Raw genomic sequence first — 72089 nt, 5'->3', positions numbered from 1 at the left:
AAGCAGAGTCATGATCATTGATTGCTAACTTCTTTAGTTCATCTTGAACACCTGTATCATCATCTTCACCACAACTCATAGAAATGTCACCATTAGATTCATCAAATATAATGTGTATCGTTTCCTCTATGATCAGTGTTCTACGATTATAAACTCTGAAACTTCTTTTGTTTTCACAATATCCCAAGAAAATTCTCTCATCAGATTTTTTGTCAAACTTTCCAAGATGTTCCTTGATATTCAAAATGAAACATTTACAACCAAATACTTTAAAGTAACCAACAACAGGCTTGTCAAACATAAGCTCATAGGAGGTTTTGTTCAAAATTGGTCTTAGGAGAACTCTGTTCATGGTATAACAGGCTGTGTTTATGGTTTCAGCCCAAAAATATTTTGGTAAACTGCATTCACTGAGCATGGTTCTGGCAGTCTCTTGGAGAGTTCTATTTTTTCTTTCTACAACTCCATTTTGTTGGGGGGCTCTAGCAATAGAGAATTCATGAGTAATGCCATTATGATCACAAAATTCTGGAAAATCACAGAACTTGAATTCTGACCCATTATCACTTCTAATCCTAACAATTTTCAAGCCAAGCAGATTTTGCACTTTAGCAAACAATGAAGTAAAATTCTTAAAGGCATCATCTTTATGAGCAAGAAATAACACCCAAGTATATCTAGAGTAATCATCAACAATCACAAAATAATATCTCTTACCACCAAAGCTTGCAGTTTGTGTAGGACCAAACAGGTCAAGGTGCAAAAGTTCAAGTAGTTCTGAAGTAGACACACATTTCTTGGATTTAAAAGATACCTTGACTTATTTTCCAAATTGGCAAGCATCACATATCCGGTCTTTTTCGAATTTGATTTTCGGGAGACCTCTAATAAGATCCTTTTTAGAGATTTCCTTCAGCAAATCCATGTTGAAGTGACACAGTCTTCTATGCCATAACCATGGGTCCTCATTTGCTACTTTGAGACATTTGAGATAGGAGAAATCAATTTTTTCAATAATAACTACATAGACATCATTAACCCTTTTTTCTTTGAAAATAATGTTGAACTTTGAGTCAAATATGAGACATTCAAGCTTTTTAAACAATACAAACAGATTCCTATCACACAGTTGGCTAACACTTAATAAATTGTAGCTCAGATTATCAACGAGAAGAACATTGTGGATAGAGGTTTTACCATTCTTACCAACATCACCAATACCAACAGTTTTGGCTTTGTTATCATCTCCAAACGTTACCTTTCCACTTGCTTTTCGCTTGAGTTTAACGAATTGTGATGCATCACCAGTCATATGTCTTGAACATCCACTATCAATGAACCATTTTGATTCTTTAGCAATGTTATCCTGATTCACCTACACACATAAACCCACAGGATAATACTTGGTACCCTTTACATGTTGGGTCCTTGAGAGTTAGTCTTATGTCTAACAATCCACATGCATCTCATGCCATTCCTCATGTTTTTCTTAACATAACAGTTGCTATTCATGTGACCAAATTGACAACAAAAATTACATACTGACATCGAATCAATCAAATGAACAGGTTTGATGAATCTGACTTGCCTTCTCCTGTGGATTGCAAACTCATTGGCATTTTGATTCAGTCTTATTTGATGAGTATTAACATAAGGTTCAGTGTCATTCTTTTGAAGATGGTTCTGTTTTATATGATGTAACAAATGACATAAATTATCCATCCTTTTTCTTAAGTTACATTGCTCATTTCTGAGTATGTCACAGAAATTTTTCTTTTTGTAAAGTTCAGCAATCACATCAGTTTCAGTCCTTTTCAGGTTCTCATTTTTATGCTCAAGACACTCGTTTTGTCGAAAAAGATTTGCATTATCTTGTATAAGAAAGCTAATTTTTTGCTTTAGTTCCTTGTTTTTAACATAGGATTCTTTCAGGCTGTTATGCATTTTTTCTAGAAAAGAATTAACATCATCATCAGATTCACTATCACTGTCGATTTGAGAGTTGCATTGTGTTACCTCTTCATCTCCAATGGCCATGAAAGCCACTTGAGCAGATTCCTCTTCTTCTTCAACTTCACCTTCTGAGTTGCAATCATTCCAGGTAATCTGGAAATTGTTGAACTTTGATTTTCGTTCAACCTTATTCTCCTTCTTTTTCTTCATTGGACACTCATTCGCATAGTGTCCTGGTTGGCTACATTCGAAACACTTATCAGTCAACTTCTTGTTGAACTCCAGTTTCCCTCTGTTTCTGAAGTCATTAGACTGATTTGGTAAGGAATAGCTGGATCCGCCTTTTCTGAATCTTCTCTTGTTGAGAAATCTTTTGAAACCTCTTGTGATGAGTGCAATATCACTGTCATCACCTTCCAAATCATTTTCATCCTGTGAGGCTGTTTCATCTTCGTCTTGTGAAGCTTTCAGAGTAATACTCTTTCTTACTTTTGTGTCTTCTTCATCCGGCATCTTAGATTTAAGTTTCAGTTCGTAAGAAGTTAGAGAGTTAATCAGAGATTCAATGGATAAGGTATTTAGATCCTTGGCTTCCTCAATGGCAGTCACTTTGCTTTTCCAGTCATTTGATAGAGCATTCAGAATTTTTCTGTTCTTCTCACCTAGAGAGTACTCCTTCTCAAGCACCTCTAAATCCTTGATTAGATCATTGAATCTACAATACATTTTGTCAATGTTTTCATGAGACTCCATCTTAAAAGATTCATAATTAGTGATCAGAATGAATTTCTTTTGTTCTCTCACATTCTCGCTTCCCTCATGGATCTTTCTAAGTTTATCCCAAATTTCTTTTGCAGATCTGCAGCCTTTGACTCTAATAGGCTCATTTGAGTCCAATGCAGTGTATAAAACGTTCATGGCCTTAGCATTTAGAGTGAGATGAATTCTATCTTTAGCAGTCAGCTCACTTCTGGCCTTTTGTCTCGACCTATGAGTAGTTTCATCAATAATAGTTGCGTCATATGGACCTTCACTAACAATAAACCACAACTCAATATCAATTGATTGTAAGAATATAATCATCCTTTCCTTCCAACTCACATAGTTTGATCCATTGAACATTGGAGGTCTAGTAACAGATTGTCCCTCAAACAACATGGCATTGTTGGTTGTCATATCTACTCCCAAGCCGATTGAACTTAATCTCTAGGAGACCAAACTCTGATACCAATTGTAAGGATCGAAAACAACCTAAGAGGGGGGTGAATTAGGTTTACAAAAAAATAGCTAAGATATAGGTCACTTTTCTTCACGGCCTACTTTTCTTTTCTCAAAGACCACCCAATGGATCAGATTACACGAAAGCACAGGTATTCGTAAGATGAAGAGGAGAACAGTTTATATAGAAAAACTGTAAACGAAAATAGTGAAACAAACCAGGTTTCAAGCTCTACTGGAGTTTGAACAGCACTTTTATATACCAGGTTACTTCAAGTTGAACAATCTTGCAACCAATATTCTGTGTACAAGGGAAGGATCACTTCCTTCTTGCCCCAACCTACACTTGGTCAAGCAAGGAAGTTTTACAAACAAACGAAAAACCCTCTCAATGCTACACTATTGAAGAAGCTGTGTCACACTTGAAAAACTACAAGAGAATTGCACAAGCTAAGAATACAAATGTTCCTTTGGAGTTTTCTAACACTTGAATCACTCACAATCTGATGTAGACTTGATGTGCAAAGTTGGCCTGAGATGGTTGACTTTGTTCTTTTTATAGGAGACCAGAAAATTCTTCAATCAATGCTGTCAACGGGTAGAAGGCAACTGAAGAGTCAACTAGCCGTTGGTGCTGTCGGACGTCCGATGTTCAGTTTTTATGCATCCGAACGAGATCAATGAGTTCTGGAAGTTTTCTTGAATCTCTTAGGACTTCCGATCCCTGATCATCATGCGTCCGAGGGTAAGATGCACATTTGAAATTTTCCTCTTCAATTCCTTCAGACGGCCGATGTGTCCAGAGTGTTGTGTCCGAAGTGCAGCAACGCTTGTCGGACGTCCGATACTCAGGTGTTGAGCGTCCGATCGTGATCAGTAATTGTAGAAGCCCTGGCTTGTCTTCTTCGGACGTCCGAGTCTGAGTTCTTTACACGTCCGAAGATACTCAAAGAATGTCGGACGTCCGATACTCTCCTTTTGTGCGTCCGACAACTTCCTCAGCACTTTCATCCTTTTTGATCTTCTTTTATTTGCTTTAAGTCCACAGACCTGTTTAGTGTTATTTCTGAAAAGGATCTCTACAAAGAATATTAGTAACATCCATTTGTTTTGTAATCATCAAAAGATGTGAATTGAGATAAACACATAGCAAGGTAGACAAAGTCCAATTAACTATTTCAATTTGACCATCAGTTTGTGGATGACTAGATGTAGAAAATAGCAACTTAGTACCTAGCTTAATCCACAAGATTTTTCAAAAGTAGCTAAGAAATTTAACATCTCTATCAAATACAATGGTTCTAGAAATACCATGCAAACGTACTATTTCCTTGAAGAACAAATTAGCCACATGTTTAGCATCATTGGTTTTATGACATGGAATAAAATGCGTCATTTTGAAAACCAATCAACAACAACATAAATAGAATCATTATCTTTCTTAGAGCAAGGCAAGCCATGGGTGAAGTCCATGGATGAATCAATCGACGGTGCACTTGGAAAAGTTAATGGAGTATAAAGACCACAAGGGTTTACCTTGGAATTTGCTTGATGGCAAGTAACACACCTTTCAACCAAACATTCAACATCACATCTCATTCATGGCCAATAGAAGTGTTCTTGCAGAAATAGTAAGTTTTGGCCCAAAGTGCCCCATTAGTCCTCCACTGTGTGACTCTCAAACCAAAAAACTCCTTAAGAAACATACAAGAATACAAAGTTTATCTTTATGGAACAAGAATCCATAGGCAATGAAATAATAATCTTGGGCAGCTTGCTTACAAGAGTTATAAATCTCGGTAAAATTAAAATTGTTAGTGTAATTCCTTAATGCATTCAAATCCTAATAATTTAGTATCAAAAAGAGTTATTAAGGAATACCTACGCAAAAGTGCATCGGTGACCACATTTGTTTTGTCGCTCTTACACTTAATTACAAAAGGAAATGAATCGATGAATGTTACCCACCACGGACGTCTCTTACTTAGTTTGTTTTGAGACTTCAAGTGTTTGAAAGACTCGTGGCCTATGTGTAACACGAACTTCTTTGGGCGCATATAATGTTGCCAAGATTGTAGGATGCGGATTAATGCATACAGCTCCTTGTCATAGGTAGAGTAATTTAAGTCCATTTCATTCAATTTTTTGCTAAAATATGCCACGGGTCTGCCCTCTTGCATCAAAACGGCTCCAATCACTATTCTAGAAGCATCACACTCTATTTCAAAAGTCTTATCGAAACAAGGTAACGACAGTAAAAGTGTATGTGTGAGATTGTATTTAAGTAGTTGGAATGACTTATCTTGGTCGGGACCCCAACTAAACTTCTCATTTTTCTTGATGATGGCGGTCAATGGTGTAGCTATGGTGCTAAAATCTTTGACAAAGCATCGATAATAGCTGGCCAATCCGTGAAAGCTCCTCATGTCGCTAATGCTTGTAAGTTTTGTCCATTCGTTAATTAATTTCATTTTGTCTTGATCAACTTGGATTCCTTGTGCACATACTACATATCCTAGGAAGACAAGTTGTTTAGCGTAGAAAGTACACTTTTTAAGGTTAGGATAGAGCCTTTCTTGACGTAATACATCAAGCACAATTTTAAGATGCATAACATGCTCATCTAAGCTCTTGCTATAAACTAAGATGTCATCAAAGTAAACTACCATAAATTTTTCCAAGAAAGAATGTAAGACATGGTTCATCAACCTCATGAATGTACTTGGTGCATTAGTTCAACCAAAAGGCATAACTAACCATTTCTACAATCCATGTTTAGTTTTATAGGCAATTTTCATTCGTCACCTTCTTTCATTCTTATTTGGTGATTGCCAATTTTTATATCAATCTTAGTAAAAATTACAGCACTATGTAGTTCATCAAGCATATTATCAAGTCTAGGTATGCGATGGCGATACTTTATCATTATAACATTGATAGCTCAACAATCGGTGCACAGCCTCTAACCACCGTTTTTCTTAGCTACAAGTAGAACCGAAACAACATAAGGGTTCAAGCTCTCTTGAATCCATCCTTTATTGAGGAGCTCATCGGCTTGGCATTGTGTCTATCTGGGGGCTTGTTTAGAAGTGAAGCTCCGGGAATGAGATAAATTTGATGCTCAATTCATCTCGTAGGTGGTAAGCCACTTGGTATCTCTTTGGGAAACACGTCTTGATATTCTTGCAAAAGGTCAGTAATAACATTAGGTAAAGAAACATCAAAATTATTAGTAGACAAGAAAGCTTCTTTACACATGAGTATGAAGAGAGGCTGGCTAGAAAATAATGCTCTCCTCACGTCTTTGGCCTTTGCATACATACTTTGCTTTCTCTCCTTTCCTACCGCTATGGCCGACTCATCATTAGCCTTTTTTTTTTCCTCTTTTTTTTCTAGCCCTCAATTCTTTTCTCTCTCTCAGATTTTTCTTCCTTTCACTCTCTTGTTTGAATTCCATTTGATGGCTTGCTTGATCCTTATACACTTGTTGGGGGTGTAAGAATTGCCATAGACAAAAGAGTATTTGTTGGCAAATCCATCAAAATTAACCTTTTTATCGAATTGCCAAGATTGACCCAAAAAAATATGTGCTGCTTGCATTGGAACTATGTGGCACAAAACCTCGTCCTCATAACTTCCAATGTGAAAGGAGACTAGAACGTGCTTCATCACACATACCTCGCCACTATTATTGAGCCATTGCAGCTTGTATGGCCGAGGGTGCTCACTTGTTGGTAAGTTCAATTTATCTACCATTAAAGTTGTGAGGATTCAAAAATTATTTTTATATTTTGTATTTTCAAAAATTATTTTTATATTTTGTGTTTCATTCTACTTGTCTTGAATTTTTGGTTGATTTAATGAGTCATGATTTTGATTCCTATTGCCCCATTCAACTTGAATTCATAGTGCATTATGCTAATGTGACCAACTAGTGAGGTTTGTGCAATAAATATGGTGAATTAAATGGACTTTTGTGTAAAAAGATTTTTGTGAATAGAGGTGTTAAGATATCATTGGAGGAAGAGAGATATTTGGAAAATTAAGATAGACATGTTTCTTGGCCACTTGTCAATCATCCTTTCAATCTTGACCAAGACCAATACAAATTCTTCTTATAACCAAGCTTCATTTCATCACAAAACTTTCTTCTTCCTTGGAGCAGGGGTGGACAAAATTTTAGGGGAGAAAAAGAGGGAGAGAAAGCAAAAGTTTAAGCCTTGATTCTTGTCTATTTAGTGAGAAAGCAAGAAAACAACTCAAATCTACTCCATTAAACCTTGAATCAAGTTTAGAAGGAAGCTCTTGGAGAAGTACTTGGAGGAGGATAGCATTGCAACCATGTTATTTTGCTTGCTATCCTAGGTTTTGGAGGTAAAGAGGTAAACTTTGCAAGGAAACTTAGTTTTCTTCCCTTATCTTTGAGTTTATTTGAGGTACGATGTTATAGAAGCTAAAGAAAGGAGCTTTATCGAAGATTTCATATTTTTATCAAATTATGTTGCAATTTTCAGCTTTGGTGTGTAATCTATTTAGCTTGATTTAGAACTTATATATGTGCAATTTTGATGAAAAGGAAACATTTTAGGGAGGACTTCATGTTAACTCAAGTAATGCTCTAAATTTCTAGATTTGATGCATAAGGTATATAGTTTAGTTTAGAGTTTCTATAAGTGACCTTTTGATGTATTTCTTTGCTAAGAACATGAACTAAATACCTCTTGACATGTTAGCTATTATTTATTGTGTTTTCACCATGCAGATAAGGTTGAAATCTGAAGTTAGAGAAAGGAATTTAAGGACAAGTTGCTGGAAATTCTTGTTTGAGTTGGAAGTTTGGGATGGTTTTGACATATTTTGCTCAAGATACTTGCTAATATTTTGATCTTCACATGTATGTTGATTTGGAGTTTTTCACAAGTATGTTGATTTGTAGCTTTTCACAAAGAGTTTTGGTGAAGTAAATCTAGTTCTTTAGATTGTTTAGATACTGGATTTTTGCCATGAATCTAAGTAAGAAAAGTTAGGATTTTGGAGAAAAAGTTATTAAGTCCTTGCTGAAAATTTTGCTACGGTTAGCTGAGAGGGCGAGAGAGAATTTCATCTTTATTGCTAGAATTTATGTGGTGATTTTGACATATTTTGGCTCAAGGCACTTGACAAGAATTTGGTCTTCACACCTATGTTGGATTTGAGCTAAAACAAAGAAGTTTACGAGGAAAAAAATGATTTGCTCCAAAACATTTTATTTCTCAAAATTTCCAACTTTGAACCTCAAGAACCTTGCCTCGTTTTCTTCAAAATTCGTGACTAAAATTGACCTAGTTTTACTCCATAGTTTGCTTGAGACATTGACCTATCATGTATGTAGTTTTTCACTTGATTTGAACAAGAAAACCTTGTGAATTTTGAAGGAAAATACAAGTTATGTTTGTTGGAAATTTGACAGCTTGAGTAGTGGTTTAAGAACTCAGGTTTAGTTGCTTTTGACCTTGGGTCTTGAAGAAATTTTGACACCTTATTACTTTTCACATGCTCTACTATATATGATCGCAGGGTTCAAGAGTGGCCTAGGGGGCGAACCTGTGATTGAAGTGTAAAAATTGTGATAAGTCGGTGAGTGTTCCAACTGCATGTTAGGATCAAGTGATTTACTTGATTGATTCTTCATGTGACTTGTTGATCGAAATGTGATTTGTTGTCTGAAATTGCTAGATATCTTGACTTGTTATTGCAAAGGCAAGTGTGTACTTTATCGCACTTGACCTGCTAAACTTGCTTGACTTGATATTGAATAGGCAAGTGTGTATCTTATCGCACTCGACCTAACTTGACTGAGCTCTTGTTATCCTATTTACAAGTGAACTAATATACATGTGCATGACTTGAAAGTCAGTTGGAGATGTTATTTCATCGACTATACTTGTTCTTGGAATCCCAAATCCTATCGGCTAGTTAGTTAAATCGAGTCAGTAAGGGCTTGGTCAAGGTGATTGACGAACCACGGGTCTTGTTACTTGTTTAATCCACTGGATGCATCATCTGGGATTGGTATACTCGAGTATTACTACCCACTTTTTTGGCATTTGGGCCCAGTAAAGAGGGTTGATCGAGGGAAAGGAAATTTGTGTAATGCAATGATCTATGGAATTTGTTTATTCCTACATTTCAAACATTGATGGAGTGTCAACGAACTCGAAAAATGTTGCTGCTGAACTGGCTTGCAAAAGCCAACTGTATTCTTTGAGTTGCAAGTGAAATACTGAACGGAATTAAGTGCTATGCCTGGAATCTGGCAGGAGCGACCATATCAGTTGTATCAACGTTTAAATCTTGAATGCTCTGCTTGGAATCTGGCAAGAGCCACCGTATCAGTTGTATCAATATTTGAATCCTGAGTGCTCTACCTAGAATCTGGCGAGAACCACCGTATCAGTATCCGTATCCTTTTCTTCTGTGCTAAATTGTTTATTTGAAATTGTGAACTATTACTGCTTTCGTTTGTAACTATTAACTTTTTTCGCTTTAAGATTTGATATATGTGATTGTCATCTTGCCAATTTGACTGCATGTTTTCTTGGAACCTCACTGGATTTTTAGTTCATCCCATTATTTGTTTTCCTTAACAGGGATTGGAATCATGGATCTGAAAAATAGTGAGTTCGAGAGTTGCAATTTTCGCTTTAAGTAATTGCCATCCTAGTTGTACTTAGCAAATTCATTGAACAATTTGTATGTCAATCCATTTAGTTATACATATAAGTATGGATGTTTTAAAAAGTTGGATGATTTGTAATGTTTGATTAAGAAATTTCGTACTTAATTTGGCGTTAATGTTATCTCTCAAGTTAATGTTAGTGAGTGAGTCCTGGCGAGAGTTGGACAGGCAGTCCGCTAAACCTTAGGGTATGCTCTAAGGGGGAGTGGGGTCATCACAAAAGCACTTGTTACGTTAGTGCAGCCTCCCGAGTCAATCATCATGCTACACACTTTGTCTTTAAGTGACAACGAGTGTCGACATTTTCCCATTGGAGCTCGTCTTTACTAATTTGTGTAGTAAGTGCTCTTCATGCAATCAAACTAACCTTGTCATTTGTAGGGTGGCACTTGGTTCAAGTTTAGGAATTGTAATTGGAATCACGTCCAATAATTCAGTATGGGATTTGATCAAGAGTATCATTACAATGACTAGTGTTTGGAATATATTTATAAGGTTTCAGAATCAACTTATTTTTCATTTTCTTTTCTTTATTTTTTTGTTTTTCCCTTTTTCCTGCTTCTTTCTTCCCAGCCCTTAAGTACTCATGCTTTACCAAATTCTTTTGAAGCACCACCTGACCATCACCAATCAACCTTGCAGTCTGTGTAACATGGGAGAGCGACTGACAAGAGATGAGAGAAAGGCTTACACAAAAAGAAAAAATAGACAGCAGAGAGAACTAAATAGAGAGGAGCAACTACCATAGAGTATTGGAGGAGAGAGGAAGAGAGTGAAGACAGAAGAAAAGAGAAGGTGATAGAGAGATTGACAAGAAAGGAGAGAGAACCAGATAGGGTGGGGCTGCTGCCATGGAGGGTTGGATGAAAGAGTGAAGAGAGATGAAAAAGAGAAAAGAATGATAATGAAATCTTGCTCTGGAAGATGGAATGAGAGGGAAAAAATGAAAAAGGAAATCTGATGGTAAGGTGCTGCCATGGAGGTTGGGCCGATGTGATAGAGTAATGAAAACGATAGGTTTTCTTTTCTTTTTTGAAGTCTTTGAGTCAAATTGAGTCAAATTTGGAAATCCACCAAAACCCCCAAATTTGTTAGGGATTGAGAATCCCCAAATTTTAATGATTCACTCCAAGATATTGAATCCAATACATGCAACCCAAACAGTAAGAATTGCAATTATTTCAATTAATAATTTCGATCCCCTTTTACCAAACTACACCTAGGTAATTCCTCTATCTCACTGGTTTCCTCGATAAGTGGTGGCATCCTCTCATATTCGGCTTCATCGTCCGTGAAAATTTCCCCATTTGATAGAACCATTACCGCTTTTTGATTCAGGCATTGGCTGGCTATATGCCCTCTCCCTTGACATGTAAAACACATAGTGTCATGATTACGGGACTGAGATGGATCATTCGCGGGTATTGAAGCTCCCTTCGATTCACTTCTTGGCATTTCTTGCTTTGGCCTTTGAGTGAGGAACTGGTTGTCCCCATCTCCTCCTTTATTGGCTGATTTCATGTGATTGGAGGTGAATAAGTAGGATGGAATCGTGTTTGACCCCTCCTCTTGAGCCTCCGCTCAATTTTGATTGCCTTCTCGACCATCTCGGCTATCTCTATATAGTGTTGCAATTCTAATTGGTCAGCAATCTCTGGCCTCAAACCATTTAGAAAATGAGCCATGGTTGCCTCTCTATCTTCCACAATGTCGCCTCTTAGTAAGGAGATTTCCATGTCCTTGTAGTAATCTTCGACACTTCGGCTGCCCTGCATCATGGTTTGGAGCTTATGGTACAAGTCTCTTTGGTACTTACTTGGAACAAAATGCCTGCTCATGATACGCTTCAATGCAGCCCACGTATTGATAGCCAGTTCTCCACATCTTCGCCGACTTGTCATCTTTTGGTCCCACCAAACTATGGTGTAGTCAGTGAACTCTACCACAACCAATTTCACTTTTTGTTCCTCAGAGTAGTCATTGCAATCAAAGACCAATTCAATTCTCCTTTCCCACTCAAGGTAAGCATCTGGATCGGATCTCCCTTTTCAAGGAAAAATTTTCATTTTAATGCCTTTTATAGTGTCCCCAACTAGTCTTGTATCCTTCGCAGTCTCTTAAGGTGCTCTTCCTCATCATTAGAGCTATCAGATTCTTCTACTCGACTTTTGCCGTGGAACGATTTGGAATTGCTAGGTGAACTTCATGTTTTGTAAAGTTCTTCATGAATTGGCTCCAAAGCTTGGTCTAGCATCTTCGTAAATTTAGCTTCTAGCATTTCAGTGAAAATCTTAATATCAAATGGTTGAAGATTTTCTTCACCACCATTAGACATTGTTATATGAAACCTACAAAAATTGGTTAGTAATAAAAGAAATAACCTCACACTCTCCCTTATGTGTTTCACTCACACTCGTGTATCACTCAAGTGTATGTAACACTCTCATATTCTCATCAATTAGTTCTCAAGGCACTTGATTGCTTCACTTGAAGAAATTAGAAATTGCTCAAGTGTTCCAACCGACTTGTAGTCAAGAATCACTCAAGGAGTGGTTAATGATAATTCGGTTCACTTGGACTGAGTGTTGAGCTCAAAAAGGACTAGATTTAATTCAAAGGACTCGTGACTGCTTGCTAGAATTTGGACAAAGATGGATGAACCTGAGCGGATTAATTTGGACAAGGAAAGACGAAACCTAGATCACTAGGAAAACTCAAGGAATCTGAAACTGTTTTGAAATTAATGTGGCTGGCTGTTTTGGAATGAAATCTCCTACCCTTTCCTACTCAAATCAGGTTTTTAACTTCCTCTTAGTCAAATCCAAGAGGTACTAGGAAAAGGCTTTCAAATTGGAAAGAAATTTCCTTTGATAAACCACAAGTGACTAACGAAATTGTTTTGGAAATCCAACTAGGGTTTGGTGTTTCATTTCTTGATTCATTTTTTTTGAATTTGAATCAAGAAGAAATCAAGAATCGAATTTCCAAGCCAAAGTTGTCCATATTTTTGTTTATTTCTGCAACCAACACTAGACCTTCAAGAATGTAAGAATTCAAGTTTGGTTGAATAATAACTCAAAATTCCTCAAGGTCTTTCAAGAACCCTTCGAAAAAAATTCAAGAAATTCCCAAAAACTTCAAGAACCTGTGTCGCAGCTTAATAAAATCAAGAAACACTTCAAGAACGGGTCCAAAAATCAATCAAGTGTTCCAAGAAATTCAAACAGCCACGGATTGACACTTGAACTGCCATGAAGTGACACTTGAACTGCCACGAATTCATGAGTAAGCAGGTTTTTTTTGCTGGAATAATATCACAACTAAATGACACAAATTAACACATAAACTGAATGGAAAAACACGATGAATTCAACAACCAGGAAACTCGGGCAATTTCAACAAGAAAAACCCTAATAAAACGCAAACCCTAAACCCGATGGACAAGAAACCCTAAATGACAATCACGATTCTGGTTTTTTTTTTTTTACAACACAAGAGCCAAATGTAGTAAACCCTAGAATTGCAAGACTCACATGGATGACTCAAGAACAAGACACGGCTAACTTGAACAAACAATTAACAAACAACAACAAATGATCAACAAGAGACAAAAGGGATATACATGATACCGTCAACTAACTCTGATACCAAGCTGATAACGAACCCACCAAGATGGCTAGAACTTTTATCCCACAAAGCCCCGAATTTAGACTCATATATCAAAGTTGAAGTGATGGAAAACTTTGACCCTTCTAACCCATGGAGTTATGAACATTGATATGATCGTAACCCATAACTCAATAGAATAGCGAAGCAAAGTGTTGAGTAAAGCAACGCCACAACCAAGGGTGTTTCTTGGTTGATCAATCGATTGAATACTCTCAAGACAGTCTCTCAAATATTCAAGCAAGCTCTCAAGGAAGCCAAGAGAACAAATTCTCACAATTTATTGCTGGAAAATTCTGAATTATGACACAAAGTGCATGAGACAGCTTATTTTAACATTTGTCGAACCCTAGTTCCTACTCCAACAAGGAAACAATGAAAACAAGTGAAATTCCTACCCAAACTAGGACACATTACCTCGGGCAAGACACTTAACAGAGCTGGCCGTTATTCTCTACTAATAAACAACTCGAACTATTAATGAAATGTTGGAAATAATAACTAAACAATGAAGACTAATCCATGGATCAAGCTTGTACTCGAACTACTCCTCTTGAACTCGAATGTTGTGACCAACCTTGAAGTCATTCTCTTCCACTTCCGAAACTTGAAATAGGGTATAAATGGTCTTGTCTTGATGTTCAAGTCCTTCAATCATCATAGGTTGACCTACTTGATCTTTCACCGCATGAACCAAGACTTGTAGAGACTCCCTTAACTTCTTAGCTCGTGATCTTGTTATTAGTCCGACTGGAACCTTCATGTGTGTATCACCCTCACCATGTCCAGTCATGATCACCATCTCATCACTTTCTCACATGTTTTGATTTTTTATATGATCGATATATGCATAAAAGTAATATTTTAAATTCAAATTTTGCATAGTTGTTATTCATCCAAAACTGACAGTGTATACAAGATATATATATATATATATCCCATTCTTGTTTCTTAGATTACTTAATTATTTTTTACCAAAAATCGATTCATGTCCTCTATTTGGATTTTTCATAATGTCATGTATTGGTTGATCTATTTAGTTCCCTAATTTTGACATTGTTCCAAACATGTCATATGATAATCATTCTCTTAACAAATACAATTTGCTAATCATATATACCAAAAATAATGTTTGGATTTGGTATAGGATTATAGATTGGTTAGTTTTATTTCGTTGCTAATTTTACTTAGTTCCAAACATGCTTACAATATGTAACCCTCCAATAATGTAATTAAATAAATGTAACAAAAATAACTATACATATCTAAAAGAAAAAATAATTTTTTTATTAGAGAAACTGTCAAGGTAAAATTGCATTGACTTGAGTCACTCACAAATTAATTTGGGGAAACAAATTATTGCAGTGATTTTCACTATGAGTTTGCTTTGAAATAGTGTTGTTCCTTAGACAAAAACATTCACATTATTTTGATAATTTTGTGTTCATCCACTCTTTGATGTGGGCTGAAGTTGCAGAAGAAATTGTAAATTGGAAAAAAAAAAAGTCTCAATTGACTCCATAGACCCATTTTTCTGCATTGCTTGTGTAGCTAACCAACTCTTCGGGCTTGAACCATAGGCTGATTTCATCCCTTACAGTCTTAGGGCCATCACTTCCATGAATAATATTCCTTCCAACCACAACAGCAAAGTCACCTCTGATGGTTCCAGGTTCTGATTTCTGTGGATTTGTAGCTCCAATAAGTTTCCAGTCGGATTTTATTACTTCTTCACCTTCCCAAACCATGGCAATGACAGGACCAGAGCTTAGGAAGCCACAGAGGCCATTAAAGAATGGTCTTTTCCTTGAGATCATGATAATGCTTTTGTGCAAATTCCTTTGAAGGAACCACAATTTTCATTGCCATGAGCTTAAAACCTTTGCATTCAAGCGGGATATAATTTTTGCAATCAATCCTCTCTGCACCCCATCAGTCTTGATGGTAACAAAAGTGCGTTCCAACTCTGCAGCATGTGCTTCTTGCTCTGTGAGCATGTAAGCTGCTGCAGGAAGGGCAAGGAGCCCTGAAATCGAACTTCTAGAAGCATTTCCTGGATCCACCTTGTCAGGCACGGCAAGAGTAGTTGCCCTTGCTCTCAATGAAACTACTGTTGTTCGCCCTTCGGAAAAGGCACGAGAGCTTTGCCTGCTGGAAGTAGAAAGAAGAGTCCTTGCAGCTCGTGTAGCATATCTGCAAATTTAAAATCTCATTTTCTTTCTTTTCCTTTTCTCAATTTATCTAATCAAAATTTATGAAAAAACCGGTTCGGGGTTTGAGGTGAAAAGGTCAGAAAGAGAGACCAACAATAATCGCAATGGATCTTCTGTCTCGCATCCTGTGCCACTTTCTATCCCACTTTTTATTATATTGCTATTTCTCTTATATAAACATCATGTTTTAGTTCTTTTTTATTTCCTTAATATCCAATAACTATTAACTTAGTAATACACAAAATTTAACAAACTCAAAAAATCAAAATGCATAAAAAATGAGATTTTTCATGAATTTTCTGCTGTATTTTTTAATTTTCTATTATATATTATTTTTTGGAACTTGTTGTATTTATTTTTTATTCAACTAATAGTTATTGAATGTTAAGAAAACAAAAAAGAAGTAAAACATGATGTTTATGTAAGAGAAATAGCAATATAATAAAGAGCAAATTATCCGATTGGCCACTAAACTTTTGCAATCGTCGAGTTTTGGTCACTCAACTATTAAAAGTCTGGTTTTGGCCACTCAAATATATAAAAGCGAGACGCGAGGCCATTCTGTTAGATTTAGCCGTTAACTTCATCGATGCGTCTGTTTGCACGATTTCCAATACAAAAAGCAGGGTCAATTTAGGAAGTTGAAAATAGACCTTCTTCTTCTTGTTGTAAAAAGCTAATAAAGATTACTTTACCAACTATTTATAAAATTAAAAAAAAAATTGTTTACAGAATAGGCCTGAAAAAATAGATGCAGCTACAAATATACCATTACACGAGTAACTCTAGCTCAGAGAAAAAAAAAACAACAGGAAAGAAAAGGAGAATTCAGCTAAAGAATAAGCACACAAACTCAATACTTGCGATGTTGAATGGGTATATTGGAAGCTTTCCAAATGGCAATTTTCTCAAAAGCTTCAATGGGAAGTACAAAATGTGCATTAGGGAAATTACAATGTCCTCCACCATCAGCTTCAAACCCATAATTCGGAGCACAAAAGTTAGTCGCAGTAACAATAATGGAAGTCCCAAGAATACACCATCTCATGTCCTGAACACGCCTAACTTGAAAGCAAGCTCCACAGATCTGACCCTTTTCAAACAGGACTTTACTGAGTGCAGCTGTGGCTTTCCCGTATCCCATTTTCTCCAGGTCCCCATAACCACAAGCCCCACCAACCGGGTCTCCCGGTTCCGCGACGGCGTAGTAGGTGGCTCTGGCGGATCTCCACTCTGTGTAGGAGGAGGGGGTGGAGGAAGAAGGGAAGTAGTGGTAGTGGGAGCGGACTAGCTGGGGTAGTGGGAGCGGACTAGCTGGGAGAGTAGCATTCATGCTACTCTCAGGTCCTAAATTGTCCCTGCCTTTTGTATTGGAAATCGCACGGACAGACACATCGATGAAGTTAACGGCTAAATCTAACAGAATGGCATCGCGTCTCGCTTTTATGCACTTTAGTGGCCAAAACCAGACTTTTAATAGTTGAGTGACCAAAACTCGACGATTGCAAATGTTTAATGGCCAACCGGATAATTTGCTCTATAATAAAAGTGGGATAGAGAAGTTGACTAAATAACAATCTTTGACCAACATAAACTAATTATCCAAGTTCATATTCCCCATAGAAATAATAATCATTACCATACTAAGCGAGAGTTCGGTTGCTACAGTGAAAATGGACCAGTTATCCGGTAATTTTCAACTTTGAGCGCATTTGGTATTGTTAGTTGGACAAGAAACTTTTTGGAGCAGTTGGTGTGCGTTTACTTTCCTTCTTCAGGTGTGTGCTTCCTTTTGCAAGTAAAATTCATAGATATCAGGCTGGCTTGTGGTCAACTGTCCGATTGTGCGAAATATATTACATTCAAATTAGGACCATCAAATTAAAATAACTCCTCTTACCAACAAAAAAAAATCAAATTAACTCCGCTCGGGAAGTTTATTGCATGGAAATTAAGACCGCTTCACAAATTAAGATCAGTGGTGAGTGGGCGATGTGTCAAGCAGTGTGTGGGAGCCGCATGGCCAAATGCTGCTTTGAAGATGACTTTCTCAGCAGATTGGTAGGCGAGAAAGCTTTATGCGAGTTTGAGCTTCTAAGCTATTTGCGAATTTCAGCTTCTAAAGATTTACGTCAGTTAGAGCTGCTGAAGATTTACGTGGCTTCTGTTTACTTACCATGTATGAATTTACATGTACCATTGATTAAATTCAGGTAGTATAACTGATAAGGTTCAGGTAGGGCATGAATTCTTTTTCTCCTTTCTTCAATTGTGAGACCACAGGCGGTTGATTGATTAGCGTCAGACAGAGTTTGAATCTTTTGTTTCTTGCTTCAATTCTGAGGCCAGCGGTTTGTTTTGTATTTATCAATTTGCTGGTCATAATTGAAGGTTGCATTCACGTGGTTTGCTTGTTTTGGTGTTGATGCATTTCTTTTAGAATTAAGGGCTGCATTTTTCTTGTTATATAGTTAAAGAGCTTAGTGGTTTGTGGTTAGTTATGATTGTGATAGATATTGATGAACGCTTAGTTTCGGTGATTTGTGAAGTGATTTTCTTGTTCAGCTCTTCATGTTTTCCTGTTCATAATTAAGATCTATATTTAACATAAGTAATTGAGGGTACTCGTTTCTGTTCAATTATGATTGTAATAAGAATTCATGAAACCTTAGGCCTGGTGCTTTTGTAAGGTGAACTCCTTACTCTACTTCTGCCTTGATCTTATTTTGTCTGCTGCACTGCTGTTTTCTTGCCACTTGTAGATTACCTACTGTTAAATCTGTTCATTTGTAATGAGATTTTGTGTGCGAGGTTCATAATAAACTATTGGTGTTAAATTTGTTGATCTGTCATTAGACAAGCAATTGGATTTTTTTCTGAATCAGAGGGCAAGCTTCTGTTCAGCAGAGGTAGTAGTGGATGCAGATGGGTTATAGTTAAACGCCTAATTGCCCCTTTTGCTTGGAGATTACTTGAGTTGTAACATAAAAGCTACTTTCCATAATCCTGGAGGAAACAGAAACACGTAAAAGTATGTTTGTAGCATCCATCAAGATGAATGTGTAGGTTTTGTTTCCAATAAAACAATTTTCCATCCCAGTGCTTTAAACGAGTAGGCCACTATTTCTGGAGGTCATTGTTCAGTGCTTGTATTCTTCTTATAGTTCCTTTGCTTTTCATTTCCTTAGGACTGAGTTCGTCATATTCTTCATTGTTTGCCGGTTTCTGTCCTTTTCCCTCTAGGAACTGTCTTAGGCTTTTAATTTTCAAGAATACTAATGATTGGGCTTGGGCATGTTCTAATTTGATATTCGTATTTTGAAAAGTTGATTTTAGAAAAGCTCAAAATCAGAATACCAAAAGCAGGCCTTTTTTAGCTTCTGATTTTGGATCTTTTAAGCTTTAAAAAAAATGTAAAAAGTTGATTGAAAAAGCAGTTCAGATTATTGCATTGTATCCTTGTGATATAGTTGGCAGAATCACAGCGCTTAGCATATATAAAGTTTCAGACCTTTTTGCTTCCTTCTCCTTATTGATTAGCTGCACTTTTTCCTTAAATACAAAAGAGCTCATTTCGCCAAACTTGTGGACTTCTAACAACCACCATTTGGTCCCTGTTCTTTCTCATTTTTGTTTCCGAGTGATAAAGAAAAAGTGCATCCAATATATTTGGCTTATATCTTTCCTTTTCTTGCTAAACACTTCAGTCCTATGCTATTTCTACTCCACTTTACCAAGCAGCCCTGGAAGGATCATTTGTGCAGCTTCATGGTTGTGCTATACCCGTAATCCAATAGGCATTGATACAACCCCTGAGCAATAGGAAATCATCGGTGATGTCATTCAGGATACAAACCATATTCCCTATTTTGATGTTACTTATCAATTAAATCTTTCTGGCTGCTTGAGATTTTGTTTGTTTTACTCTAAGCAGTTGTTCCATTTTTATTTTGCTTTGTGCCTGATAAAAAGTATGCTGAAACGATAGGGGTTCTTTAATTTGAATGAATAGAATTTATTACATTTAGATTTAATAAACAAACAGCAATGTAATGGTGGAAAAATAGCACTTCAATTAAGCCTTGTCTAGATTAACCTCCATCTATTTAGAATCAGGCTCAAATTTCGGCTATGATGGCAACGGGGCGGGGCAGACCCCTGTCTCACTGCCTACTAACTCCCCTGCCCCGCCCCGCTTCCCCAGCGGGGCGCCTACGAGGCTAATGAAAATTTCTTAGATAATTTTATTATAGTCAAATTTTAGCAAATAATCAAGTACTAAAATATCAACACAACATCAAGTTATTATCCATTATAATTTCATAATTGAAACTCATAAAAACAAGGGTTAATATCAGAAACCTCCCTTGAGGTTTCTTCTAATTACACCTAGCACCCCTCATGTTTCGAAATCACACTTAGCACCCCTGGAATGATAACTTTGGTATCATTGTCAACCCTTTATTATTTTTGTTCCACTTTTACCCTCCTTGTGAACTCTATTTATGTAACTCACATCCCTCCAACTTTGGTAACACTATAAAATCGTCCTTGAACAGTGTAACATGTTTTGAACATTTTGTAATTTTATGTAAACTTCTTGTACATATTTATAATAGATTGCGTTTCTGTTATTAAGTTTTATAAATAATTCACATAGAGTTACACATTGTTTAAAAAATGTTACATTGATCTGAACGGAGATTAAAAAAAATGTGACTATGGATTCTCATAATGGCAGCAATAGTTTCAATATGTGGTTGTAGTTGTAAATAAACTTGCTCTTCCATTTTTGTGAAAATGAGGTAGTATAAATAGCTTTTTGTGCATCCTAGTCGAATGGAGTTTGTAAGTTATTAATATTGCGATACCCTATTGTCAAGTAGAAATGGCTTGCTAATGCTATATACTCATGAATTCCCATCATCTTTAAACTACTTTTAGATTATGTTATTATTCACTTAGGAATTGCAATTTTGGCAATAACACTATGTCCATTGCCAAAAGTCAACATCACTGGAAACTCCATGGCTATTTAATATTAGGGAGTGAGATAGAAGCAGTTGTTAGATCAACCATCCCTAAATCATGTAACATTTTTTGAACATTTTGTAATTTTATATAAACTTTTTGTACATCGTTACAATAGAAGTGTGATAAGTTGTTAGTGTACAGATGGGTCCAATATGTAATAATTGTATTTGTGTTGATAAGTTTTACAAATAGTTCAATTAGAGTTACACTTTGTACAAAAAATATTACATAATTACAGAATAGTTTTACATAATTTAAGGAAAACCTCAAGGGAGGTTTCCGAAATTAACTCTACATAAATAGAGTTCACAAGGAGGGTAAATGTGGAACAAAAATAATGAGGGGTTGACAATGATACCAAAGTTGTCATTACAGGGGTGCTAAGTGTGATTTCGAAAACATGAGGGGTGCTAGGTGTGATTAGAAGAAACCTCAAGGGAGGTTTCTGATATTAACCCTAAAAACAATCAAACAAAAGTTATTTGAATACAATCCAACATGATGAAACAAATACAACTAAAGTTGTCAACTTTTCCCTTTTGACACAAATACAATTACTAAGTCATTATTGTATTTTTTTAAAGAAAAAATGTTATTGTGTTACGTGTAATTAGGAATTTTGTATAAATGTATTAGTAAATTTAGTATAACTAATTAATAATTTTATTAATAGACATATATAATTATTAGTATAATTGATAATATCAATTTTATTACATATAATAATATCCATTATATAATACATATAACTAATAAAATCATTATTATAAGTTTGTAACTAATTAAATTAAATATTATATATAGATATAATAGAAATGGGGGAAAAATTCCTTCCCCCCCCTCCCCACCTAGCCCCAACCCCACCCCATTAACCCCCCCGTGAGGCCGGTGCCCGCCCCAATTGCCATCCCTAATTTTAGCATGAAATCTATTGAGCTCAGGTTTCAAGTTCCAGTAGACACTATATTCTCTTCTTTCATACTTGACCTGAGCGTTTTATACTTCTTCTGTTTTTGTGAATTTATACTTTTGAGATTCTTTTTTTTTTCTCTTTAATAGTTATTGGCAAGCCACTATGCTTTAGTTCATTATTACTGGGAATCATAATTATTAATTGAATGCATTTTGGCATGTGGCATGTTGTAAGTTATGAGTTATATATGGCCTGCATTTACAAAAATATATTGAACTGTTAAATAAATATGTGTTGGATCCTGACCCATGAGTTTTCTACACCAATATGTGATGTGCTTGATTACAACAAGAAAATTGACCAATTTAATTAATTAGGATTGGATTTGATCAATCTCCTTTGTAAGCTAATGAACGTTAAATTTAGTAAAACCCAAACGGTTCAAGTACAGGTAATTGATTGCTTTCTTTGTGTACGTGCACTAAATGATTGGATGTATATCATGTATTGTAGATTAATCTCAGAATGATGGTTAAAAAGTCATGAAATATGCAGAATGCTTATTAAGTTTCCATGGAAAGTATTAACAAGATGACGTTTCAGATGACCAATTTTTCTTTCGTGGTTAAATTTAACAAGATGACCAATTTTTCAGATGATGTTTTGCTGTAAGGGTTTGCAAGTGGTAGCTTATGGCTTGGAACTTTTAATTAGTTGCTCAGTCATGGAGCAAAAACTTAAGGGGTTTATGCTCTACTCTTCTGCAGATGTCGCAACAAGATATATCGACCTAAAAGCCCTTATATTTTGGAGACTAATTAATTATCTTCTCTGAAAATTGTCCTCCCTTCCATTGTTTGTTGTGATTGCTTTTTCAATATTTATATGGGTAAAATACCAAAAAACTCCCTATGATTTGATATATGTTCAATTTAACTTTCTCTAGTTTATAAACCTACACTATAACTCCCTGTGATTTTGACTAAATTAAAAATTGAATAGAAAACATCCAATCTAATGGTTATATGTGAAATGTCTATATTACTCCTACTATACGTGAAATGCTTTCCATTCAATTTTCAATTTAGTTGAAATCGTAGAGAGGTATAGTGTAGTTTTTCAAACTAGATGAGTTAAATTGAATATTCGTCAAATCATAGCGAGTTCATTTATATAGAAACAATATTGATTTTTCACGTATAACCGTTAGATTGAATTATTTCTATCCAATTTTCAATTTAGTTGAAATCACAGGGAATTACAGTGTAGATTTTCAAACTAAAGGGATTTAAATTAAATATTTAGCAAACCACAAGAAGTTTTTTGGTATTTTACCCATATTTATATATTTTTTGTGATGTCTTTAATTAGCCACAGAGTAGATCATCTCATGAGAGCTGCTAAGGTATATTGTCTAATCTTTATTAAACCATATATATAGAGACATACACACACACCCACATATGTATAATTCTTTCTCTTATTGCCAGCTACCAAAAAAATTTTCTACATTTTCTCCACTTAACAAATATAAAAGAGCAAAATGGTGAATAAAAGAGCAAAAAAAATTTTCCACTTTTTTTTTTAATAAAAGTGGTATTCAAAATCAAGATAGTTGGAATCTTTAAATGGTGAATTCCAAATCGACTTGTGTTCAAGGATAGGTTAGAATAAAATGCTAAGAAATAACTAGTGGAGCTATTCTACAAATGGGGTAACAAACTCGTGTTTAAGGTTAGAAAATATGTATTTATTAAATCATGTTTTCATGCTCAGAAGAAAAAAGTTGGGCCTACTGTAAATGTTCAAAAACTATAATCTTCTTAAATTGCATATTTTTTTATGAAGAAAGTTTATCCTTTTGCCAAAAACAATGTTTACATGGAGATCCCTTTATATCTTTTTATTTTTTGGCAAAACGGAAGTACCCTCTAACCATTCTAACTCAAAAAACAACCAGGCAGCTTATGATACAGATTGCCAAAAAAAAAAAAAAATTCATCAACCAAGTAACAGAAAGAATCATCAAATAAGTAAGAATTATAAATCCAAAGAACCTAGAAAATAGAAAAGAAAAATTTTAAGCTCAAGAAATTGTTAGATATTGTTATATATCTAAGTCATTATCTTAGTGAAAATTCAAAGAGATTCTTCCATACTCCTCATACTCACCACATAAAGTGCTACCTCCTATACAAATTATCATAACCAAAATCATCAAAATCTCCCAAAAAAAAAACAAAGAGATAGACCACCAAAAAAAGGGAAGAAAGAAAGAAAAATAACAAATATGTATATTTACTCTTGCAAGTTGATGTTGGTCAATATTGAGAGCTCGAGGCTTATTTTCAATAGATGATGTCCTGTCCAAAGAAACTATTGTTGCTCCCTCCATACATGAACACTTTTAATCTACTGATCAAACAATCATTTGCATTGCAACAAAAAAGAATAGGTTCCAATATGAAATCTTGATTAGGAGAAATGGTAATATATATAAACCGAAGTCATGATGGGGCTAGAGTTGAATAAAAATTATGTGTCATGCATCCAGACCTATTAATGTAAAATAAAAAGCCATTGAATATACAAAAAAGATTAATTCAACTTTATGTTGGTTTGAAAATATTTTTAAATATGTTTGAATGCTCATTCAAGTCTAGCAAACAAAATAAAATGATAAACCCATTTTATAATTGTCTTTCTTCTATCAACTGTTAAATGCGAAGTACTAGCAAACAGAAATTGTCAAAAAAAAAAGGAAATTGTCAAATTGCTTATCTTAGAGAAGTAACGTGACTATAAGCAAGACTATGCCTTTTAGTTCTACCTTTTAGGCATTACTTACTGATTAATGCTACATTAAGAATGTTAGATAACCATACCTTTCAGTTCTACCTAATTTTAGGCATTACTTACTGATTAATGCTACCTTAAGAATGTTAGATAACCTGATTTCAAGGTCATGTTTATCTGTGCAATTAGGAAAAACACATACTCACACACATGACTACTATATCTAACAAAGAAAAAAACACACACAAACATAACAGCAAAATAACGAGTCTCAGCTACCGACACATGGCATCAAGGTTGAAAAACTAGTATTCTAAAGCATAAAAATTGAATGATTCAGCAAATTAGCAAAATTCACTAACAAATACAAAAAGAAAAGAACAAAAACTTCAACCTTTTTGTATGGAAATCCTAACTAAAATTTACAAATCATACCCGCAATAAAAAATGAAATGTGCTTATCGGATGCTTCAATTATTAGAGTCATCATGCACAAAAAATAAAAAATAGGTCTAAATCTAGGGCCAAACCTAGATCTAAATATATAACCAGACCTTACTCATACTATTAAAATTGTTAAATTTTGTTCAAGCATACAAAAGAAACATAATATTTTTACCCAGACCTATTAATGTAAAATAAAAAGCCATTGAATATACAAAAAAGATTAATTCAACTTTATGTTGGTTTGAAAATATTTTTAAATATGTTTGAATGCTGATTCAAGTCTAGCAAACAAAAGAAAATGATAAACCCATTTTATAATTGTCTTTCTTCTATCAACTGTTAAATGCGAAGTACTAGCAAACAGAAATTGTCAAAAAAAAAATGGAAATTGTTAAATTGCTTATCTTAGAGAAGTAACGTGAATATAAGCAAGGCTATGCCTTTTAGTTCTACCTTTTAGGCATTACTTACTGATTAATGCTACATTAAGAATGTTAGATAACCATACCTTTTAGTTCTACCTAATTTTAGGCATTACTTACTGATTAATGCTACCTTAAGAATGTTAGATAACCTGATTTCAAGGTCATGTTTATCTGTGCAATTAGGAAAAACACATACTCACACCCATGAGTACTATATCTAACAAAGAAAAAAAACACACACAAACATAACAGCAAAATAACGAGTCTCAGCTACCGACACATGGCGTCAAGGCTGAAAAACTAGTAGTCTAAAGCATAAAAATTGAATGATTCAGCAAATTAGCAAAATTCACTAACAAATACAAAAAGAAAAGAACAAAAACTTCAACCTTTTTGTATGGAAATCCTAACTAAAATTTACAAATCATACCCGCAATAAAAAATGAAATGTGCTTATCGGATGCTTCAATTATTAGAGTCATCATGCACAAAAAATAAAAAATAGGTCTAAATCTAGGGCCAAACCTAGATCTAAATATATAACCAGACCTTACTCATACTATTAAAATTGTTAAATTTTGTTCAAGCATACAAAAGAAACATAATATTTTTACCCAGACCTATTAATGTAAAATAAAAAGCCATTGAATATACAAAAAAGATTAATTCAACTTTATGTTGGTTTGAAAATATTTTTAAATATGTTTGAATGCTGATTCAAGTCTAGCAAACAAAAGAAAATGATAAACCCATTTTATAATTGTCTTTCTTCTATCAACTGTTAAATGCGAAGTACTAGCAAACAGAAATTGTCAAAAAAAAATGAAAATTGTCAAATTGCTTATCTTAGAGAAGTAACGTGAATATAAGCAAGGCTATGCCTTTTAGTTCTACCTTTTAGGCATTACTTACTGATTAATGCTACATTAAGAATGTTAGAAAACCATACCTTTTAGTTCTACCTAATTTTAGGCATTACTTACTGATTAATGCTACCTTAAGAATGTTAGATAACCTGATTTCAAGGTCATGTTTATCTGTGCAATTAGGAAAAACTCATACTCACACACATGAGTACTATATCTAACAAAGAAAAAAAACACACACAAACATAACAGCAAAATAACGAGTCTTAGCTACCGACACATGGCGTCAAGGCTGAAAAACTAGTATTCTAAAGCATAAAAATTGAATGATTCAGCAAATTAGCAAAATTCACTAACAAATACAAAAAGAAAAGAACAAAAACTTCAACCTTTTTGTATGGAAATCCTAACTAAAATTTACAAATCATACCCGCAATAAAAAATGAAATGTGCTTATCGGATGCTTCAATTATTAGAGTCATCATGCACAAAAAATAAAAAATAGGTCTAAATCTAGGGCCAAACCTAGATCTAAATATATAACCAGACCTTAATCATACTATTAAAATTATTAAATTTTGTTCAAGCATACAAAAGAAACATGAAATGACTAAAGAAATTGAAAAGGAAATTTTGTAACTACTTAAAGTTTTTAATTTAAACTAAAGACATATTGATATTATGAAAATTAGTTTGGAAAGGATAATTTGAAAATAGGCAAGTGGCAAAATGAGTCATGAACGATGACATGGAAGGGAGAGTAAGGAAAGAGGGGGTATCGTGGCATTTGGAGTAAGGGTGATTTGTATTGGGGGGCTACAGGGATACGTAAAGATAGTTGGGAATGAATAGTAAAAAGTAGGAAGGTGGTGGCAGGAGTGGCAATTTTTGGCAAGACATGATATTACAACTTGAATACGACCCAGACTTAACAAGTATTAACACGACCTGAATTCAAGTGGGCCATTATTGGGTTAACCTATTAATGATACGACTAAAAGTGGGTCGAGTTGGGTCAAACCGCAGGTTGACACCAAATATTTACCATGTACACACACACTTGAAATTATCCATAATAATAAAACAATAAGATTCATCTTATCCACTCATGGTAATTTTTTTGCATTTTTTTATTTTCTTTTTTGTTCTTAACAAGTAGCTTGTAATTTTTCTTTATAGAAATAACAAAACAAAGCATATAGCATATGCAAAGTAACATACTTTATCCAATTTTTTCTATGCTTTGTTTATAATAATACATTTCAATATAAATTAGTATTACATTGACACTCTCTTGAACTTTTTATCTTTTGCTTATCATATAAATTTTTATTATTTTCTTGAAGATATAACCTGCATGGATGAGAATGCTAGTACTTCTATCACTTTATCCTTTTTTACTCCTTCATCAAAGAAGATTGATTTGTCTAGCAAGATTCTCAAGGATAATGTGATTAGTCCTATTTTTAATCGTTCACCCAATTATATCTTTATCACTTTCCTTCTAGGTAGAATAATCATTTGTCAAAGTCTTCTAATGATATATTTGATTATTCCTATTTTTTAATGATTTACCTTATAATCACTAAATCAAATTTCTTGTGGACTTAAACTTTATTATTATTTTTTTGTATTCAATGAGCTTAGGGCACTTTAATAGGTTTGCTTTTTCTAAGTTTCATATTTTTGTATGTTGGACTTCTTACTTTTTCTCGATGATTGCAATTCTACCTTTTTATTTGACAAAAACTAATTAAAAATGAGGCAACAAATCCCTAGGTCGTGAAAGGAGTGGAAAGATAATTCTACCATTTTATGTGCCCAAAAACATTTAAAAAGTGAGGTAACAAATTCTAAATAGTGAAAGGAGTGGAACTATAGGACTATAGGGTTAGGAGGGATTGAGCTTGGGGAAGAGCTACCAAATTGGATGATTCATGTGAGTTTGGACAAGTTATATATATATTTTTTTATATTGGACAAGTTATTATTGGATTAACCTATATATATACCTACTTAGTTAATGGTTCAAAATAGATGAGTCATCAATGAATATAGTTTTAGATGCGTTTGGGTTATCCAATTATCTATTCATGGCCCACTACTAAATTTTATTTTTTTTCTTCCACATTTTGTTTAGAAACAAAATAATATATTATTGTAATAAAGAAATAGCAGCATATCAAGTTAGTAAATCAATTTTTACCCCAAGAAAGAGAAAAAAAATAAAAATTTGCAGAGAGGAACCTCAAATGGTGATCATAGTGAGTTTCAAATTTTGCCACTCTACAAGAATCTCAAAATAATTTAGGTATTACTACAAAAAATCAACTAACACTCATGAAATTTATTAGACTTTTACGAAAGGAAGGAAGGAAGTAGGATAAAATTTAAAAATAAAGAATAAAAATTAAAGAAGAGGAAAAATGATAAAATTTTGTAAATATTAGAATGTAATTATTGGAGTGAATTAGATTTACCACTAATAATTGAGATTGGATTTACGTCTAATTTAATTAGGTCAAAATAAGTTATCCAAATCTGTCAATTTAATACCCACTAAAATTAATGGATTTAATTGGGTCACCCGTTTGAATTCAATTAAATTATATTCTCTTTTTTTGTCAATTAGCAACTCTTACTTCTACTTCTACTCTAACCTATAATAGGTAAAAGTCCAAAAGTAGCTAATGGGGTGGTTAGAGGAACAAGATCCCACCTCTAGATCAAAACAATGCACTACTGCACACCTTTTGAATTTTTCTACAAGTGCAGAGATTTGAGCCCCTAACCTGCAACTAGGCCTGCACTTCCAATTAAATTAGATACGCAATTCATTTATTGATGAACGAGACAAGTAAATAGACCATTTACAACTATAAATAGATGGAAACAATAGTAGGATAAGAGACAAGCGGGCTACAAAGTTGGGTAAGAGATAGGGTAATTGGGGAGTAAGGTAAAGTAACGAGAAGGTAGGATTTGGGGAAATGGGAAAAGGTTGTAGAGAAAATTGGGTTAAGAAGGTGAGGAAAAAGGTAGGAGAGAATAGAGGAAGTATCTAGGAGAAGGGGTTCTGAAGAGGGAGAGGGAGGGAAGTGACGCAAATGTGGAGAATTGTCAGGAACTATTATTTTGAAGAATGTCGTTTCATTCACATGAAAGTGCATTTTGGCCAAATGCACTAATGGTTGCAAAACTTCGTCATTGGACTTAAGCGGACCGTTAGCCATTAAATGTAGTTAGTTAGAAATATTTGCATATATACCCCTGGCTGTGTAACCGAAAGTTGTCGAGTAAAACTACCAATTTGGACAATCTTCTCTCTTTCCTCTCTTATGTTATTTTCTCTCTCTTCTTCTCTCCTTCTTTCTCTCTATTCTTCCAGGTTAGTTTCTCTCTTTTTCTTTGATTTCCGGTGAATATTCCAGCAGAAAATCCCTAGGGCCCAACATTTGGTATCAGAGCAGCCGATCCTTGACTGCTGTGACACTTCCATGGCTGAAAACACTAGGTATAGATCGTTGGAGGATCAACTTAAGAGGCAAGAGAGTAGGTTGCAGGAACTAGCAGAAACCATGGCTGCATTTTAGGCCTCCGGCCATGACGAGTTACAACGGAAACTTCATGATGAATTCAAACATAATAGCTCAAGGTTGGAGGCAGTGGTAGGGACTTTGGACCAGAAATTCAACAAGATGGAGCAAAAGCTCAACGCCGCTGCTGAAGGTAATGATGAAGGAGAAAGGACTTCTGAACGGTGACGGTGGGGCACCAGAACCACTCCTGCCAACTCCTCCAGCACATTTGAAGCTGCTATCCCCAAATGAACTGCCAAACCACTAGCAGGAGTCCAGAGGAAGAATGCATTTGCCTAATTTGCCAAGGCTGGAGTTACCTGTGTTCTCTTCAGGTAACCTTAGGGAGTGGTTGAGAAAGTGCCAGAAGTACTTCCTGAATTGCCATATACTTGCGAAGCAGAAGATAGACTTAGTTGAGATGTTCTTGGAAGGAAAATCTGATAATTGGTTCTAGGGAGTGAAACTTGCTAGACCTGAGTTGTCATGGAAAGAGTTTAGCGAACTATTGTGTGAGAGATTTTCTGGAAAAGGCTCCCTTGACATAATAGAGGAGTTCAACAAATTGCAGCAAAAAGGAACAGTGGAGGAATATGAGGAAAAATTTGAAGAATTAAAAACACTAATGCTGATCAGAAATCCCAGACTACATGAGTCCTATTTCATCTCCAGCTTCATTAGTGGTCTAAGAGATGAGATCAAACCCATGGTTAAGATGTTTAAACCTTAGTCCTTGCCAAAGGCATTTGAAGTGGTTGAATTACAAGAATACGCCCTAAAAATTTAGTCTAGACAGTCCAAGCCTTCTGCCAAAATTGCACTGGAAACAAAATTTGGGATGTATAAGAATCAGGCAAATAATCAGAATCATTCTAATTCTTACAAACTCCCTACAATTGCCCCTAACATCAGGAAGACTGAGTCCATACACAAAGAGGTTGGGAGAATCTTAATTGAAGAACTGCAGTACAAGCGTAAGCATAATTTGTGTTACAAGTGTGGTGAGAGGTTTGGAGTGGGATATCAGTGTAAACCTGGTAACCTAAACTGTCTAGGTATTGAAGAGGAGAAAGCAGTCTTTAAGGATGCAGTGGGAGAGCAAGATGAACACACAGGCAGAGTAGGTGAACTTGCAAAGGTGTCCTTGAATGCATTGTCAGGTCCCATCAGGAGGAAGTCGATTATGTTGTTGGGCAATATAGGGGGCTTACTAGTTAAGATCCTGGTTGACACAAGAGCTCTGATAGCTTCATCCACCATAGGCTAGCTAATCTACTGCACTTGCCTCATCAAGCTATGAATCCTTTCATCGTAACCTTGGCAGATGGGACAGACATCACTAGTGGAGCTATCTGTCCTAAGGTGGCATGGCTCATACAAGATTATCAGTTCCAATTTGACCCGAAGGTAATGGAATTGGGAGGATGAGATATCATCCTTGGTGTAGACTGGATGTGCCAATTCAGTCCTATTATCTTTGATTTTCATACCCTCAGCATTGCCCTTAGCAGCAGGGGAGAGCTACTCCATCTCCAAGGCTTCATTAATCAACCTGCAATGGAGCTAGTGAGAGGGAAGGATCTCAGATCATTCAGAAGAAGAAGCGCAGGGAAGGTGCATCATTGCATATGGAACTCAAAGGGGATCAGATGGGAGACATTCCAGAACCAATAGAGAGGGTCCTGCAACAGTACTCCAAGGTGTTTGCTACCCCAACAGGTCTACCTCCAGAAAGAGAGCTGGATCATCAGATTAACCTCAAGTCAGGGGCTGAACCCTTTAAACTCAAACCATACAGGTACCCTCATTCCCATAAAGTTGAAATTGAGAAACAAGTTGCTGAAATGCTCATCAATGGGATCATTATACATAGTACAAGTCCTTTTGCTTCACCTGTATTGTTAGTTAAGAAGAAAGACAATTCTTGAAGGCTATGCATAGACTACAGAAAGCTGAATGACCTAACTATTAAGGAAACATTTCTCATTCCTAATATTGATGAGTTACTGGATGAATTGCTTGGCACCAAATATATGTCTAAAGTGGACCTCAGAGCTGGCTACCACCAATTGAGAGTTAAGGCAGTAGACACTCACAAGACTGCTTTCCAAACACATCATGGACATTTTGAATTCCTGGTGATGCCATTTGGGCTGACTAATGCACCAACCACGTTTCAGTCCCTGATGAACAGGATATTTCAGCCATTTTTGAGGAAGTTTGTGCTAGTTTTTTTTTATCACATCCTGGTTTATGGCCCCACTCTAGAGTTACATGTACAACATTTGCAAGCTGTTCTTAAGGTCTTGACTAATAATCAACTTTACTGCAAGAAGTCTAAATGTTCATTTGCTCAGACATCCATAGAGTATTTGGGACGTGTGATTTCTGATGCTGGGGTGAGTATGGACTCAACCAAGGTTGACTGCATCAGGACCTGGCCTACCCCTAGCACAGTCAAAGAATTGAGAGATTTCCTAGGATTGACTGGGTATTACAGAAGATTCATCAAGGGGTATGGAGTGATCTGCAAGCCCTTGACACAGCTACTGAAGAAAGAAGGCTTTGTATGGGACCATAAAGCTCAGATAGCTTTTGAAGACCTCAAGAAGGCATTGGAGCTTCCCTACTTTGAGCTTCCCTTTGTAATAGAAACTGATGCCTGTGGTGTAGGCATTGGAGCAGTTCTGATGCAGCAAGGACATCCTATAGCATTCCTCAGCAAGGCTTTATTTCCTCAGAACTTGGGGCTATCTGTGTATGAAAAGGAACTTTATGCCCTGGTGCTAGCAGTCACCAAATGGAAGCATTATTTGGTTGGCCATCATTTTGTCATTAAGACTGATCATCGGGCTCTCAAGCATCTACTGGAGCAGAGGCTTACACATCCCTTACAGCATAAGTGGCTCACCAAGTTACTAGGATTAGATTATGAAATACAGTACAAGAAAGGTTCAGACAATGGGGTAGCTAACGCTCTATCTAGAAGGAAAGTAGGGGAGACCAAAGCCAACCATATCTCAGCATACCACATGTGTGCCATTTCCACAGTACAACCAGCTTGGATGCAAGAACTAGTTGAGAGTTATAATGGTGATCCAGGAGCTCAGCAGAAAATAGCTCAGCTGCTCATAGACTCCAATGCTGATTCAGATTATCACTTGGACCAGGGGTTGCTAAAATTCAAAGAAAAACTATACGTGGGATCTGCCAACAATATCAGGAACAACCTGATCAAAGCATTACATGACTCAGCAGTGGGAGGACACTCTGGTCAGAGAAGGTGCTTACAGAGAATACAAGCTCTATTTCACTGGCCTGGGATTAAAAGAGATGTCATTCAATTTGTACGGTCGTGTGACATTTGCCAGCGCAATAAGCATGAAAATGTTCCATAGCCTGGACTACTGCAACCTATCCCAGTACCTCAGCAGGCCTGGTCACACATCTACATGGATTTCATTGAACAGCTTCCCTTATCTCAAGGCTTTGAAACTATTTTGGTGGTGGTGGATCGTCTAACCAAATTCAGTCACTTTATAAGGCTCACACTGTGACAGCCCCACCTCCCCCTAAGGTGAACCAAAAGATTCGGCGGACCGCCTGCCCAACTCTCGCCGGGACTCAGATCTGGAACGAACGGAAACCCTACCAAACGCTCAGAAGAACTTCGAGGAAATAACATTCAGAACCCAATTGAACCGAACTATAAGATACAATCAATCTTTAGGACAACGTTCCCACAGACATATAACGATAAGGAAACACTGTACAATATACATATTAGTAAGTTTACACACCAAAAGAAATTTTTTTTTTAAAGATACATTTAGGGTTTCCAAATTGTCGAGAAGCTATACCCAAAAGAGCAAAAGAATTTCTAACTAGCCCAACTCAGTATTCAAAAACATCAAAGTTCCAAAAGATGGTTTCCTATAAGGAAAACAAAGATAACGGGACGGGGTGAGCTAAAAGTTCAATGAGGTACCAAAAGTATAAATAGTAGAAATCATGAGAAATCACTTTTAGAGCACATATACACATCAAATACAAGAAATGAATGAACACCACAATTTAAAGGATACAGAGGGCTCTCAAGAGCCCAATCCCCGTTGCAATATTTGATCCAACCTAGTTGACCCTCTGTCAACATTCAAATAAAGGAACCAGTCCAGTAGAACACCATTTTAACGCCAAATCCTGTCCACCAACCATACCCCTTATCGGGCCCGAACGCCAAACAAGAACAGGAACAGAAATGATAATACTCGAGTATACCGGAATCAAGAGTCTCAATACCCAAAGATTCCCCAGGAACAGGCACCCATGAGTTGTCAATTACCTCGACCAAACCCTTGCTGACTCGACTTAATTAACTCCCCATGAGGTTGAGCTCAAATTAACAGGAAGATCGTTGGACACACTTCCAAACGATCTCATAACAGGCGCAAGTAACGAGTTCAAGTACATAACAAATACAAGTAATAGATTCCAACTCATGCAGTACAGGCAAGAGAACGAGTGTGATAAAGTACACCCTCATCTTATTCAGAATAACAGAGTTCATAGTTATGCATGTCACACATTTCAAGTATAGATGAACTGATTAAACAACAATTCAGGGGAGTGGTACACTCACCGGTTCCAGTACAGATACTTCAAAAGGTTTTTACCCAAAGTGGCTTTAATCGCCAAGAAACTCTAAAATAATTAAGATAAAACAATTATAGTTCGTACATCCACAAACCCAGTAAATGAAATGCATAAATGAGCCCCGACTATATGTCGTATGCCTTTTCAAGTTCAGTACTAGTACAGAAGAATCAAACTATGACTTTTGAATAAAAAGATAACAGTTGGTCCTAGGGTTACAAACAACCCTCAAAACCCTTCATTTTTACTAAGATCAACTCAATTGAAGGAATCGCTTAGCCCTAAAATTTTGGGCAGCATGCCCTTTGTATTTTGCTATATTCCAGCCATTTATGGCTTCATTGTTTTTCCTCAAATCAGTCCAATTCAACACATAAGAAATCTCAATACAATAGCCCTTCAACTAGGCTTAAGTTCATTCAAATACAAAACAAGTCTAGGAATGCAACTCGAAATCAAGTTTTAAGGACAAAAGCTAAATAGCAGATTTGACATCTCTTAGCGGAACAGACACAACCGAAGCCACGCTTATCGGATTGGGGTGTAATGTATACCGTTTCGAAGAGAAAATAAAGGCCTACAACTTTGATGAAGACCACTTAGTCTAGTTCATAGTGTATACAGGTCAAAATTCCAAATTACAGAACCAGCATCTCACAATCAGACTAGTTAACCGCACTATGATTAAACGACAATAACTCAGGCTACTGAAGTCCGATTGAGGTGTATCTTATGGCGTTTCGAATCCAAAACATATACCTACATTTCTTATGAAGACCTACAAAGCTAAATCATGCATTTTCAGAGGCAAAAATTGAAATCCCCACGAAGACAGAAAACTGTCCGCGAAAATAGGGCTTATGGGCAGTCAAGGGTATTACGGTCATTTTATATGCTACGGTGCTCCGATCGAGCTGAAATTTTACAGGAAGCTATAAAACATCATTTCTTACAACTTTTATGTTTTAACCTAAACCTGATTCGGCCTCTAACATACTCAAATAAAATCGGACAGAACAGGGAAAATTGAAACCCTAAACTAGAATTTCCGCACCAAACCAGAAATTTTCCGCAACCAATCATATCCAACATATACCAACTTCATTTTACACTATAACAAACCATCAATCCATGACTAAGCAATAATTACTATATAAAAACAGAAAAATCAAAAATAAATAAAAAATCCATCAAAACTCCACTTCCAACCATCAGACCTACTACAAATCAACATATTTAGCCACAAAAGCCACTAATTAGACATTATTAGAATCAAAGGAAAGGTTCCTTAGTTACTTACCTTGCCAACCCAAGAAAAGACCCAACTTAGCACCATTTTCTTCCAAACCACTTCACAACCAACCTCACTACTACTAAACTAAGGGTTTTTATGGAGGAATTCAAGTTTAATCGGTTGGATTGGGAGATTGAGCAAGATTATCAGCAAAAGAGTTGAAGGTTTCTTTTCTTTTCTTCCTAGAGAGAGCCGGCCAAAGACGCTTGAAATAAGAATGATTTTTGGGTCAATTTTGATATATGGTAAAGGTAAAGTTAAATGGTCAAAATCCAAGATTAAATAGGATGGTGACACTTGTCACCTTTTAAGCTTAAACTTATCCTCTTGTCTCTCCAATACTAATCCATCTAGGTAATCTCTAATTACCTCTTAACACCTAATAATTTAATTCTGGTATACAAAACTTAATCTAATTGGCCGAATTTGTCGCACTTAACGCCACTAGCGGATCCCACGTCCAATATACACTCTTTATTTCTCATGATCTAACTTATATTAGAAAAATGATTTAAAAACTATATTTACTTATAAAAATCTCGGACAAATCAATATAATAGGGTATAGTGACGAAAATGCATGCGAGAAAATAAAATAACGTATTATGAAATAAAGAAAATTTCCGGGTCCTCACACTCTCTCCCCCTTAAAGAAATTTCGTTCTCGAAATTCTCCTCATACCACAATCTATCTAGAGAGAAATCGTAATAATGCTATGACTAAAACGCCATGCTAAGAAAATCTGTGAAGACATAAGGAGAATACACTCAAAATATCAGGTACTAGATCTACTACTTTTATCGAGAATACACTCATTACATAGGGGTTGCATACACATCGTTCCATAAATACAATTATTTCAGCTAACACATCACTACATGCCGACTTTAACTATTACAGCAGCTTCACATATTACTCAATCAATCATCAAGTACTAAGATCACATTCCACTTACTAGACAATCAAACTCCACAGTCCGGCATCCTATACTTAAAGTTTAAGATACACTACAAAGATCTAGAGCCTAAACTCTGATACCACCTGTGACAGCCTCACCTCCCCCTAAGGCGAACCAAAGGGTTCGGCGAGCCGCCTGCCCAACTCTCGTCGGGACTCACTACAAAACTCAAGCATGAATATAATCGATGGTTTTTAAAAACTCAAACGGAGTATGTTATATCCACCAGTCCAACATATCAAAGTACAAGTCCAATACTTCATCTAAATTTTCATAATAATAACTTAAGTACAATCCTTATGTTTGCAATTCAAATCATTCTTACAAAAGTATAATCCCCAAAATATCATGAGATTTACATTCACTTCAACCACAAGTACATCATACCATAAAGTTCACAAATCTTTCAAAATAACCATTACATTCCACAATGAAAATCAATCACAACCCAAATAAAGGATAATCCACGGTACTCCAAATCCTTGTGCTTGAGTAACTATCCTTCTCGAGTCCTGCATAGAACTAAAATGTTTTTGGGGGTGAGCTGAAGCTCAATGAGGTTTCAAAAGGGAAAATCAAGTATTTATAAACTAGTGCGTAAGTGCTACTTTGAAAACACATGTAGAAGTAGTGCTTTTGCTGGTAACTTTACTATGAGTACAACTCATAAATCATTTAAAATCACTAACGTACATTTGGAATGAATGACCATATAAATATATTGTCATGAATTTTAGTCTAACAAATAGTGGCTCGTCCGACTAGAAGAACATTACAAGGATTGCTTCGTCTCAGAGATTAATGCTCATGAGGAGTCTTACCCGAGAAATGTCAACTAGGAGAGCAATTACAATATTAATAGTAAAGCAAACACAAACGGATACAGTACTCGGTCCACTTCCCGTCCTTATAACTCCCATCGGTAACTCCTTCGATTGACTGGCCATCACCTTATCCCTCCAGCGGTAATACTCGAGTATACCAAAATACAGTGCCCAGGGTTATCAACCTATCCGACCGAGTCCACTTCTGGCTCGAATAGGTGATAACGAAGGGGGGAAAGGCCTTGTTCAGCCGATGTGATAAAGTACACATGGCCTACAGCATACACAAATAACATATAAACAACGAAATATTGAACAGTTAAGTGATACAGTAACAGTTAGGTCGAGTGCGATAAAGTACACACTTACCTAGGAATAAGTATTTATCATTCAAGTGAACAAGATTCATCAAGTATTTGACCACTTAGCCATGTAAGGAGCACTTATCAAGTCACATCACGTATATATATATGCAATTATACAAACAGTGGTTATAAAAGCTCGAGAAGCAATTTTTTTTGTGCAAAACAGTTCGGAATCCCTCACCGTAATCCGGAGCAAAGCAAGAGCAAAAGCAAGAAATTAAAAGAGCTTCTCGGTGTCCTCTGGATCACCTGAGATTAATCACAATCACGAATTACCTAGATGCTCAATCAAGGCGAATAAAAGAAAATCTTTTAGATACACACACTCAAGAGCCTCAAGCTCAAACAAATCGAAATAGGAAGTTTTCACTTAATCATTGGAATAATAACCAAAAGGAATTTAAAAGTCCCATTTCTGAGTTAAATCGTGGCAAGGACTATCAATTTCAAAAGAAGAGTAAAATGCTTAATTTGGCACGGAAATCGAGAAAGGAGAAAAATGTGTTCGTACTAGAAAATTTTCAATAATAGCCCAAGTGCTTGAATATAAGTGAAAAATCATGTTTTCTAAACTTACGAAGTCAAAGTTTCCAAACAATCACTTTTTCCATAATAAATATGGAAGTTAAAGTTCTAACTTTCAAATAGGAAATTTAGTGAAATTTCTCAAGGATTTCTCTAGTTAAAATGCTCAAGGCCAAATTTTCAAGTATTTCGGTTTATCGAAACCGACATTCAAAATAAAGTTCCAAATTATAAGTGAGCACGTTTTCACCATAAAAATAAGTTTGGAATATCCCAAGAGTCTCAAAAGAGTGACCTAAGCTCTTAAAAGAGCAAGCAGGTTCAAATCGGAAAATTTCACTTTTACGCGTGAAACTTTGAAAAATCGGTCTGGAAGTTCAGAAAGTCCAAAAATGTAAAATTTTACACCGTCGGACACTTCATGCGAAACATAACAACTTTGTAGAAGACTGTTATCCAAAAGTCAAATCAAAAGCAAGTTAATTTTTCAAGTGAAATTTCTGTTCATAGAAGATAGGGCAAAACAGTCCCCACTTTTCCAATAACCTTGGATTTTTGTCAAAAATCATAGAATCAAAACCAGCCTTTGAAATTTGATATGTGTTCCATTCCAGTTTTCAAAAAAAAATGAACGGAACTTTATTCCGACGTTCCTAGCTCAAGAAATAAAAGTTTGAAGTTCGCACAAGCTTAAGGACTGATGAGCTTTGTTTTCCAGAATTTTCAATTCTGACACACTTCAGCAAAAAGGCCATATCTGGCTCTATATTTACTCAAATCAGGAATGGTTGGTGGCATTGAAAACTAGATTCACAAGGTTACATTTATACAGAAGAAATTGTTTTCAATATCCAAACCCAAGTGGTTCAAAAATCAGCAACAAGTTGCAATTTCTGGACTGTCCTCGGGTGAACAGTGGCTGTCAATTAGCAAACTTTCAAGACTCACCACGGATCACTCGGGATGAACTAGAAAATGAGCTTAGTACCATTTTAAAGCTATAAGAGTCTAGTTTCAAATTCCACAAGTAGCACTCGATTTTGATCAACGAACAAAATGTTATATCTACACAAATGTTGCTGGTCAGAAAATTCTGGAGCTTGTTCCAGTTTGCTTCTTTACTTGTAACTCAAAATTTAACCAACCATTTGGGTTGATTTTTGGTAGACAACCACAATACACACAGCACAACATATCTACATCAATTTGGAAGCTCAATTAGCACCAGAAAATTTTCGAAATTACAGGGCAGCAGCAAACAAGAAGTCGGGCAGTAAGTCAGAAATTTTCCAGGGTTGTGACCAAACTTTGCGTGCAATTTTGGTGTACCAAATCAAAGGGTTTTTGGCTGAAATTTTGTACACTTAAAGCTCAACATATCAGCACTCAAATGGACTGAAAAAAAGGCACGAAAATATGGGCAGAAAAACAGAATAACAAGGTCAAGAATTTCGGTCAGTAGTCCTCCTTTCTCTCAATTTCCCTCTTTTCTCTTCCTCTTCTAGTTTCTACCATTATAACTCATCAAAATCACACTCACACACACATTAACATCTTAACAGCCCTCAAACAACAATGGTGGGAGTTCATAAAACCCACATCAACCAACCAAATTCAACTAATAACAACAATTCTTCAGAGCTACAAATGAACCAAGAAAGCAAGGATTTTGTGTGTTACCTCTTGGAGCTATGAAACCTAACAAAATCAGAATTTTCCTTCCCAAATTTCACCACCATCAACCACCCAATCCACCCTCAAAGCCACAAAATCAGCTCCTCCACTTAGCTAGGATGAAAACCCACAAGTTGATGAGGAACTTTGATGGATTAGGTGCAAGGTTTGAGCAGAAAAATTGGAGAGCTCTTCTTCCTTTATTTTTTTACTTGTGAGGGCCGAATTTAGAGAGAGAAAGATGAGAGAGATTGTTTCAGAATTTTTTAAGTGTGTTTTTGGGGAGAAAAGGAAGCTTAAAGGCTAAGTTTTCAAGGTCAAACCTCGCTAGGCCCGAATAGGGTTTTGCGCGACCACTTTTCGTGCTCGTTTGCTACTTTTGTATACTAAACCTCCGAGGTAATTCCTCTAGTGCATTAATAGTCATTCTTAGTAGTCTAATATCAAATTCTTAAATCTCCAATTAAACAGATTAATGCGCCTGTCGGGGCCATTTCGGCACGCAGGCGCACAAGAGTCGAACTTAAGGAATTCTCGCTCGAACTTTGAAACTTCAACTTATTCGACTCTAAAACTTTAAAATATGATAATTCAAGTATATATAACAATCAAAATCACCATAAACAATTCAACTCGAATAAATTTGGTCATTAAAATAATAATTGTTTAAAGAACCAATTGTTTAGACTCATTTTCAAGAAATTCATGCAATTTGGGAAAACTTGAGTAACTCACATGCAAAAATACTTTTAAATGACCAATTTAAGAATATTTTGCAATAATTAAAATATGAGTCCTCACATCCTTGACAATGTTTACAAGTTGCATGGCTTACTAGAGTCCATTATTTCTGATAGAGATAAGATTTTCATCAGCAGATTCTGGCAAGAACTGTTCAATAAGTTGGGAATAAGCCTACATTATAGTTCTTCTTATCACCATCAATCTGATGGGCAAAGTGAGAGGGTGAACCAATGCTTGGAGAACTACCTCAGAAGCATGTGCAGTGAACATCCCACACACTGGAGCAGCTGGTTACCAACAGCTGAACTCTGGTACAATACTAATTTTCATACCAGCTTGCAAGTCTCTCCATTTGAATAGAGCTGTTAAACGAACCGAGCTGTTCGTTAGTTCGGTTCGTTTCGGCTCGTTCGTGTTCGTTAAAGGCTCGTTCGAAAGCCTTAAACGAACCGAACACGAACGAATTTTTGTGTTCGTTTAATAATCGAGCGAACACGAACATGTTCGCTAATTTTAACGAACGTTCGCGAACAAGGACATAATTGTCATTTGACAAATTTTAGGATTACTCATAAGAAATTCTAAAACTTTCCCCTTCCCTTTCCAGCCTTACTTTTGTTTTCATTCCCCGTTGGCCGCTGCTGAAAGTCCAAACTGAAAGCTCCGCTGCTGTCCAAAGTTCTAGACTTTCTACCGTCCATAGTCCAAACTGATAAGCTCCGCTGCTGTTCTAGACTGATAAGAGAGAGAGACCACTGTTGTTCCAACTTCCAAACTGATAAGAGAGAGACCGGAGTTTCAGTTGCCCCAATCAACATCTTTGGTGGCTGGCTGACTTCGGAGATCGCGTGCCTCCCTCCTTTGATTCGGTATGATTTTTCACAGATCTATGATTTATGTTTCTCAATCTGGAATTTTTTGAATTCATTAGATCAAATTTGATTGCAAGCTTGAAGGGTCAAAGTTTTAGCACTAACGCTAGCCAAATTGTCCCTCACGTGATGTCTTCAGCTGTAGTTTCGTCTTTTGGCATCTAATACTTGAAATCTTGGAATAATGTAATATTTCTTGTGCATATCATTTCCTTTTTTTACTTTCATCAAGACACATTCATTAATCTGTCAAAACTGGCGCATGATGATTTAAGACATCAAGGCAGTAGCAGCAAGCAGCAAAGCATTTTTTTTCCTTCCATTTCCGTGCTTGTGAGCTTCAAGCTGCTAAATCAATAGCTAGAGATCTCAGAATGGAAACTTGATGCAGAGAAAGTAAAATTATATGACAAGTAAACCACTGGATGGATTAAGTTTGATGTGAACAATGGATTGAGGGGTTAGGGACATAATTCTAAGTCTAAGATTTCTGGTTTTGTTTGACCGAATTTTTCATGGTATGGGAAATGATGATGATGATGAACAAGGGTGGAAAAGATAGAAAAAAAAATGAAATACCTGTAGCGGTGGTGGAAATTTTCAATGTTTGTCATTCTTAATTCCTCTATATGCATGTATGATGTCTAGTTCCTTTTGATTGATATTTTTAAAACTGATTGAAAACTTTTATAGTTGATTATTACTCTATTCTTTGCAGAGTCTTGGGGAAAAAAATTCGAATGCCTTGGTCCACCTAGCTCTTTTCAACTACAATGAATTTGGTCCAGTCACTTCATTTTCTTTGCCGTGGCTGATGGATTCAAATGGATAGATGAAGTGGATGTAGTTATAGTCAAATTGTGAAGTGGAGCAAATTTGTACTTGTCTTATGGCTGAATTTTTATATTTGAAGGACAAATTACTTTGTTTTATTTGTTGTTTTTATGTTAATGTTGGTTATGCAGTTAATGAATAATGGAATTTAGTCATTTAGTATTTTAATTATTTTTTAGGATGATTAATGATTTGTGTGGCATATTTAAGGCCTAGAATAATCTGGATTCGAACTTTTCGAACGTGTTCGCGAACGGCTCGTTTATGTTAAACGAGTCGAACACGAACACGAACACGAATACGAACTTTACTTAACCAGCCAAACACGAACACAGGTTTAGAGTTCGAAACTTAACGAACGAATACGAACGGAGTTCGAATCACTTAACGAACAGAGCTCAAACATGAGATACTCGGTTCGTTTCGGTTCGTTTACAGCTCTACATTTGAAGCACTGTACGGATACAAGCCAAACCACATTCCTCTAGGGCCTTTCCATGACAGTGTCATACCTACTGTAGCTATCATGTTGTAGGATAGACTCCAAGCTCTATCTCTCATCAAAGAGAACTTGGCCAAGTGATGAGGAGGTCGAGAGAGCTATCCAAGTGGAGCAAGTGAAGGTACCATTGGGGCCTATGACACGAGCTCGCGTGAAGAGATTGAATGAGACACTACAAACATTGGTTCGTGCGGCCCGAGAGTCAAGTGGAGAGTCAAAGGCCATCGAGGGTCTCAACGAAACTAGGCTCGTTGTCCTAGTCTCGGCCGTCACTGAAGATTAGAAGTCCAAGATTCGGCTAAGGGGGTCCATAGCCCATTATTAGTTTAGTAGGGTGTAATAAAGAGATCTAGGCCATGTGGACCGTAGGTCCAATAGCTCTTTTAGTTAGTTAACGAGTTAGTCCCTACGCTGAGCTAGTTCGGGGGTCTCGCTGACCGGTCAACGAGTCGGGGGTCCAGGGGGCGACACGCCCCGGTGGGGGCTCAGGGGCAACGCCCCCGGACCTTACGGTACGTATGTTGTGTCGCTAGTGTCAGCCCAAAGAGAAGCCCAAGGGCTGGCCGAATTTCCTTCATGTTTTCCAAGCTTTGTTGGGTCTTAGTCACTACTACAAATAGCCTTAAGTCATTGTTTACATTCAGTTTTTGATGATTAATAAAATTACATTGAGAGTTCTCTCAAAGCTTCATTGAAGCGCCTTGAATACCTTAGATTTATATCTTAGGTATTCAATTGACTTATCAATCTAGGACCGCGCTAGATTGTGGCGTCTTCTACAAATACCGAGGTTTGTTGACCACGTGATCAACGGATTTAGGTGATCCACTGCATTCATCGTCTTCAATGTGAGTCTCCACTTTCTAGATCCAGGCCTTTCTGTACGGGTTGCATCACAAAGTTGGTGCCGTTCGTATCACCAAGGCTCAGAAGCGCATGAAGTTTTTTACAGACAGGCATAGGACAGAAAGAACTCTATAGGTGGGAGACTGGGTGTTTCTCAAATTGCAGCTTTATAGGCAACAAACAGTAGCCATTCGAAGGAGTTTGAAGCTCACTGCAAAGTATTATGGGCCTTTCTAAATTGTTGCCAAAGTGGGAGCAGTGGCCTACAAGTTACTACTACCTGAACGAGCTCGAATCCATCCTGTGTTTCATGTTTCCCTATTGAAGAAGAAGATTGGGAACACACAAGCTATTGAAGCTACCCTGCCAGCACTAGATACAGCTGATCAGTGTAAGCTAAAACCTGAGAAAGTCCTCAAGAGGAGAGCTACTATGCGGAATTTGTAGTCGGTTATTCAGTATTTGGTGAAATGGAATCACCTATCGGAGTCAGAGTGTGAGGACCCAAAAATTTTCTTAATTTTATCTTATTTGACTGGCTTATTTAATTATTTATTCACCCATTTTCTCCGAATAATTTATTTCAACCATTTCAAGTTCATTTGTATGGAACAATGTCTCCCTTATGTTTTTAAAACGTTTTGTTAGCAAAATTTATTTTTCAGAGGCTCGTTTAGTAAGAAATAATGAGTACACATTTTTTGAGACAAAATTCGATTCGAGTGTACAATAATCTTGAAAAATTAAGAATGATCAATAGTAGACTAAGAAAAGTTAATTGAGAGATTAGATGTGAGTGAGTTAAAATTAAGCTTATACCGTGCGCGTGTCAAAAGTTTTCCAAAACTCGCGCTGGTACAAACTAATTGGGGATTTGAGGAATTAATACTAGACTCGTGTAAGGGCTCATATTTTTATTCTTAAAATAGTCATTTTTATAATTATTTATCCTAGTACTAGTTACTTATATTATCGTTACAAGAATTTCTTTTAAATTTCACTTTATCGCGCGCGAATTGGAAGTTCGCGTTTTTCGCATCGAATCAACCCAATGAAGATTTAAGAAATTTATTCTAGACTACTAAGAGTGAATAATTATAATGTTAAAAGAAGTACATTAGAAGTTTAGTGCACAAATGAAACAAATCCGAGAGAAAACGGACACGAAACGCGCGCGTGAGTACTATTCATAGTTGACTTTTTTGCAAATTATAACCACAAATCACTTAAGCTTCCAAGGGAAGCTTCATTCATCAGCCATACACTCTCTCTCCTCTCCTCAAGCTTGACCGAACTCCTCCAAGAAAGAAGGAAGAAAACTTTCCACCATTCTTGCACTAATCTTCCTCCATTTCATCTCAAACTTTGCATCCAACTCACAAACCACTTGGGAATTCACTTAAGCTAGAAGAAATACTTCATCTTGGCGGTTTTCTTGGAGCTTTTGGTGCCAAAAATTTCTGGTTTCTCTTAAAGCTAGGAGGTAACCATCCAACACCATCCAGTCTTTCATTCTTGGCTTTAATGGGTTTTATCCTTGGCTTTGAAGCTTGTAGCTTCATTATTATTGTTATTACTTGGATTGGATTGGATTGGTTGAAGTGGACTCTATGAATTCCCACCTTGGTTGTATGGACTGATATGATGATATAATGTTTGGTTTGAGTTGTTTAAGTGTTGTTTAAGATGATTATGGATAGAGAATCGAAGGAAAGATCAAAGGAAATTGCGCAAGAATGCTGGCTGAAATCTGTTCTGTTTTGCCTTGTTTATATTTCAAATTTTTAGTGCTCAAATGACTATGAAACTGATGTATATATGTTGTATATGGTGTGCAAAAATTTTTTACCAAAAATCATTTGAATTAATTGCGAAAAATCTGAAATTTCGAAATGTGAAGAAACCTGGAAAATGTGTTCGGACAGCTTGAACAGTGTCCCTTTGATCGAACATATCTTTTTGTACAGCTGTCAAAATCGAGTTCCGCTATGGCATTTGAAACTAAACAGTTGTAGCTTTCTAACGGTATAAAATTCACTTTCTGGTTAGAAATGAGTGAGCCGTAGTGAGTCAGCAAAGTTGCTGCCCTGTTCTGTTGGCCTATCCGAGAGAAAGGTAGAAGCTGCATTTTGTGGCTCTATTTTCTCTCACTTAGGAATTGATTTTGAAAATGATTTGTTCTGATGAAATGTAGCCTTATGATTCTAGTTTCCAACTCCACCAACCATTCTTAATTCCAAGTTTTATTGAGTGAAATATGGTTCTATTTCCAAACTGCGACAAAACTGAAAAACCCTTCTTTTTGGCTGGCCAACTGATTTGGTTGCTTGTGAGAGGTTTTATTTTGAAATTTTGATGTCAACCAACTATAAATTGCTTATGAAATGTTTCTTGGACCTTGGTTTCACAAATGAACTAAAATGGGACTGATTTCATGGTGCAAAGTGTTTGAAAAGAGAAAGAAAACAAGAGGACAGATTTGCTTTGGGAAATTTCTTGAACTTTGGTAGTTTTGTTAACTACCTTCCCGTACGAGTTTTTACATGAAATTTGATAGAGAAATATCCCTCATATGGGAGTTTAATTGTACCAAATTTGATATTATTCTAAGACTATTTTGATACCCAAATGATGTCCCAAAGTTTACTTTCAAATCTGAAAAATTCACTGTTTAATAGTGAAAATTTACCAACTTTGAGCTACTATATCTTGATGTTCAAAACTTCGAATTTAGTTCCATTTATTGTGTTTGAAACTTTGTTTGGAATTCTTATTGTGTTACAAATTTCAGAGGCTAGTTCACTTCTTGTGAATTTTTCCGAATTCCCAAAGTTTGCCGAAAAACATGATCGAAACTGTCTTATATGCTCAAGTCAACCACTTTGAGCTGAAATTTGAACATCTTCCGTTTAGAATCATGGAAAGATGTCTTCTAGGAACCTTTAGTATTTTGAACCAAGATTCCAGCTGGTATAAATTTTTCCAATTTTGGACCTATTGAGTGCAAGTTTTGATTTTTCTAAATTTGACGTGCAAAACTAAAATTTTTCCGACTCGATAGGAATTGAGTTTTTGGAAACTCTTTGCTATCATTCGATATTGGTTGACCATTTTAAACTTGATTTCATGAAGAAAATTAGTTTTCCTTGTGTTATTAAACCTCACTTTTGAGTCTCGATTTACAAGTAATTAAGCCTCTCTTTCATGATATTTTCTTAATATTGTACAAATGTACAATCTTTCTTGTTAACAAGGGGTTTATAAGTGATAGTGTGTGATAGTAAATTATTATTTGCTCAGGCGCTCAAGGGGACTTTCAAGAGGATCTCGAAGCGGACGCCTAAAAGTTGTTTGAGCAATTACTCCCTACTTTGATTGGTAAGTGTCAAGTGCTAGAGTTGTTGCAATTATGTGAATTGCTTCTTATGGATTAATGATTGATAATTGTTGAGTCGAGTGTGTACTTTATCGCACTCGTTCTCTTTCAACCGATTGTACAACTGAATTGTAATTGATTGACTGAATTGCAACTGATTGACTGCACGTCGTTGGAATGAATCTCCTCGACTTATAACTGAACTGTGGGGACGCCCAAATCTCAATTGGCCGACCTTGCTACTCGAGCTAGCAAGGGCTTGGTCGAGGAGCTTGGTGAACCATGAGATAACTGTAAACATGACCTATTGAGAGATCTTGCTTGGCCTACTCGCGTAGTAGTGCCTTTTATTGAAGTGCGGGCCCGGTGCGGTGTATGGTGGATGGAACTGTGAAATAAGTGGAGTTCTACGGAGTTAAATGCCGACCCGGTTGATGGAGTGTCATCGCGGGAAGGTATTCGATTGAGGTTTGGCGAAGCAAGTGGAACTTAGCTCCTGAAAGTTCCTGTATCCTCATTGAATGTGTTTAATTGAAAATTGTGAATTGCTTGAATGTTACAGCTTTAATTCTTGCTTAAATGCCATTGTTACTTGAACTATGTGTTTTGCATGTTTTCTTGGCCTCACTAAATTTTAGCTCATCCCATTAGATTTGTTTTTTTTAACAGGGGCCGAGATGGAAAGAGTTTTGGAGAAGCTGACTTGAGGCACTTTTGATTAGGGTTTTAAATGTACTGGACTAGACATCTTTTGAAAGTTGTGTATTTTGGGAAAGCGGTTGTATTTCGAAACTTGTGATGTAAGATTGAATATTCATGTATGGAAATGACTTCTTGTCTTTATTTCGACTTCGTTATTAGTCGTTATCCTTAAATTTGAACTGGAATTGTACTGAGTTCTGACGAGAATTGGGCAGGTGTCCCGCCGATACCCTTTGGTACGTCTTAGGGAGAAGTGGGGGCGTCACACAGAGTCATCTTGGGAGGATAAAACCTTCATCAACAAACAATTCCCAGATTTTCAAGCTTGAGGACAAGCTTCACATTAAGGGGGTGGGATTGTCAGGAACTATTATTTTGAAGAATGTCATTTTATTCACATGAAAGTACGTTTTGGCCAAATGCATTGATGGTTGCAAAACTACTTCATTGGACTTAAGCTAACCGTTAGCCATTAAATGTAGTTAGTTAGAAATATTTGCATATATACCCTTGGTTGTGTAACCGAAAGTTGAGTTTTTTTTTTCCGAAACGGAATATTACACACACACACAAATAATGAGAGACATGCAGCAAACATCGGCAAACCGGCCCAAAAGCAATCTAAGGGGGACCCACAAGGAATAAAAACTACCAATTTGGACAATCTTCTCTCTTTCCTCTCTTCTGTTATTTTCTCTCTCTTCTTATCTCCTCATTTCTCTCTATTCTTCCAGGTCAGTTTCTCTCTTTTCTTTGATTTCCAGTGAATATTCCGGCAGATAATCCCCAGGGCCTAACAAGAATATAGTATAGAGTGGTAGTAATGTTGTGTTTGGTGTACCTTTTAATTCATTTATTTTTATCTTTTTCCATTTTTTTTAGCATACTTTATGGTTTTAATTAAGATACATAAATGCAATATAAATTAGAAAAAGAACTCAAATAGTACTCTTTTATGTTTTTAAATTTTTTCATGTAAATATTATAAATAATTCATTTATTATCGTCATCATCATCTTTGATATAACCCCATGCGTAGCACCACAGTCAAAATACTAGTATTCACTTAAATACTTATCACTTAACTTTTTGGTGTCTGTTTAATATCTGTATCATATCTTGTACTCCTTTCAAGAATAAAGACTTTTATTGACTAGTAAGCAAATAGATGATCGATGCAATTTGATTATGGCCCCAAATTACAGAATTTTTGAGCTTGGAGGACTTAATTAGGAGTTCTTGCTGCTTTGGACGCCAATGTAGCGTTAGCTTGCAACAATGACTTTTGGTAGCATTAGCTTGCAACGATGACTTTTGGCCAGACCGAGTTTATCATAGGAATGCCAATTAGCCAAAGACTACCACCAAAATATCGCCGTCCCCCACCTCTCTCTCTCTCCCTCACCTCCCACCCTGCTCCATATCCTTTCCAATCTCAACTGTGAGATCCAAGATTCAAGTAACTAATGATAAATAGAATAATCCCAGCCCCACTTCAGCAATTATTGGTACCTTCATTTTAACAAAGACCGCACAAGTTTCGTTCAGTTGAAAGCGCTAGATTCGGATTTAGAAAAGTCAGCCATCCGCGAATGCCATGAAAGTTGTCTGAGTCTTTCACTAAATGGACCGCTTAATTTATCCATTTTGGAGGTGTATCATCTTTGGAAATTAGGCTGAAATCTGAGCTAGTGAATCCAATCCAGGCGTCTTTCTAGGTGAAATGTCCAAGTTTTATCAACTGCGGAATTACAACCGACAATACTTCTAAAACAATCGGTTGAAGATATTTAATAGATCTTACACCTTAATACCATCATCAATATGATCCCACATCTGCCAATTTATCATGAACACAAATGGGCTGATGGAGCCTTTTTCTTTTCCTTCTTTTTAACCCCATGCTTTTACATCTAATAGCCAAATATATATGTGTACTAAGAAATTAAGAATACAAAATCCCCAATAACTTCATAAGAGAAGTGACATTACAATTTTTGTTCAATGACGATTTGAGCTAACCTCAAAAGCTTTCACTTAACTCTCTTTCAAGCACAAGACTCCAGAATAAGAAATTAGGACAGATTCCTTCAGTCTACAAGCATCTAATATGGTGTGACAAAAGGACGCCACAGAAAAGAGTGGATGACCCCTACAAGTCTTTCAAGTCTAATTTAATTTATGATATATGGGGTCAATAAAACAGCAGCTACAAAAGAACTTTTCATACGGTTTACGTAGCCTTATCCTTTTAAGTCTTTGTCCCAATAGAATCACAAACTGTCAATTTTCTCAATCATATGTAGTCTGCTAGAGATTCAAGCTACAAGTGAGCTACTCGGGGGCAGTTCGATCAAAGGTTTGACTCGAGTTTGAGTAACTCATTTTGTCAAATCGAGTTGAGCACAAGCCTTAGAGAATGAGGCTCAAATGCTCGACGAACTTATTCAAGAAATTAGGTTTTTAAAATTTAAAAGTAATATATATGTGCGTGTGTTACACTTATAAGTATAGAAGTTGTGAAATTTTCCACTAAAAAATTCAGTTCAAGTTCGAATGGCTCAGAAGGATCTGTGAACTCAATTGAATCGAGCTTGAACTTATATACTATTTGGTTGAGTCGAATTTGAACTTAAGAATCTTTACTCATTTGAGTTTGAGCTTGAACTCAAATAGCACTAACAATGATTGAGTTCAATTTCGAGCCTGACACTACTCGAACTCGAATCGGTTCGAATGCACCCCTAATGATATATATAACACTTGAGCTTGCACAACTTTTCAGACAGCAACATAGATCACAACGGAGACAAAGTTACAGCTTCTTTCTCCAATTTTACAATGCATCCAGCCTAGCAAAATGCGGTCTTCGAGGGGAGTCTGGTACAGCAACAAGAAATAAAGAAACCACAATGGATTTTTTTTGTTAGTTTCTCTGCGAATATATGAGTATCATCATGAATTGTTAAATAAAATTCTAAAATTGTATATATTTTAGATGATATAGCACATACTAACAAGTTGTAGCGCTGATTAAGGTTTGAAATGCAACGATAGTGGACTTTAAGGAAACAAATAGAGATACAACTAAAGTAAATTAATTTTCCCAAAGGATCATTTTTTTCAAGTTTGACACCCCCAATCTTGTAATTTCTTTCCTTCAATATCCGTGAAAAATGTCCAGAGGTGTTCCCAAAGCCAACAGACCGTTCAGGACAAAGAAGCATGTTGGAGCAAGTTCACAAACATTATCCAGTTAGTAAGTTTAGTGGACTATGACTTGTTTTATTATAGAATTAATTGGCAGGGGATTCTAATCCCCGCTGAGGTAATCTGATTAGTTTTGGATTTGGTTTTGTTGGTCAATTCATCAAGCTACCAATAATGATGGTATCCTTGTAATCCTTTAAATTCCTATCACTTTACTTTTTGGTGTCTGTATAATATCCTTGTAATCCTTTCAAACATGCATTTGAGAATAAAGACTCTTATTGACTAGTCAGCAAATAGATGATGGATGCAATTTGATTATGGCCCTAAATTACAGAACTTTTGAGCTTGGAGGGCTGAAATAAGAATCCTTGCTACTTTGAACAGGCAACGTAGCATTAGCTTGCAACTATGACTTTTGGCTAGACCGAGTTTATCAAAGGAATGCCAATTAGCCAAAGATTATTACCACCGAAGCATCTAAAACGCATCTTCTATTTTTGTGGACCACTCCTCCCCCCCTCTCTCCTCTCTCTCTCTCTCTCTCTCTCTTACCTTCCACTCCTTCTTATACCCTTTCCAAACTCAAGTGTTAAATTCAAAATTCAAACCCTAAAACTAGCAGTGGAAAGTGGAGAACCATCCTCTAGTCGAAACTTCAAACTTCAATTCCTTTTTTTTTTAAGTAACCAATGAAAAATAGAATGATCCAAGCCCCACTTTAGCGATTATTGGTACCTTCATTTTTACAGAGACCACACAAGTTTCATTCAGTTGAAAGCGCTAGATTTGGATTTAGAAAAGTCAGCCATACACGAACGTCATGAAAGCTGTCCGAGTTTTTCACTAAATGGACCACTTAATTTATCCATTTATGAGGTATATCATCCTTGGAAATTAGACCAAAATTTGTGCTAGTGAATTGAATCCAAGCGTCTTTTTAAGTGAAATGTCCAAGTTTTATCAACTGAGGAATTACAGTAGATAAAACGTCTAAAACAAACAAGCAGTGGAAAGTGGACAACCATCCTAGTCGAAACTCCAAACTTCAAATCTTTTTTTTTTTAAGTAACCAATGAAAAATAGAATGATCCCAGCCCTACTTTAGCGATTATTGGTACCTTCATTTTTGCAGAGACCGCACAAGTTTCATTCAGTAGAAAGCGCTAGATTTGGATTTAGAAAAGCACCACAGTCAAAATACTAGTATTCACTTAAATACTTATCACTTAACTTTTTGGTGTCTGTTTAATATCTGTATCATATCTTGTACTCCTTTCAAGAATAAAGACTTTTATTGACTAGTCAGCAAATAGATGATCGATGCAATTTGATTATGGCCCCAAATTACAGAATTTTTGAGCTTGGAGGACTTAATTAGGAGTTCTTGCTGCTTTGGACGCCAATGTAGCGTTAGCTTGCAACAATGACTTTTGGTAGCATTAGCTTGCAACGACGACTTTTGGCCAGACCGAGTTTATCATAGGAATGCCAATTAGCCAAAGACTACCACCAAAATATCGCCGTCCCCCACCTCTCTCTCTCTCCCTCACCTCCCACCCTGCTCCATATCCTTTCCAATCTCAACTGTGAGATCCAAGATTCAAGTAACTAATGATAAATAGAATAATCCCAGCCCCACTTCAGCAATTATTGGTACCTTCATTTTAACAAAGACCGCACAAGTTTCGTTCCCCTATGTGATCCAATGTGCTAAGTGAAAATTGCATGTCTACTTCGCTTTCTTTGCCTTTCCTTAATTCCTTTCATTTATTTCATTTACTTTTGCTTTTATTTAAGTTATTCTTCATGGGGTATGTGTACACCTCTTGGCTTGTAATAGATAGGGCCTGGCGAGCAATTTTGTCCATTTTTTCCCTTCCCCTTTTGTTTTAGTTAGCAAATGTAATAGGTTCATTAGATTGATTGCTTGTCTTTGTTGCTACGTGTTAATTTGCTTTATTAGGCTTTTGCATCTAGTCGAGCATGCTAAGTATTATGTGCTATGTGTTTATATGTGATTGGCATGTCTACTTGCTTTCTATAGTTATAGATGAATGTGATGGATGAATGCACGTCACCACACTAGTCCAACGCTAGTTGTGGCTCATTATCCCGTTTTCCACTAGTCCAACGCTAGTAGGAATTCATAGATATGGGTTAGTCCAACGCTAGACCCTTAGGGATTTCCCTTGCTAGTTCATACTTGCATGTTTCACTACATTTCATGCATTTTTCTTAGTTTTCTAGCATTTGGTATGCTCCTCCAATCATTTCCCCTTCATTTTAGATTTTTTGCATCTTCATGCTAGTTATAGGGTACATTTGCTTGAGGGTCCCCTTTCGATTAGGGAAACGAGCGAGTGTGGCTACAAAATAGCCTTAGCACGCTAGTTCTTCCTTCTAATCAAAGGGAAAATTAAGGTCGTGAAATTAGGAGTCATTCCCGTACCCGACTTGATGCATTCCTCTAGGTTCATACACTTTCATTCTCATCATGTCACTCCCTCACTTTCTTTATCCACATTTTTCTCATTCACATGCATTTGAAAAAGTGGGGCGCGACATACCAAAAGTAAAATAAATACTTGTATGCTAAAAATTAGCTATTAATAAGGAAACAAATAAATACTCCATTAATGGGGGAGGGATAGGTTAAGTGGTACGAGGGGAGAGAATGTAACACTAAAACAAATAATTATATAAATAAAGTCTTTTCCATGATATATGGTTTAGAAGGTATTTATGGGTTGCAATTATTCACCATTAAAATGTACGTATGAAATTTAATAAAGATAAAAATGAATTAGGATACAAATGAGTCGATAAAATTTTTTTGTTAGAGAATACAATAAATGGCCTTTTGATGAAATTGATGGATCAAAATATGAGAGGAGCTTGTTGATTTTATTCCCTATTTAATAAACTTAGATGCAAATTGAATAAGAACACTAATAAAGATAATCATAGGCCGAGGAAAGTTTATCCACAACGAGGTACCCTTTCTCACATGTATTAAGTCTTTATGTGATCGACATCTATCTATATGAAATTGATGAATCAAAATATGAGAAAAGCATTTTGATTATATTTCCTATTTAATAAAATGCAAATTGAATAGGAGTGTTAGTAAGGGTAATCAAAGGGCGGGAAAATTTTATTTGCAATGAGATACCCTTTCTAATACAAACCCACCAAGATGGTCAGAACTTGAATCCCATAAAGCCCCAGATCTATATTCACGTATCGAAGTTGAAGTGATGGAAAGCTTTGACCCTTCTAACCCATGGAGTTATGAACATTGATATGATCGCAACCCACAACTCAATGGAATAGTGAACCAAAATGTTAGGTAGAACGACGCTACAAACAAGGGTGTTTCTTAGTTGATAAGACGATTGAATACTGTCAAGACAATTTCTCAAGTATTCAAGCAAGCTCTCAAGGAAGTCAAGAGAACAAATTCTCGCGTTTTATTGTTGGAAAATTTTGAATTATGACACAAAGTGCATGAGACGGTTTATTTATAGCCTTTGTCGAACCCTAATTCCTACTCCAATGAGGAAATGACTAAAACAAGCGAAATTCCTACCCAAACTGGGATACATTACCTTAGCCAAGACACTTAACAAAGCTGGCCGTTATTCTCTACTAATAAACAACTTGAACCATTAATGAAATGTTGGAAATAATAACTAAACAATGAAGACTAATCCACGGATCAAGCTTGTACTCGAACTACTCATCTTGAACTCGAACATTGAGACCAACCTCAAAGTCATTCTCTTACCCTTCTGAAACTTGAAGTAGGGTATAAATGGTCTTGTCTTGATGTTCAAGTTCTTCAATCATCATAGGTTGACCTGCTTGATCTTTCACCGCACGAACCAAGACTTGTAGAGACTCCCTTAGCTTCTTAGCTCATGATCTTGTTATTGGTCCGATTGGAACTTGCACATGTGTATTACTCTTACCATGTCCAGCCGTGATCACCATCTCATCACTCCCCTTCTCTTGAAGGTGATTTTTTCCCAAATCAAGCTCATCATCTGCAAGGAAAGGACTTAAACTAGTAACATTAATAGTAGTATGAACACCATACTCACCTGGAAGGTCAAGCTTGTAGGCATTCTCATTGATTCTTTCGACCACTTGAAAAGGACCATCCCCTCATGGAAGTAATTTGTTACGCCTCTATATTAGGAATCGCTCCTTGCGTATATGGATCCACACCCAATCTCCATGTTTGAATACCATTTTTTTGCGCCCTTTGTTAGCATTTTTCACATATTGTGCAGTCCACTTTTCAATATTAGTCGTCACATTTTCATGCAGTTGACGCACAAGCTCTGCATTTTTCTTACCATCTAAAAAATTAAGTCTTTCAAAGAAAGGCAATGGAGATAAATCACATGGTGTTAATGGATTAAAACCGTACACAATCTCAAATGGTGAAAACTGCATAGTGCTATGAACAATTTGATTGTATACAAATTCAATATGTGGTAAACAATCTTCCCAAGTTTTAAGCTTTTTCTTTACTATAGCACATAGTGTAAGGATCGAAGACAATCTAAGAGCGGGGGTGAATTAGGTTTACAAAAAAACAACTAAGATATAGGTCACTTTTCTTCACGGCCTACTTTTCTTTTCTCAAAGACCACCCAATGGATCAGATTACACGAAAGCACAGGTATTCGTAAGATGAAGAGGAGAACAGTTTATATAGAAAAGCTGTAAACGAAAATAGTGAAACAAACCAGGCTTCAAGCTCTACTGGAGTTTGAACAGCATTTTTATATACCAGGTTACTTCAAGTTGAACAATCTTGCAACCAATATTCTGTGTACAAGGGAAGGATCACTTCCTTCTTGCCCCAACCTACACTTGGTCAAGCAAGAAAGTTTTACAAACAAACGAAAAACCCTCTCAATGCTACACTATTGAAGAAGCTGTGTCACACTTGAAAAACTACAAGAGAATTGCACAAGCTAAGAATACAAATGTTCCTTTGGAGTATTCTAACACTTGAATCACTCACAATCTGATGTAGACTTGATGTGCAAAGTTGTCCTGAGATGGTTGACTTTGTTCTTTTTATAGGAGACCAGAAAATTCTTCAATCAATGCTGTCAACGGGTAGAAGGCAACTGAAGAGTCAACTAGCCGTTGGTACTATCGGACGTCCGATGTTCAGTTTTTATGCGTTCGAACGAGATCAATGAGTTCTGGAAGTTTTCTTGAATCTCTTAGGACGTCCGATCCCTGATCATCATGCGTCCGAGGGTAAGATGCATACTTGGAATTTTCCTCTTCAATTTCTTCGGACGGCCGATGTGTCCAGAGTGTTGCGTCCGAAGTGCAGCAACGCTTGTCGGACGTCCGATACTCAGGCGTTGAGCGTCCGATCGTGATCAGTAATTGTAGAAGCCCTGGCTTGTCTGCTTCGGACGTCCGAGTCTGAATTCTTTACACGTCCGAAGATACTCAAAGAATGTCGGACGTCCGATACTCTCATTTTGTGCGTCCGACAACTTCCTCAGCACTTTTCATCCTTTTTTATCTTCTTTTATTTGCTTTAAGTCCACAGACCTGTTTAGTGTTATTTCTGAAAAGGATCTCTACAAAGAATATTAGTAACATCCATTTGTTTTGTAATCATCAAAAGATGTGAATTGAGATAAATAATCTCCCCCTTTTTGATGATGACAAAATATTTGGATCGAGTAAAAATATACGAGCTGGGATATAACAACTCCCCCTAACGAAGTGCATGAGTATTCAGGAAGAAACGCAACGCAATTCCCCCTGAAACTGACTCCCCCTAACTAGTTACTCGATACCATCAATGCTAATCCAATTCTCTCCATTTTTGTCATCACAAAAGTGAGTATCATTTTTTATACCAGCAGTATCAGATAACATCAGTATGATCCATCAGAAACATTATCAATAACACGCAATATCAGATAGTATCAGCAAAATCCATTCTTGTTCAGCACAATTTTGAAATCAACAGAGATATACATAACGAACACATTCCATAACAAACAATCATTCATAACAAATATTCATGACAAACACTTAGTTTTAACATCCATAAATAGTAAAAAATATCCAATTGTATAGACCAGGTGTACATCACTTAGCCAAAAGTTTTGCAATGCAAAAGATGAACTATAGTCCTAGATTAAGGTGCAGTGACCTAGTAGTGCCTAGATGGTGATTTTAGATGATCCAGGCCTCCTCCTGGCCAGACGAAACTGTTCAGGGTTCTCTTCTTCCTCAGTTTCTTCATCATCATTTTCATATGCTTTCTCAGTTGCTGGAGCCTTGCCTTTATCCTTGGGCTGAGAACTGGAAGCTGGTGTGGTCTCAGTACCAGTAGTTGGCCCTGTGGGCTCAGGTCTTGGCTCTTTTCCATGAACATTTGCATTATTTTCAGGTATTGGAGGGACAACAAGATTTCTTTTTTCAATGAAGGAGGATTGTTGGGCAGGGGTCATGGTCATCATGAGACCATCTTCAATAAGCATGACATGCTGTTTGAGATCTTCAAGCAGAGAGATGACTTCAGAATTGGATGCGAAGGACTTGCTGGTAGACTTTCTAGGATGAATGGTGAAGGGAGAGACATAGTCTGACTGATCACGAGGAGTCCTAGGAGTGACAAGGGTTTCATGAAGGTTTTTTCTTCTGGATTCAGCCACAGTCTCCTTATAGCACCAATGGCCATCAAAAAATCTTAAATTCTTTCTTTCAAAATAAGCTTTTGAGAAAACTGATGAAGCACTGTCTTTGGGAGATTTTTCAGAAAAAGGTATTTCAAAATGTGCAAAGATAGGAGTCAGAAATCTGTCATAAGAGAGTTTCCTACGACTGTCAGTGCTAATTTTGAGCAGAAACTTGCACATTATAAAACCAAAGTCAATGCGAATTTTTTCAACAAAGCAATAGAAAAGATAAAGTTCCATTTTATTTGCATCTGTTCTGTGGCCATCAGTTGGCACCAACAGATTCGAAATGATGGTGAAGATGATCAGATTTTGAGAACTGAGATCATCTAATCTTGCCTCAGTAAGAGTATTGAAGTGAGTTTGAAAATAGGTCATGAGTTTGGCAATGTAAAAATGATGGTAGGCAGAAAGAAATTCCTCATATGAAAAGAAATTTGTAATTTTTCCTTTGAAACCAGATTCAATGCTAGTTTTCAGAATGAAATTCACAATGTCAGGAGTTAACGTAATGTCTATAGAGTTGATCCTAGAGATGAGTTCAGTGTGTGATTTACCCTTTCTAAGATTAGCAAAGAATTGATGAAGCATGTCAGGGTAAAAGACATTAGGAATGGTCAGAAGATGAGTCCATTTCTGGAATTCAAATAGTTTAATGACAGGTTCAAGATCAAGCTTACGAAATTCGTAGGGAAGGATGAGCCTTTGGGTGATGAACCCTTTTTGAGAGACTAACTCAAATCTGTCTTTGGCTTCATCATCAATGAATTTTGGGAGAGGAATGGGTTCTGTTATGGGCTGTGTTACTGGATCTTTCCCAGAACGTTTCCCTTTCGAAGTTTGTGTGGTAGATGCCCCAACATTCTGAGCCTCAGACCTTGTCCTTGGAGATTTCCTGGTGGAGGGTTCAGGTGTTTACTGATTCTCAGCAATGTTTCGTTCATTCTGCTGATCAACAGAGGGATCAGCAGATTGCTTTTTCTTGGATTGGGGAGTGCTCTTCCTCTTTTCAGTTCTCTTTCTTTTACCAGATGACCTTGTGACAGTTTCATCACCCTGGGTAGCCTGCTCTGGTTCCTTATTTTCACCAACAATGTTCCCTTCAGAGTTCTGCCCTTCCAACTGCTCATCAGATGATTCAGCAGTTGGAGTAACCAATTTTCTTTAGGCAGTTTGCTTCGCTTTACCACCACGGGTCACAATCTTCTTCTTAGGCGCCACAGGAGGTGGTTCCTCAATCTCAATGTCCTCATCTCTAAGCCTAAAGGACCGTCCGGCACTAGTAGATCCACCTCTGATTCTAACCATGATGCAATGTGGATGTGTTTTTGATGCAGAACGTGTTGTACAGAGGAAGAATGCAGTATGAGCAAGAATGAGAATGTACTTAAATGCCGCAGGGAGAGAATTATAAAAAGTTAGGGTTTCGGATGTGAATTGGGAACAATGGGGTAGTTGGGGGTTAGAAGTGATTTTTATGAGTGGTTAATGAGCAATAGGGGTGTAATGGAGTTGGTTGAGTCAATTTCTTGGAACTTGGTTTGATGAGAGAGGAATTTGAATTTCAAATATGAGAGTAAACTGAAAGGTTGCGTCCGAGACTATGGAAGATAATGAACTAGGAAGAATAGGTAACTGCCTTATAGTGCTCAAATTTTTGAGTGTCGGACGTCCGAACGTATTGACGCGTCCGACACATCCGTCCGAACCAGGATTTTTCTGAAACTGGACGAAGAACATTGTCGGACGTCCGTTCCAATTCATCGGACGTCCGATAAGAATTGACCAAAAAACAAAACTTAGAATCTTTTTTCTGAGACGCCCAGTTTTGTTCTCAGGAACACAAATTGATCCAGTGGAAGAGCTTTTGTGAGGATATCAGCGATTTGTTCTTTAGAACAAACAAACTGGACACGGATTACCCCCTTTGAGACAAGATCGCGAATGAAATGATACTTTATATCAATGTGCTTAGTCCTAGAGTACTGAATGAGATTTTTTGTCAGATTAATTGCACTAGTGTTGTCACAGTACATAGGTACACATTTATACACTAAACCAAAATCATTCAATGTGTTTTTCATCCATAACAATTGAGCACAACAAGCACCAGTAGCAACATATTCAGCTTCAGTAGTGGACAATGAGATAGCATTTTATTTTTTACTAAACCAAGATACCAAACAATTTCCAAGAAAGTTGCATATACTAGTAGTACTTTTTCTATCTATTTTACAACCACCGAAATCAGCATCAGAGAATCCATATAAAGGAAGTTCATGGCATTTTGGATACCATAAGCCAAAGTTTAAGGTTTCTTTAAGATATCTAAAAATTCTTTTTACTGCATTCAAGTGTGATTCATTTGGACAGGATTGAAATCGAGCACATAAGCATACAACAAACATGATGTCAGGCCTACTGACAGTTAAATAAAGTAAATTTCCAATCATACCTCTGTACTTTTTTTCCTCAACTTTCGTACCTTCCTCATCCTTGTCAAGTTTGGTAGAGGTGCACATAGGTGTTCTAACAGACTTTGAATCCTTCATTCCAAATCTTTTCAGCAGCTCTTTGGTATATTTTGCTTGATTTATAAATGTTCCATCTTGGGTTTGAACCACTTGGAGTCCAAGGAAGAAGTTCAGTTTCTGATCATGCTCATTTCAAATTCTTTTTGCATGATGATAGAAAAATCCTTGCACAAGTTCTCATTAGTAGCACCAAATATGATATCATCCACATATATTTGCACAATTAAAAGATCTCGTGAGCTTTGTTTTGTGAAGAGTGTAGTATCTACAATGCCCCTTTTGAAACCATTTTCAATCAAAAATCCACTCAGACGTTCATACCATGCTCTAGGAGCTTGCTTTAATCCGTATAAAGCTTTTGAGAGTTTAAAAACATGATCTGGATAAGATACATTTTCAAAGCCAGGAGGTTGGTCAACATAGACTTCTTGATCTATAAAACCATTTGAGAAAGCACTCTTAACATCCATCTGAAATAATTTAAAATTCTTGAAACATGTAAATGCTAGAAACATTCTTATGGACTCCAACCTAGCTACAGGTGCAAAGGACTCATCAAAGTCTATCCCCTCTTCTTGAGTGTATCCCTTAGCCACCAGTCTGGCCTTATTTCTAACAATCTCCCCTTTATCATTCATTTTGTTTCTAAAAACCTACTTTGTGCCAATGGTAGGATGGTCTTGTGGTCTAGCAACCAGGGTCCAAACCTTGTTTCTTTCAAATTGGATTAACTCTTCTTCCATAGTTAAAATCCAGTGCTCATCATTCAATGCATCAACAACATTTTTAGGTTCAATATGTGATACTAAAGTAAGATTATCTACTAGGTGTCTAGAAGAACAAGTTCTGACCTTTTCAGATGGATCACCAATTATAAGCTCCTTGGGATGGTTATGAACAAATTTTCAGGTTCTTGGTAGATCATTAGGAGTAGCAGTATCTCTGTCATTCACTTCTCCAGCTGGACTGTCTTGAGTATCAGTATCCTTTAAATCAGTTTCTGGTGAAGCAGAGTCATGATCATTGATTGCTAACTTCTTTAGTTCATCTTGAACACCTGTATCATCATCTTCACCACAACTCATAGAAATGTCACCATTAGATTCATCAAATATAATGTGTATCGTTTCCTCTATGATCAGTGTTCTACGATTATAAACTCTGAAACTTCTTTTGTTTTCACAATATCCCAAGAAAATTCTCTCATCAGATTTTTTGTCAAACTTTCCAAGATGTTCCTTGATATTCAAAATGAAACATTTACAACCAAATACTTTAAAGTAACCAACAACAGGCTTGTCAAACATAAGCTCATAGGAGGTTTTGTTCAAAATTGGTCTTAGGAGAACTCTGTTCATGGTATAACAGGCTGTGTTTATGGTTTCAGCCCAAAAATATTTTGGTAAACTGCATTCACTGAGCATGGTTCTGGCAGTCTCTTGGAGAGTTCTATTTTTTCTTTCTACAACTCCATTTTGTTGGGGGGCTCTAGCAATAGAGAATTCATGAGTAATGCCATTATGATCACAAAATTCTGGAAAATCACAGAACTTGAATTCTGACCCATTATCACTTCTAATCCTAACAATTTTCAAGCCAAGCAGATTTTGCACTTTAGCAAACAATGAAGTAAAATTCTTAAAGGCATCATCTTTATGAGCAAGAAATAACACCCAAGTATATCTAGAGTAATCATCAACAATCACAAAATAATATCTCTTACCACCAAAGCTTGCAGTTTGTGTAGGACCAAACAGGTCAAGGTGCAAAAGTTCAAGTAGTTCTGAAGTAGACACACATTTCTTGGATTTAAAAGATACCTTGACTTATTTTCCAAATTGGCAAGCATCACATATCCGGTCTTTTTCGAATTTGATTTTCGGGAGACCTCTAATAAGATCCTTTTTAGAGATTTCCTTCAGCAAATCCATGTTGAAGTGACACAGTCTTCTATGCCATAACCATGGGTCCTCATTTGCTACTTTGAGACATTTGAGATAGGAGAAATCAATTTTTTCAATAATAACTACATAGACATCATTAACCCTTTTTTCTTTGAAAATAATGTTGAACTTTGAGTCAAATATGAGACATTCAAGCTTTTTAAACAATACAAACAGATTCCTATCACACAGTTGGCTAACACTTAATAAATTGTAGCTCAGATTATCAACGAGAAGAACATTGTGGATAGAGGTTTTACCATTCTTACCAACATCACCAATACCAACAGTTTTGGCTTTGTTATCATCTCCAAACGTTACCTTTCCACTTGCTTTTCGCTTGAGTTTAACGAATTGTGATGCATCACCAGTCATATGTCTTGAACATCCACTATCAATGAACCATTTTGATTCTTTAGCAATGTTATCCTGATTCACCTACACACATAAACCCACAGGATAATACTTGGTACCCTTTACATGTTGGGTCCTTGAGAGTTAGTCTTATGTCTAACAATCCACATGCATCTCATGCCATTCCTCATGTTTTTCTTAACATAACAGTTGCTATTCATGTGACCAAATTGACAACAAAAATTACATACTGACATCGAATCAATCAAATGAACAGGTTTGATGAATCTGACTTGCCTTCTCCTGTGGATTGCAAACTCATTGGCATTTTGATTCAGTCTTATTTGATGAGTATTAACATAAGGTTCAGTGTCATTCTTTTGAAGATGGTTCTGTTTTATATGATGTAACAAATGACATAAATTATCCATCCTTTTTCTTAAGTTACATTGCTCATTTCTGAGTATGTCACAGAAATTTTTCTTTTTGTAAAGTTCAGCAATCACATCAGTTTCAGTCCTTTTCAGGTTCTCATTTTTATGCTCAAGACACTCGTTTTGTCGAAAAAGATTTGCATTATCTTGTATAAGAAAGCTAATTTTTTGCTTTAGTTCCTTGTTTTTAACATAGGATTCTTTCAGGCTGTTATGCATTTTTTCTAGAAAAGAATTAACATCATCATCAGATTCACTATCACTGTCGATTTGAGAGTTGCATTGTGTTACCTCTTCATCTCCAATGGCCATGAAAGCCACTTGAGCAGATTCCTCTTCTTCTTCAACTTCACCTTCTGAGTTGCAATCATTCCAGGTAATCTGGAAATTGTTGAACTTTGATTTTCGTTCAACCTTATTCTCCTTCTTTTTCTTCATTGGACACTCATTCGCATAGTGTCCTGGTTGGCTACATTCGAAACACTTATCAGTCAACTTCTTGTTGAACTCCAGTTTCCCTCTGTTTCTGAAGTCATTAGACTGATTTGGTAAGGAATAGCTGGATCCGCCTTTTCTGAATCTTCTCTTGTTGAGAAATCTTTTGAAACCTCTTGTGATGAGTGCAATATCACTGTCATCACCTTCCAAATCATTTTCATCCTGTGAGGCTGTTTCATCTTCGTCTTGTGAAGCTTTCAGAGTAATACTCTTTCTTACTTTTGTGTCTTCTTCATCCGGCATCTTAGATTTAAGTTTCAGTTCGTAAGAAGTTAGAGAGTTAATCAGAGATTCAATGGATAAGGTATTTAGATCCTTGGCTTCCTCAATGGCAGTCACTTTGCTTTTCCAGTCATTTGATAGAGCATTCAGAATTTTTCTGTTCTTCTCACCTAGAGAGTACTCCTTCTCAAGCACCTCTAAATCCTTGATTAGATCATTGAATCTACAATACATTTTGTCAATGTTTTCATGAGACTCCATCTTAAAAGATTCATAATTAGTGATCAGAATGAATTTCTTTTGTTCTCTCACATTCTCGCTTCCCTCATGGATCTTTCTAAGTTTATCCCAAATTTCTTTTGCAGATCTGCAGCCTTTGACTCTAATAGGCTCATTTGAGTCCAATGCAGTGTATAAAACGTTCATGGCCTTAGCATTTAGAGTGAGATGAATTCTATCTTTAGCAGTCAGCTCACTTCTGGCCTTTTGTCTCGACCTATGAGTAGTTTCATCAATAATAGTTGCGTCATATGGACCTTCACTAACAATAAACCACAACTCAATATCAATTGATTGTAAGAATATAATCATCCTTTCCTTCCAACTCACATAGTTTGATCCATTGAACATTGGAGGTCTAGTAACAGATTGTCCCTCAAACAACATGGCATTGTTGGTTGTCATATCTACTCCCAAGCCGATTGAACTTAATCTCTAGGAGACCAAACTCTGATACCAATTGTAAGGATCGAAAACAACCTAAGAGGGGGGTGAATTAGGTTTACAAAAAAATAGCTAAGATATAGGTCACTTTTCTTCACGGCCTACTTTTCTTTTCTCAAAGACCACCCAATGGATCAGATTACACGAAAGCACAGGTATTCGTAAGATGAAGAGGAGAACAGTTTATATAGAAAAACTGTAAACGAAAATAGTGAAACAAACCAGGTTTCAAGCTCTACTGGAGTTTGAACAGCACTTTTATATACCAGGTTACTTCAAGTTGAACAATCTTGCAACCAATATTCTGTGTACAAGGGAAGGATCACTTCCTTCTTGCCCCAACCTACACTTGGTCAAGCAAGGAAGTTTTACAAACAAACGAAAAACCCTCTCAATGCTACACTATTGAAGAAGCTGTGTCACACTTGAAAAACTACAAGAGAATTGCACAAGCTAAGAATACAAATGTTCCTTTGGAGTTTTCTAACACTTGAATCACTCACAATCTGATGTAGACTTGATGTGCAAAGTTGGCCTGAGATGGTTGACTTTGTTCTTTTTATAGGAGACCAGAAAATTCTTCAATCAATGCTGTCAACGGGTAGAAGGCAACTGAAGAGTCAACTAGCCGTTGGTGCTGTCGGACGTCCGATGTTCAGTTTTTATGCATCCGAACGAGATCAATGAGTTCTGGAAGTTTTCTTGAATCTCTTAGGACTTCCGATCCCTGATCATCATGCGTCCGAGGGTAAGATGCACATTTGAAATTTTCCTCTTCAATTCCTTCAGACGGCCGATGTGTCCAGAGTGTTGTGTCCGAAGTGCAGCAACGCTTGTCGGACGTCCGATACTCAGGTGTTGAGCGTCCGATCGTGATCAGTAATTGTAGAAGCCCTGGCTTGTCTTCTTCGGACGTCCGAGTCTGAGTTCTTTACACGTCCGAAGATACTCAAAGAATGTCGGACGTCCGATACTCTCCTTTTGTGCGTCCGACAACTTCCTCAGCACTTTCATCCTTTTTGATCTTCTTTTATTTGCTTTAAGTCCACAGACCTGTTTAGTGTTATTTCTGAAAAGGATCTCTACAAAGAATATTAGTAACATCCATTTGTTTTGTAATCATCAAAAGATGTGAATTGAGATAAACACATAGCAAGGTAGACAAAGTCCAATTAACTATTTCAATTTGACCATCAGTTTGTGGATGACTAGATGTAGAAAATAGCAACTTAGTACCTAGCTTAATCCACAAGATTTTTCAAAAGTAGCTAAGAAATTTAACATCTCTATCAAATACAATGGTTCTAGAAATACCATGCAAACGTACTATTTCCTTGAAGAACAAATTAGCCACATGTTTAGCATCATTGGTTTTATGACATGGAATAAAATGCGTCATTTTGAAAACCAATCAACAACAACATAAATAGAATCATTATCTTTCTTAGAGCAAGGCAAGCCATGGGTGAAGTCCATGGATGAATCAATCGACGGTGCACTTGGAAAAGTTAATGGAGTATAAAGACCACAAGGGTTTACCTTGGAATTTGCTTGATGGCAAGTAACACACCTTTCAACCAAACATTCAACATCACATCTCATTCATGGCCAATAGAAGTGTTCTTGCAGAAATAGTAAGTTTTGGCCCAAAGTGCCCCATTAGTCCTCCACTGTGTGACTCTCAAACCAAAAAACTCCTTAAGAAACATACAAGAATACAAAGTTTATCTTTATGGAACAAGAATCCATAGGCAATGAAATAATAATCTTGGGCAGCTTGCTTACAAGAGTTATAAATCTCGGTAAAATTAAAATTGTTAGTGTAATTCCTTAATGCATTCAAATCCTAATAATTTAGTATCAAAAAGAGTTATTAAGGAATACCTACGCAAAAGTGCATCGGTGACCACATTTGTTTTGTCGCTCTTACACTTAATTACAAAAGGAAATGAATCGATGAATGTTACCCACCACGGACGTCTCTTACTTAGTTTGTTTTGAGACTTCAAGTGTTTGAAAGACTCGTGGCCTATGTGTAACACGAACTTCTTTGGGCGCATATAATGTTGCCAAGATTGTAGGATGCGGATTAATGCATACAGCTCCTTGTCATAGGTAGAGTAATTTAAGTCCATTTCATTCAATTTTTTGCTAAAATATGCCACGGGTCTGCCCTCTTGCATCAAAACGGCTCCAATCACTATTCTAGAAGCATCACACTCTATTTCAAAAGTCTTATCGAAACAAGGTAACGACAGTAAAAGTGTATGTGTGAGATTGTATTTAAGTAGTTGGAATGACTTATCTTGGTCGGGACCCCAACTAAACTTCTCATTTTTCTTGATGATGGCGGTCAATGGTGTAGCTATGGTGCTAAAATCTTTGACAAAGCATCGATAATAGCTGGCCAATCCGTGAAAGCTCCTCATGTCGCTAATGCTTGTAAGTTTTGTCCATTCGTTAATTAATTTCATTTTGTCTTGATCAACTTGGATTCCTTGTGCACATACTACATATCCTAGGAAGACAAGTTGTTTAGCGTAGAAAGTACACTTTTTAAGGTTAGGATAGAGCCTTTCTTGACGTAATACATCAAGCACAATTTTAAGATGCATAACATGCTCATCTAAGCTCTTGCTATAAACTAAGATGTCATCAAAGTAAACTACCATAAATTTTTCCAAGAAAGAATGTAAGACATGGTTCATCAACCTCATGAATGTACTTGGTGCATTAGTTCAACCAAAAGGCATAACTAACCATTTCTACAATCCATGTTTAGTTTTATAGGCAATTTTCATTCGTCACCTTCTTTCATTCTTATTTGGTGATTGCCAATTTTTATATCAATCTTAGTAAAAATTACAGCACTATGTAGTTCATCAAGCATATTATCAAGTCTAGGTATGCGATGGCGATACTTTATCATTATAACATTGATAGCTCAACAATCGGTGCACAGCCTCTAACCACCGTTTTTCTTAGCTACAAGTAGAACCGAAACAACATAAGGGTTCAAGCTCTCTTGAATCCATCCTTTATTGAGGAGCTCATCGGCTTGGCATTGTGTCTATCTGGGGGCTTGTTTAGAAGTGAAGCTCCGGGAATGAGATAAATTTGATGCTCAATTCATCTCGTAGGTGGTAAGCCACTTGGTATCTCTTTGGGAAACACGTCTTGATATTCTTGCAAAAGGTCAGTAATAACATTAGGTAAAGAAACATCAAAATTATTAGTAGACAAGAAAGCTTCTTTACACATGAGTATGAAGAGAGGCTGGCTAGAAAATAATGCTCTCCTCACGTCTTTGGCCTTTGCATACATACTTTGCTTTCTCTCCTTTCCTACCGCTATGGCCGACTCATCATTAGCCTTTTTTTTTTCCTCTTTTTTTTCTAGCCCTCAATTCTTTTCTCTCTCTCAGATTTTTCTTCCTTTCACTCTCTTGTTTGAATTCCATTTGATGGCTTGCTTGATCCTTATACACTTGTTGGGGGTGTAAGAATTGCCATAGACAAAAGAGTATTTGTTGGCAAATCCATCAAAATTAACCTTTTTATCGAATTGCCAAGATTGACCCAAAAAAATATGTGCTGCTTGCATTGGAACTATGTGGCACAAAACCTCGTCCTCATAACTTCCAATGTGAAAGGAGACTAGAACGTGCTTCATCACACATACCTCGCCACTATTATTGAGCCATTGCAGCTTGTATGGCCGAGGGTGCTCACTTGTTGGTAAGTTCAATTTATCTACCATTAAAGTTGTGAGGATTCAAAAATTATTTTTATATTTTGTATTTTCAAAAATTATTTTTATATTTTGTGTTTCATTCTACTTGTCTTGAATTTTTGGTTGATTTAATGAGTCATGATTTTGATTCCTATTGCCCCATTCAACTTGAATTCATAGTGCATTATGCTAATGTGACCAACTAGTGAGGTTTGTGCAATAAATATGGTGAATTAAATGGACTTTTGTGTAAAAAGATTTTTGTGAATAGAGGTGTTAAGATATCATTGGAGGAAGAGAGATATTTGGAAAATTAAGATAGACATGTTTCTTGGCCACTTGTCAATCATCCTTTCAATCTTGACCAAGACCAATACAAATTCTTCTTATAACCAAGCTTCATTTCATCACAAAACTTTCTTCTTCCTTGGAGCAGGGGTGGACAAAATTTTAGGGGAGAAAAAGAGGGAGAGAAAGCAAAAGTTTAAGCCTTGATTCTTGTCTATTTAGTGAGAAAGCAAGAAAACAACTCAAATCTACTCCATTAAACCTTGAATCAAGTTTAGAAGGAAGCTCTTGGAGAAGTACTTGGAGGAGGATAGCATTGCAACCATGTTATTTTGCTTGCTATCCTAGGTTTTGGAGGTAAAGAGGTAAACTTTGCAAGGAAACTTAGTTTTCTTCCCTTATCTTTGAGTTTATTTGAGGTACGATGTTATAGAAGCTAAAGAAAGGAGCTTTATCGAAGATTTCATATTTTTATCAAATTATGTTGCAATTTTCAGCTTTGGTGTGTAATCTATTTAGCTTGATTTAGAACTTATATATGTGCAATTTTGATGAAAAGGAAACATTTTAGGGAGGACTTCATGTTAACTCAAGTAATGCTCTAAATTTCTAGATTTGATGCATAAGGTATATAGTTTAGTTTAGAGTTTCTATAAGTGACCTTTTGATGTATTTCTTTGCTAAGAACATGAACTAAATACCTCTTGACATGTTAGCTATTATTTATTGTGTTTTCACCATGCAGATAAGGTTGAAATCTGAAGTTAGAGAAAGGAATTTAAGGACAAGTTGCTGGAAATTCTTGTTTGAGTTGGAAGTTTGGGATGGTTTTGACATATTTTGCTCAAGATACTTGCTAATATTTTGATCTTCACATGTATGTTGATTTGGAGTTTTTCACAAGTATGTTGATTTGTAGCTTTTCACAAAGAGTTTTGGTGAAGTAAATCTAGTTCTTTAGATTGTTTAGATACTGGATTTTTGCCATGAATCTAAGTAAGAAAAGTTAGGATTTTGGAGAAAAAGTTATTAAGTCCTTGCTGAAAATTTTGCTACGGTTAGCTGAGAGGGCGAGAGAGAATTTCATCTTTATTGCTAGAATTTATGTGGTGATTTTGACATATTTTGGCTCAAGGCACTTGACAAGAATTTGGTCTTCACACCTATGTTGGATTTGAGCTAAAACAAAGAAGTTTACGAGGAAAAAAATGATTTGCTCCAAAACATTTTATTTCTCAAAATTTCCAACTTTGAACCTCAAGAACCTTGCCTCGTTTTCTTCAAAATTCGTGACTAAAATTGACCTAGTTTTACTCCATAGTTTGCTTGAGACATTGACCTATCATGTATGTAGTTTTTCACTTGATTTGAACAAGAAAACCTTGTGAATTTTGAAGGAAAATACAAGTTATGTTTGTTGGAAATTTGACAGCTTGAGTAGTGGTTTAAGAACTCAGGTTTAGTTGCTTTTGACCTTGGGTCTTGAAGAAATTTTGACACCTTATTACTTTTCACATGCTCTACTATATATGATCGCAGGGTTCAAGAGTGGCCTAGGGGGCGAACCTGTGATTGAAGTGTAAAAATTGTGATAAGTCGGTGAGTGTTCCAACTGCATGTTAGGATCAAGTGATTTACTTGATTGATTCTTCATGTGACTTGTTGATCGAAATGTGATTTGTTGTCTGAAATTGCTAGATATCTTGACTTGTTATTGCAAAGGCAAGTGTGTACTTTATCGCACTTGACCTGCTAAACTTGCTTGACTTGATATTGAATAGGCAAGTGTGTATCTTATCGCACTCGACCTAACTTGACTGAGCTCTTGTTATCCTATTTACAAGTGAACTAATATACATGTGCATGACTTGAAAGTCAGTTGGAGATGTTATTTCATCGACTATACTTGTTCTTGGAATCCCAAATCCTATCGGCTAGTTAGTTAAATCGAGTCAGTAAGGGCTTGGTCAAGGTGATTGACGAACCACGGGTCTTGTTACTTGTTTAATCCACTGGATGCATCATCTGGGATTGGTATACTCGAGTATTACTACCCACTTTTTTGGCATTTGGGCCCAGTAAAGAGGGTTGATCGAGGGAAAGGAAATTTGTGTAATGCAATGATCTATGGAATTTGTTTATTCCTACATTTCAAACATTGATGGAGTGTCAACGAACTCGAAAAATGTTGCTGCTGAACTGGCTTGCAAAAGCCAACTGTATTCTTTGAGTTGCAAGTGAAATACTGAACGGAATTAAGTGCTATGCCTGGAATCTGGCAGGAGCGACCATATCAGTTGTATCAACGTTTAAATCTTGAATGCTCTGCTTGGAATCTGGCAAGAGCCACCGTATCAGTTGTATCAATATTTGAATCCTGAGTGCTCTACCTAGAATCTGGCGAGAACCACCGTATCAGTATCCGTATCCTTTTCTTCTGTGCTAAATTGTTTATTTGAAATTGTGAACTATTACTGCTTTCGTTTGTAACTATTAACTTTTTTCGCTTTAAGATTTGATATATGTGATTGTCATCTTGCCAATTTGACTGCATGTTTTCTTGGAACCTCACTGGATTTTTAGTTCATCCCATTATTTGTTTTCCTTAACAGGGATTGGAATCATGGATCTGAAAAATAGTGAGTTCGAGAGTTGCAATTTTCGCTTTAAGTAATTGCCATCCTAGTTGTACTTAGCAAATTCATTGAACAATTTGTATGTCAATCCATTTAGTTATACATATAAGTATGGATGTTTTAAAAAGTTGGATGATTTGTAATGTTTGATTAAGAAATTTCGTACTTAATTTGGCGTTAATGTTATCTCTCAAGTTAATGTTAGTGAGTGAGTCCTGGCGAGAGTTGGACAGGCAGTCCGCTAAACCTTAGGGTATGCTCTAAGGGGGAGTGGGGTCATCACAAAAGCACTTGTTACGTTAGTGCAGCCTCCCGAGTCAATCATCATGCTACACACTTTGTCTTTAAGTGACAACGAGTGTCGACATTTTCCCATTGGAGCTCGTCTTTACTAATTTGTGTAGTAAGTGCTCTTCATGCAATCAAACTAACCTTGTCATTTGTAGGGTGGCACTTGGTTCAAGTTTAGGAATTGTAATTGGAATCACGTCCAATAATTCAGTATGGGATTTGATCAAGAGTATCATTACAATGACTAGTGTTTGGAATATATTTATAAGGTTTCAGAATCAACTTATTTTTCATTTTCTTTTCTTTATTTTTTTGTTTTTCCCTTTTTCCTGCTTCTTTCTTCCCAGCCCTTAAGTACTCATGCTTTACCAAATTCTTTTGAAGCACCACCTGACCATCACCAATCAACCTTGCAGTCTGTGTAACATGGGAGAGCGACTGACAAGAGATGAGAGAAAGGCTTACACAAAAAGAAAAAATAGACAGCAGAGAGA

General features: G+C 36.4%; 2 protein-coding genes, 1 long non-coding RNA gene and 1 pseudogene across 3 annotated transcripts; 1 reads left to right on the top strand and 3 right to left on the bottom strand.

Annotated features, from left to right (window-relative positions):
* Positions 1 to 15063: 15063 nt before the first annotated feature.
* On the bottom strand, positions 15064 to 15768 carry LOC140038690 (nucleoside diphosphate kinase 3-like; annotated as a pseudogene).
* An 853-nt stretch (positions 15769 to 16621) lies between these two features.
* On the bottom strand, positions 16622 to 17101 carry LOC140038438 (expansin-A13-like). Its single transcript, XM_072083794.1, has one exon. It carries the CDS (start codon positions 17099 to 17101, stop codon positions 16622 to 16624), a length of 480 nt encoding a protein of 159 aa, XP_071939895.1.
* A 19886-nt stretch (positions 17102 to 36987) lies between these two features.
* Positions 36988 to 40442, bottom strand: LOC140038689 (uncharacterized). Its single transcript, XR_011842255.1, has 3 exons — positions 40127 to 40442; positions 38103 to 38170; positions 36988 to 37254 (listed from the first exon to the last, which is right to left on the bottom strand). It is a non-coding gene; the product is annotated as an uncharacterized lncRNA (long non-coding RNA).
* Positions 40443 to 40909: 467 nt separating this feature from the next.
* LOC140038437 (uncharacterized) lies at positions 40910 to 44365 on the top strand. Its single transcript, XM_072083793.1, has 3 exons — positions 40910 to 41175; positions 43106 to 43302; positions 44169 to 44365. Exons 1-3 carry the CDS (start codon positions 40910 to 40912, stop codon positions 44363 to 44365), a joined length of 660 nt encoding a protein of 219 aa, XP_071939894.1.
* The last annotated feature ends 27724 nt before the right edge of the window (positions 44366 to 72089 follow it).

Source organism: Coffea arabica, chromosome 3e, assembly GCF_036785885.1.
Source record: "Coffea arabica cultivar ET-39 chromosome 3e, Coffea Arabica ET-39 HiFi, whole genome shotgun sequence".
NCBI classification, from domain to species: domain Eukaryota; kingdom Viridiplantae; phylum Streptophyta; class Magnoliopsida; order Gentianales; family Rubiaceae; genus Coffea; species Coffea arabica.
This window is presented reverse-complemented; position numbering and strand designations above follow the sequence as displayed.

What these genes read in the sequence shown, in the direction of transcription:
- LOC140038437 (XM_072083793.1), top strand. Translation starts at nt 40,910, where the DNA reads ATGAGTCCTCACATCCTTGACAATGTTTACAAGTTGCATGGCTTACTA. An exon ending in TTACCAACAGCTGAACTCTG is followed by an intron (nt 41,176 to 43,105) that starts GTACAATACTAA and finishes ATCATGTTGTAG; the next exon opens with GATAGACTCCAAGCTCTATC. An exon ending in AGAGTCAAAGGCCATCGAGG is followed by an intron (nt 43,303 to 44,168) that starts GTCTCAACGAAA and finishes TTGTTGCCAAAG; the next exon opens with TGGGAGCAGTGGCCTACAAG.
- LOC140038438 (XM_072083794.1), bottom strand. Translation starts at nt 17,101, where the DNA reads ATGAATGCTACTCTCCCAGCTAGTCCGCTCCCACTACCCCAGCTAGTC.